This window comes from Podarcis erhardii, assembly GCF_964252035.2.
Source record: "Podarcis erhardii genome assembly, chromosome: 9".
Lineage (NCBI taxonomy): Eukaryota > Metazoa > Chordata > Lepidosauria > Squamata > Lacertidae > Podarcis > Podarcis erhardii.
Genome location: NC_138512.1, coordinates 39843567 through 39898516, shown reverse-complemented (window position 1 = coordinate 39898516; position 54950 = coordinate 39843567). Strand labels below are relative to the sequence as shown.

Genomic DNA, 54950 nt, shown 5'->3' with positions numbered 1-54950 from the left:
ACACATTTCGTTGACCAGAGATAACTTTCTGGAAGTGCCAAAGAAGATATGTACGAATGGAGAACTGCAAATCAGTCCAGGCAATACAGAGCTAAATGAACCAGCCTCCTGTTTTCCTATCAGAGCTTCCTCAGAGTAGATGCACACAAACACTTTGACAGACTGTAGCATGCTGGGCAATGATTGCTCACTCTTTTAAAAGTCAAGCCGTTATTTGGTTCACTCTAATCAGAAGATACGGGTAGCTTGTAAGGCAGAGGGCATTGCAAATAAAGTCCTTATATTAGAAAGATGGGCAATCCGTTTTAGATGGTACAGAGTCAATATAAGTAAAAAAAAAATTACTTTATAGTTGGAGAACATATTTTCCCCTCAAGACAAATCCCACCACCAGGTGATGGAAGATTATATTCCTTCAGTTCTCCCGGTTTGTCTCTTGTACAGCTAAATCTTATATTTTCCCAAGGTCAGTAGACATTGTAAAGCATTATAGGGAAGCATTTACTAGCAATAATAGCCACATTAAGTGAAATCCAACAACTAACACAGTCCTTTTCTTCTACATTGGTTTTCAAATCCTGGGTAGGATTCAGTAAAAATGATTGCCTTGTGTGAGTTGTTTTTTATATCAAAGTATAATTTTAAGAACATTGATTTAGGGAATTATTTCCTATTTATGTGCCACATATATGTGCTACAAATTTCCCATTTATGTGCTACATATACAGCACATTCAGAAATGGCCGCAGTAGTTCCAGATACTTTATTATCCTTTCCAGACACGCCACACACATTGGGGTGAAAGCGTTCCTCCTTTCTCTGGTTTTGCTCTCATTGCCTTGGGAGTGGAGATCCATCTTTAAAATGCAATGCAATTGAACGCCAGTTGCACCTATAAATAAATATAGTGGCAGGATCCAAAGTTAAGATGAGTTCAGTGATTTAAATTAGGAATATAGAAAACTGCCATATACTGAGTCAAGCTATTGGCTAGTCCAATTCAGTACTGACTACATTGAATAGCAGTGACTGACCAGAGTATCTTTCTGAGCCCTTTCAGGATTTGAATCTCACAAAGCATGTTTTTTGTTTGAGGAACGGTTTTCTAGAATCCATGTAGACTGAATACTTGTTTTTTCCTACTTATATCTGTATACACAATCAGATCTGTTGCATATTTTTTTGCCCCTGAGAGATGCTTATTGAGGAACTGGTTTCATTCCCAAAATAGAATGTCATTGCAGATTGATTCTGTGTTACCATATAGTGTGTCCTTTTGAAAACAGATATGGGTGGTCCCAGAAATGAGTGTGTGTGCAGCCACAAGGACATTGTGACTGGGTGTATACCAGGCATAGGCAAACTCGGCCCTCCAGATGTTTTGGGACTACAACTCCCATCATCCCAAGCTAACAGGACCAGTTGTCAGGGATGATGGGAGCTGTAGTCCCAAAACATCTGGAGGGCCGAGCTTGCCTATGCCTGGTGTATACCAAGATTAAAATCACCACTTACTTCTTCAGTCACCTGGGCAGGAAAAGGTGTGCATCACCTAGCGAGGGGTGTGTTTTCAAATGCATTTCAAGTAACTGCAGCCATCCTTGTGGATGACAGGATCCAGAATCCAGTCTAGACTGAAAGTAGCACGTTGGTGGCGAACGGGAATGGTTCCAGACTGAGAAAAACTATGTTTTTTTTGTTACAGCTGGGTCAGCGTGTACTCAGCCATAATAAAAACTCAGCCATACCTTTAGAAAGTAACTCTGATTGCAACACTGACACATTTTTGAGCATCTTAGTAGCACAGTTTGAAGAAAAGTACACAAGGTTCTAGAAATTGTACTTGCCCTCCCAGTGTTCAGAGCTGGATACTTCTTTTTGTAGAGACAAGAGGGTTTCAAAGAGAAGAAACCCTTCTCTTCTGGCTTTGTTAGTTGTTCAGACCCAGAGGGCAACTATGTTATGATAATCCTAAGGAGAAAACAAGCCCTTGGCAGGTTTACTAATACAGACGTGGGTTGTCCCTAAGTCTCAGATGTTTGACAGGAAAGTACCTGGATCATATTGGTTCATAACATCATTGGGGGGTGGGGGAAGCCCCACATCCTGCTTATTCCATGATCATTAAGGAAATAAATGAAACATGTTTTTTATCGAGATGTGGTTACTACGGAACTAAACTTAAACCTCCTGGAAGCAAGTGCAGCGAGCCTCTCAATAGTAACCATCTGCATTTTTATTTAATCAGTGCAAAACGCAGGGTCACTGCTGAGGAAATACACAAAAATGGCTGGGTTAGCTGGATAATCTCTGGGTCCATTAGGATTTATCTCAATTTTACTCACACTCTTGTGTATCTGGAACCATTTATGTGTGCAGAATTTCTTAAGGAGCTGGATGTCTCCTCAGAGCTGTATTTATATTCCACAAGCCCCTGGTAGGTAAGGAAAACTGAACCTATATTATAATGATATCCTAGTTACTACACTATTTATCCATGAGACTTTTTTGTTTTCAAGAAATACCAAATCGTGAGGAGCCTTGTCACTGCTTCTTCATAGCTTGACTCCATGCAAATAAGGAGTTGGAGGCCTCCATCAGCCTGCCCTTGGGTACAGTAAGGTCTTCAATAACCTCTGCTTTCCCAACAAACCATAGTTAGCCATTGCATGTCAATGTGGAAAACTGTGACTTGCTCAAATCATTGATTTCCTGAAAAGCAGGATGATGAACGTAGGTTTAACTGTATGAAGCGTGTATGAAACTTGTGTGGTGGCCTTAGTTGATAATTCCACCCTAGAATCCTGACCCATCTTGTTCTCAGACACCTTTGTGGTTTGTCAGGAACCACACTGCAAATATTATTCATCACATTTTTAACCAATGGACTCAGGGTAGCATACATAGAGGAGATTGCTCCATCTTCACAACACCCCTGTGAGGTTACTGTTTGAGAGAATGGCAGCCCCAAAATCACCCACTGAGCTTCATGGCTGAGTCGGAATTTGAATTTGGGCCACAAGTTCCCCACTGCAAAATTGACTGCATTCTAATCTAGGACGGAGGTCATCCAGAGGTCAGATGTTGTCATAGAATCATAGAATCATAGAATCATAGAGTTGGAAGAGACCACAAGGGCCATCGAGTCCAACCCCCTGCCAAGCAGGAAACACCATCAGAGCACTCCTGACATATGGTTGTCAAGCCTCTGCTTAAAGACCTCCAAAGAAGGAGACTCCACCACACTCCCTGGCAGCAAATTCCACTGTCGAACAGCTCTTACTGTCAGGAAGTTCTTCCTAATGTCCTTGGCCTACTTTCATCCTATGTGGCCTAATTTGTCTTCCCAGACATTTGCTAGTGCTTAGTTCCAGCAAATAATGCTAAATTTGACACTGGCCTGGATTATCAAGATTTTTGGTGGAAGGTGATATAGACATGTTTTCATAAATAATTGGTAGGCCCCTGGGGGAAGGGGAGAAGTCTGGATGAGTAGAGTGATTTAATAATCAATCCCTCTTCACTGGAAACATCCGTGAGAGGAATAGAGGTCTCCTAACGCGGGTGGTGCTGTGGGTTAAACCACAGAGCCTAGGACTTGCCTGCGACGGGGTGAGCTCCCATTGCTCAGTCCCTGCTCCTGCCAACCTAGCAGTTCGAAAGCACTTCAAAATGCAAGTAGATAAATAGGTACCACTCTGGTGGGAAGGTAAATGGCATTTCCGTGCGCTGCTCTGGTTCTCCAGAAGCAGCTTAGTCGTGCTGGCCACATGACCCGGAAGCTGTACGCCGGCTCCCTCGGCCAATAAAGTGAGATGAGCGCCACAACCCCAGAGTCAGCCATGACTGGACCTAATGGTCAGGGGTCCCTTTACCTTTTAACAACTCTCAATACCCTCAACGAACTACAGCTCCCAGAATTCTTTATGGGAAGCCATGACCATTGGATGTGGTATCATAGTGCTTTAAATGTATGGTGTGAATGTGGCATGACATGCAATTGGATTGCACTGTTAAGGAAATTCACAGAAAGAACATTTTCCATATAATCCTTCCACCGCCATTATCCTATATTGTTCAGGAGGGTCCCCAACCCTGTGGACAGTCTTCTGGGGGGTACAAGTGGCTGCAGGCGGGATCAGGCAGCATTCCTTCCATGAAGTTCATGAAGCTAACTTGTCTTCAGATCCAAACCATAGTGACAGCATCTGGTAATCACTATATTACTGGCTTGTGAGGATAATAGGCTTGCATATTTGTTAGAAGTGAACTGCACTGATTTTAATGTCCTTCAAAATCATGTCGTTTTAGTAATTTGCTTTAAAGTACAGTCAATTCCTAATAAGGAGATAGTTTTAAAAAGTAGATTTCAGTTTTATATATATATATATTATTCAGTGTCTTCTCCTGCACAAAGACACATTTCCCAATGTAAAGAAGTTGTATCAGATTGGATTTCTAGCCTTTTTCAAAGCATTAGATAACCTCAGCTTTGCTCGTTTTGGAATTGTGTAAGTAACACATCACAACCAGATGTTGAATCTGAAAGGAGAAGAGAGAAAACACCACCCCATCTTTTTCCATATAGTATACAGCATAGAGTAGACCACTGGATACCAAATATTCTGATAATGTCTAATGAATATTCATCTTTTGCAGTGGGGAATTCTGAGCAGCACATTTGTCTCCTCTCTAATTCAAACAAACCTGCAGACTGCTTTGAAGTCGACTGAGCTTTGATGGGAGCCATTCCCTTTTTAATTGCAGGTGTGTCCCACAATGCAGAGCCTTATTAGACGTCTTCATGTCTGAAGCTAATGGAAGTCTCTTTGATTTGGGCTCCAGTCCAAACCATGCATACTTGGAAGTGAGTTCTAGTGAAATTAGTGGGACTAGCATCCAAGCAAATGTGTTTAGAATTAGGCTGCTTATTTATTTTTCTGATCCAAATATATTTCACACACTTTCAAGGACCACGCGGTTGAGGGCCAGAAACCATTTTCTGAAGATGTAATTATATGTGAATGCACTTGCATTTCATTATTATTGTTGATAAAATTGACCTCGGTCTTTGTAGCAAAGAATCATCCCTACTTTAAATTCTCAGAGAGCCAAAGCAGACGTGAAGTTTGACACATAGTTTGTCTTGCATAGGTTTTACTATCATCATCATTATTTTAAAAGCACAGGAGCCCCTCAGCCTGATAAGCATGGGGACAGGGGCCTTTAATCTTTTGCAGCCCCACTGGCCAGATCGTAGCCACGGTAGGTCAGACATCTGAAAGAAGCACGCAACATAGAAGATGCACACATGGCCCGCAAAGTAGATGCTCAAGCACTACCTTACCCCAATTAATGGTGGGGCCATCTTGAGTGATAAGATTATTTCTGAGCTTTTACGTTCTCCAGTTTTCTAGTATGCAGGCAGTCCCTTGTTTGTGCCTGTTCAATAAGTGCACGGCCATGTATATGCACTGAACTCTAAAGTGACCCAGAAACGTCATAAAGATGTCACAGAAACATCATGAAAAGGGCTAGGGTGGAGCGGGGTGTTTGCAGGCTTTTTCATTGGGTTTCAATTATATACAATTTCGCCAACGTGTGCGGTGCCTTGGGATGTAAAGGGAGGGCTGCCTGTATACACAACTCGTGACTTTCAAGGTTCTGTTTTCACCACGCTGAATATGATGATCAGTCACCGCTGAGTTCTGATGTCCTTGCTCTTTGGTAATACTACTGATGTAAAACAGGACAGAATGTGAACAAACAGGACAAATACCACATTACATTATCTCCTTTGCAAGAGATTAGTCTTCTTTTCAGCAGAACACTTCACTGTTATCTCAGCCAGGCAGGCTTAGACTCTCCTACAAAACAATTTTCTTTTCTCTTGAGGTCTATATATCATTTACTACTCCCACTATCGCTCCTTTGGTTGTGTTCCTCCTGACTGCTTTTGTTTTTATTACAGGCAACTATGCTCTTGGAAGATGCCCTAGGGATTGCCTTGAGAAAGGGTATTGGCTCTTGTGCTATCCATCCAACTTTCAGGTTAAAAAAAATGCAAACTTTTGGAAATGGCGAATTCATCTTTGTAAAAATGTTCAAAGACTCCAAAACTGCCTGCTGCCTCTGGCGCTTCTGCCACTGACATCAACTCAATATGATATTATTATTATTATTATTATTATTATTATTATTATTATTATTATTATATCTTTTTATGATATTGATGAAGTTATTTTGATTACGATATATCTTGTATGTCACACAGAATTGCAGGAGAGTATACCAAAATGGTGCTGGAGGAGACTCTTGAGAGTCCCATGGACTGCAAGAAGATCAAACCTATCCATTCTTAAGGAAATCAGCCCTGAGCGCTCACTGGAAGGACAGATCCTGAAGCTGAGGCTCCAATACTTTGGCCACCTCATGAGAAGAGAAGACTCCCTGGAAAAGACCCTGATGTTCGGAAAGATGGAGGGCACAAGGAGAAGGGGATGACAGAGGACGAGATGGTTGGATAGTCTTCTCGAAGCTACCAGCATGAGTTTGACCAAACTGCGGGCGGCAGTGGAAGACAGGAGTGCCTGGCGTGCTCTGGTCCATGGGGTCACGAAGAGTCGGACACGACTAAACGACTAAACAAACAAAAACTAAACATACCAAAATGGCACACAGTGCACATCCAGCCCAACTTTGCAGCCTTAGGCAGAATCATAGATAGCTCCTAAGAACATACTGTTGTATGGTAATGTATGGCAATGAACACTGTGAAGGAGTGAGCAGATTTAGCTGAGGTTTAGTAAACTTTAGACGGTTAAAGCATGGTTAGGCAACAGGTAGAGAAGGGTAAAGTGTTAAATCTTTGGGTGTAAATCTGAAATATATGGTTAACAATGGCAACAAAATGAATCTCCCCCTCCCCTTGATTATACTGCTGAAATGGAAGGGGGGAAATATGGGTGGTGGGCTAACAGGAGTGGATTTGTGTGTGGAAAATCTGTGATCTTAATGCAGTTCCAGTATTTGTGCCTTCAGTATTTCACTTTTAAGAAACTTACCTACATCTTGGATCCATTCTCTGAGTATTTCTGATCAGGGGATCTCACCCAGTATTTCCTTAGGCTTTTTGAAATCAGATTTCTTAAAGTCCAGAGTGCATGTCCGACCACACTTAGTTTTCCCTTTCCTTTGTATAATGAAACCCAAAAAAACATGATCACTTCCTCCCAAGGTTCCCAGTACTTCCACTTCATTGATCCTTTGCTGCCTGTTGGTGAGGACCAGGTTCCAAGAGGGATGATCTCCTTATTGCTTCTTCCACCTTCTGAGAATAGATTTTCATTTGTCATATTTAAAACAACTATTTTAATTATTTAATTCCCGTCATGGCTTATCTTTTAAAGAGAGAGAGAAAGAGATTTTAAGCTTTATTCTTATTAGTCTCCCCGGATTGCCTTTTACGTGTACTAATGACTTGAGAAGATTTACATTTTAATGAGTTAAATTAGCCATTTTATGCTGCTAATTGTGCCCTTGGAGATAATTCTCCCATCTACAATATCCCAGATAAAATTAACTAGTTCTTACATTTACCCCTTTCCCAGCTACCTTCACCCATTGGACTCAAAGGGGAGAGAGACACTTCTGAAAACAAGGTCTGGGATACAGTTATGGTTTCTGTTGCTCCACTGATTCCTGTCGTCTAGTCCAATTATTTTCTGGTTTTTAATGAAAAATATACACAAAATGTTCCTAGTATATTTAGGAATATACTAATTCCACAGCTGTAGCCTAACAGGAACCAGTGCAATGATAAAGTACTTTTAAAAAAATGAATCCAGGATAAATGTCTATATTGATACCTAAAGAAAGTAATATTGTACAGTACATCAGCAGAGCGATCAGCAACGAATTCTGAAACACTGCCATCTTGTGACAACAGGCAAGGAAATGGAATTAAGCATTGTGCGGTTTGTTTGTTTTTGTTTTGTTTTGTTTTTCTGCCCCACCTGTTTAGTGCTTTGTGTGTCCAAAATGGCTTAGCTTTTCTGGTTTTTTTAGCTACTGATGTGTGGCTTTCAAAGGCTGGACTGGCTCTCATATACATTCATAACCCCAACATTAGAGATCTGTTAATGAGGCTCTGCTCAGTGATGACCTCAGGGCAGAACTTTGAGGGCGACTCTAAAATGCCTTAATTGCACTACTGGCCCTACAGAACATACATGGGTGAAATTTACATTCATAAAATGGCTATTTTGTGCTACCCAGAACAGTTTCTTTGATGTGTCCCTGGTCCCCCAAAAAGTTGGGGACCCCATTATATAAATGAGCCAGTTCTATCCTCTCCCTTTCAATGCCACAGGGGGCTCCAAGTCATCCAGTTGTTCTTAGTTCCAAACTACCTCCAGGAAGAGTCAGTACATTCCTGAGCAGCTGCCCTTAATGCTGGACCAGGTGATAAATTTACATCCAATACAGCCCCATTAACACATAGCAAAGACACTTAGTAACATGTGCATATTATATATGTTTATAGGCATTCGTGTGTGTTTAAAGATGAGGAATCAGATCTCAAAATCTTCTATTTCCTCTTTGCAGGGCAAGGAGCTTTTACTTGATCTGTTGCTGCAGATCCGCTGAAGATCTTCTCTCCATTGTAGCCAATACCGCAGTGCCAGCACTCACCCCCTTTTAAAGAATCAAATCACCAGCCCCTGGTCTGTTTTCAGCAAAGCCTGCAGCTAGATGTAGACATATTAATTGAAATACCAAAGGATGGTACAATGACCCCGACATAGAAGCACCTCAATTTGCAGCATTCCTTTGGTTTTAAATAACTAGATGTGGATTAGATTAACAGACATTTAATAGGAGGAAACAATAGTGCTTTCTTCCAAATGAGGATTTAGAGAATGGTTCTAATCCTTAAAAAGCTTATGAATTTTACTGCAGTTCCACATTTAAAAGTTATTGTGGAAAATATCTGAGGCATCTTAACAGCTATACTTAATGCCCTAAGATTCTACACTTATTAGGATATCGATGGCTGTTGCTAGAGATGTTGTGGGGCTTTTCTTGTGGTTTCTACCACAGCCACTCCCGCCCCTCGAGAGATACCGGACTCGCTTGTGGCTCCTTCACTGGATAGAGGGAAAGGGCAAGCAAAAACCGCCTCCCTGTGTGTGAACCTATCCATTCTCCTCAGCAGAATGGCGATTTCAAAGGAGAGCTGCTTTGCCAAATTCATATGGTCACAGCAAAGACGCAGAAGAATTTTCCTTTCCTGTAATGGGAATAGCTAACAGCACTGCGCGACCCCAACACATGTGGACGTCGGTTTGCGCAATCTTTTGCACAAGCCAAATTAATTCCAGTTGAGAAGCAGGCAGCTCAAGGCTCCAGAGCACAGAGCACAGCAGGCAGGCAGACTGTCTATATGCAAAGAGAACCATATTATATCACTTTGGTAGGGGCAGCAGACAGCTGTAGCCACTCCCTAGCATAACCTATGAGGAGGAGCAAGGGAGTTTAGAGAAAGGTTCCATCAGAACAGCTGGTAGGTGGAATGATGTTTGTGTGTGTGTGTGAATGGAAAAGAAATACAACCATACAGGCTAAACCTGCACATATTACTTGCCAGTAAGTCACACTGTGTTCCATGGGACTTAGGCATAGGTTACTGTGCATTAGATTGCAGCCTTAGTGTTTCAAATCCAGCCCTGTGTTTGGTTATTAGAACTACAGTGGTACATCAGGTTACATATGCTTCGGGTTACAGATGCTTCAGGTTACAGACTCCGCTAACCCAGAAATAGTACCTCGGGTTAAGAACTTTGCTTCAGGATAAGAACAGAAATCGTGCTCCGGCGGCCCGGCGGCAGCAGGAGGCCCCGTTAGCTAAAGTGGTGCTTCAGGTTAAGAACAGTTTCAGGTTAAGAACGGACCTCCAGAACACATTAAGTTCTTAACCCAAGGTACCACTGTACTCTGCAACAGCAGAAGTTGAGAAACCATCACTTACCCTTTGTTCGTGGAAAAAGAAAAAGAGTTTTAAGAATTTTGGGCTTATTGTTTAATTGTTGTATGTTATATGTTTATCTATCTATCTATTATCTATCTGTCTAGGGCTTTATGTTCTATGGTGTTGCTCAGCTGATAGTAGGACTTCCTTCAGCATAACAAGGATTGATACAATTTCTGACAATCCTTTCCTCCCCCTAGTAGCCCCACATGCCCCTAGATGTGCTTGGGGGGTGAGAGTGGTCCCCCAAACCTCTGGAATAGATTTAAGGGAGTGGGAACTGCGGGAGGAGGGGGTGAGAATCATCAAAAATTACTTCCCTCCCTGTTTTATTGATGGAAGCTTCACCATCAGCTGAGCAAAACTGCACACACAGTATTGGATACATTGCCAAAACACATTGCAGTATTTAATATTACAGAAAGAACTTGGAAAGGCCACAGCATGTTGACAATGATTTAAAAAATGGTCTTTGTAATTCTTTGACCTGCGAAACCCCATGAAGGCACTGATGACCAACTTTTGTACAAAGAACTTTGGAGAATCTGGGTCTGTCTAGAGAGGGAAAAGCAGCTAGATTTGCTAAAGCCAAAGTCTAGTCATTATTTCATAACGCTTATTTGAAAAAGCCCCTTTGAGAATTGAGTCGATTTTGCCGTACTCTAGTTGCATGATAATAACTAGCAAGTGTTTTAGCAAATTTAATCCTCTTCATTATACTACTAACTGTACTTGGAAGGAGATATCTTCACCAATATTCATAATAATTTAGTGAAAATTTTGCTGTGACTAGTCTTCGTTTTCAAATGCCTGAACCTTATTGAATAGATAAATTATCATCTTGTCAACACTCTCTTGTGGTGCTTGTTGCCTTTCCCCCACAAAAGAACATTAGAGAAACATGCAGTTCCATACTTAAAGACCACATAAAAGCAGGTTTGAAAATAGAATGCAGGGGGGGAAGCCATAATGTCTATACTCGACTTTAAAACTGATCAAAAATACATTTTACAGCCTATGGGGGTGAGCGGGGAAATTACTGCAGCATTATAGCTCATCAGTTTAGGCAAACATTGCTCTCAAGTAACCTCTTTGAAAAGAAATTCCCCTCAGTGCTTATCCTAACTTAGCTTTGGCTTCCTTAAACGCTGGGCAACAATCATAACATCTTGGCACATGCACGAGAAGAATGTGGATGTGGGACTGTTACACACATATCAGCACAGAACCTGTGTGCACATAGAGGTCTGTCCGTGTGTAGGAATTTTAGTAACGTTTGAAGTGTCCTGTTCCAAATCACCAACCTTAACTCTTCCATTTCTTGCAAGACCTGTTCAGCTTTTTCCTACTTTGCGTGGACAGGCAGAGTCCCCCAAACCCTGGGCGCCCCCCCTCATGTGGAATAACGACTCAAGACAACATGCTACGGGATTAAATTGGCCACAACTTTATTATATTTCAGATGTGGGTAGACCTTGGCTCAGGCATTGGGTGTTATCCCTCCCCAGTCCCCAGCTGGGGATCTAGGGAACATCAGGGTTATCCAGTGGGGGGGGATGGGCTGGCTCTGGAGAACATATGTTCAAGCAGAGATAGCTGCCCCCGTTACGCCGCCGTCACAGGGGAGAGCAATGACAACTTTTTGGTGTACGGTCAAAGCCTCCCCTCAGAAACCCCTTTAATGGTGAACCCTGGTATCGCCGCTGCAAAGAGGAAGGGGGCGTGGGTCACCGCTGCACGCCCCCCCCCCATTCAGGAAGATAGACTAAAGGATTCTGCCCAAGGCCTGATACCGCCACCCGAGACCGCAAAGTTGCAGTCTTGCCGCCAAGACTACCTACACCTGAAAAGACCCTTCACCATCCGCCAACCAATCTGACAGGCCATGCCTTATGTCGCTCAGCCAACGCTCATTACCAAGGCCCGATAGGTGCACACCATCGGGCCTGAATAGCTCCTTCATGTATACTTTAATGCTGGGATGCTTTACAACTGACCTCCCATGCGCGTGGTTGCCGAGCGCAATGCCCTATTGACTTTTTCCATTTCTTGCGAGACCTGTTCAGCTTTTTCCTACTTTGTGACCCAAAGGCTACAATGAGTAGGATACTCAGGGCCAAACTACACAATCTGTTAACGTAATAAAAACCTTTCTGGATCACACCAAGGGCCCATGGGTGGCGCTGTGGTCTAAACCACTGAGCCTCTTGGGCTTGCCGATTGGTAGGTCGATTTGAATTCCCATGTGCGATGGGGTGAGCTCCCATTGCTCTGTCCCAGCTTCTGCCACCCTAGCAGTTCAAAAGCAAGCCAGTGCAAGTAGATAAATAGGTACCACTGTGACAGGAAGGTAAATTGCATTTCTGTGCATCACAGTGTTCTGTTGTGCCAGAAGCGGCTTAGTCATGCTGGCCACATGACCCGGAAAGCTGTCTGTGGACAAACACTGGTCCCTCGGCCTGAAAGCAAGATGAGCACCACAACCCCAGAGTCTGGACTTTGACTGGACTTAACCGCCCAGGGGTCAGAGCCTGTAACCAGGAGCTGAGTGCAGCCATGCTCTCCCTACCAGCACTGAACAGAAGTATACTGTCTTTGATGGTGGAGGTCACCGGCCTCATGGCAGGTAGCCATGAGGAGCCATCCTCCAAGAATTTATCTAATTTAATCTTTTTTAAAGCCAAGTTGGTGATCATCCCTTCTTTGTAGGACTGAACCCCACAGTTTAACTATGCACTATGTGAAAGAGTATATAAAATTATTCCAGTTAGACCTTTTTAATGGACAGTTAACTTGAACAGAAGGGAGAGTCACACTTTCATCTGCCATCCTGAAGACCTTTCTGTGTATATCAAAAGCTTGCCAATATACTCACCTTTTTTCTCTCTTGTTGTTTTTTTTACCAGTGTCCCAAATCACTTCTGATCCTATGCAAATGTCTTCTCTTCATTGTGTAAAGGTTCAGTTCACTTCAGACGAATTGTGTTTACATTTATGGGGAAGCTTCTGGTCTGCTAAGCATAATTTAATTTGAATAATTGCTATTAAGTGTTTTCCTTTATCACTCTGTAACTATTCTTTAGTTAGTACTTAGCAAAGCGTTTAAAGTGAAATTTTCCACCGTCACTTTCTTTCATTTTTCCCCTGCAAGGACATACTAATTTAGCATAAAAGGGGATTTTCCTAATTAGCAAGAGAACAGATGGGTTTTTTGTCTATTTAGAAGACAACTGCAAAACATTTTAAAGACTTATTTGACTATTATGCACCAGGATTCAGAGAGATTTTGGGTATATATAATGACCTGGCCTTTTTTTTTTTTTTTTTTTTAGCTTCTCAAAATTAATGCAATTTACTGTTAAACAACAAAGCAAGAATTTTACAAGAAATTGAGTTGAATTGTTGGCATAAACCAAGAGGTTTCCTTCATTTCTCCAAGCAGAGTCTAAGCCAGCAGAGGTTGTGGCATTAGCGTAAATAGGCCACAGCCCCACCAACCTCATTCTGCCAGCAAACTGCCCCCACCTGCCTGCCTTCTCAAAGTACTTAGCTCCTCCTCTTCCTTAGTCTCAGTGTTGCCCATTGTAGAACTCAGCAGGGAGGAGGATCAGTACAAAACCAGAAAGAGCTGTCTTTGCACATCATTTACTCCTGCTCCCCTTATTGTTGGTCTCCTTGCCTTCTGCCCTATCAGCCCCAGTAGACGCCAGCACCACTGGTCTAAGCAAGACATCAAACCAGGGCTGGGCCAAGATATTTTTCTGGCTGTCCATTTCATGTACAGCAGCTAACCAGGCTGGCAGTTCAATTTTTTCTTCAGCCTTAGCCAGTGGCCACCACAACACTTGAGGGCAGCAGGCTAGCTTAGGGGGTGCAGGGCAAGCTGTGTGGTACCCACAGCTAACTCCCAATACCTACCTCTGTGCCCCACAGCATCTGCTGCCCAAGACAGATGCCTGACTCTACCTAATGGTAGGTCTGGCCTTGTGCTCACTTGATCCTCCCAGAAAACACTATATTTCTACTCTGGCTAGCAAGGAAGATGCTTTCTCTTCTCTATCAGTGTTTATGCTAGACAAGAGGGCCCTTCTAGCCAACCAGAGCGTGTCAACAGAGAAAGGGTAGTGCTAGCAAAGCTCTTCTCTGTCAGCAGCTGCAATTTATGATGGCTGGTTGCACAGGTGCTTTTCCAACTGGCTAACCAGCATAAACAAGAGTGTGCTGGGATGAGTTCTGTCTAATACTGTGTGCCAACTGCAAATATTGCTTATTGTGTTTGGGGATAAGTCCTGCTTGATCCTTTGAACGCAGGGGTGCATTCTCAAATTTGGTCAAGTTGCCAATACTGGCATAGTGATTTAACAGGGCTTTGGATCAGTACAATCCAGTATGTGGAATCCATGGCAGGCATAAGAGTCTGGAACGGTAACACAGCTTGGATCAGACCTGTATAATAGTTATCTAAAAGGCTAACAAGGTGGAATAAGAGAGCACAAGGAAAGAATTTATAAACTGGGCAATCTATACCTTGAAAATTCTACTCTTGCATTCTAGTTCTCGGGTATTTAATCTTCCAATATGAGTTGATTGTGTTGTTAAAAGCAGCTGCTTCAAAGTAGATACAAATTTTGTTCCTATCAATGTGATGTGGAGAATAAATTTATTCCAAAGGAGAAAAGTTTGTGGTTTGCGGAAACTAGAAATGTATCTTTTATGACCTAGTCAGTTCCTTATACAGTGGTGCCTCGGGTTACATACACTTCAGGTTACAGATGCTTCAGGTTACAGACTCCGCTAGCCCAGAAATAGTGCTTCAGGTTAAGAACTTTGCTTCAGGATGAGAACAGAAATCGTGCTCCAGTGGCACGGCAGCAGCAGGAGGCCCCATTAGCTAAAGTGGTGCTTCAGGTTAAGAACAGTTTCAGGTTAAGTACGGACCTCTGGAACGAATTAAGTACTTAACCCAAGGTACCACTGTATGTGAAATTCTACTTTCGGCTCTTTCCCCCAGGTAACAAACCAGAAGTCACGGAAATCCGCCCAGTTCAATTTGGGCATGCCAGCCAGGTCCCAGCTGGGAAGTGTCTGGCATGCCTGAACCTTGCTCAAAGCAGGAATGAGCCTAGCGCTTATAAACTGATGCACAGAGAATTCGATCCTGCTTTGCGCAGTAGTTCCCTGGACCCCAGCAGACCCCAAGTTTGATAGGTGGGTGTTTCCACTCACCTTGTCAAAGGTTGCCTGCCAACATGATAAAAATCTGGCACACTGGGCCAAAATGGTTCCCCACACCTGCTGTTCAAGTTCTTTAAACAAGATGCCACCACTGAGAAATCTCAGTCAATCCAGTTCTAATCTTTAATTGTTCAGGCACATGGATGAGTTTCAGGTAGATTACTCTAAACAGCAGATCCTATGCCATTATCACAAGTTGCAGAAGTCTGCAAAGTATGTTTTCCATGCCGTACAGTTGCCGCTGTTTCAACTTTTATTTCTCCAAGACCCTTTTTGACATGCAAAATATGTTGAATGGATCCAAGCCTCTTTCTATATTTACATCTATTTAAGAAACATAAAACCCATTTCCCCTTCTGGAAAAAAAATGCATATTCCGGAGAGTGAACTCATTTCCTGCATTATTTACATGTAACCATGACATGGGTCTGCACATGAACATAATAAATTAATTGGATTGAGTTCTGAAGAGAAACACACACATGCTTCAGTAATTAAATTTTTATTTGTGATTAAGTTGCAAAGAATACACAATATTCATATTTTACTTAACACACAAAATACTTAGTTTTGTTGCCCAATCTTCCATTAACAAATGATAACATCCCCACTCTAATCCGCACTGCATGCTTTCATATTCAGGAATCCTGTTTTGAAGCTTTATGATCCTAATCAGTCACATAAAACTTGCAATTATGTTACAAGAAATTGTTTTCCTTTCTTATAGTTATGTACAATATTAAAATCAAAACCCTTTTAAGTCATGTTGGTAGGAAAGGAAATTTTACACACTTAGAACAATGCTACCAGATAAGAGGAAATTATAGGAGTTCTGATTCCAATTTGAAATACACTTAACAAGTTCTGAGTCTCAAGTTACATGGAGCTTTCTAAATTTCCACACTTGTGTCAGTTAACAAAAGAGCAAAACATACAAAATGTATTCCAGATTTGTTATCTGACAGAAACTGCTAAGGACAAAAACAGGCTAGAAAAATTATTAGAGCCAACAGCATTGTTCTGTGCCAACACTTATTTCTATGGGATAACCAGCTTCATCTAACCAACATTCTTAAATCTAATTAATTGCATGAAGGGGTTAATACCATACAGTCCTGCCAGACTTAATCTAGAATTCTGGAAACAGGTTATCAAGTCTATTGTTCACACTCAGTCTACATGTGGATCCAGGGTGTGAGCTCTGAGCTGCTGCCTCTAGCTGCATGGCTTTTACAACCCGCTCAGGTTCCTAGACCAATAATTTAGGAGCTTTTGCCACTTTGTAACTGAACTAAGTTTTACTGCCTGTGCAACTTTTCTGAAGCACATGAATCTGACCTTTGAAGCGTTTGTAAGTAAACCATTTTTTTACATACCAAAAGTGTGGGTTTTTCCCCCCTATGCTGAAGGAAGAGGGAAACTTTGGAAACAAACTTTTAAGGGAACATTTTTGGAACTCACTTTAAAGGGTATATTTTAAAGGTCTAATAACCTATATTTTCTTACTTTACTTTGCTGCATATTGTGATTTTAAATCTCTGTTGGGATACCAGAATACTTGCCCCAAATTTGGATCTTGGCATCTAAGATTTATTTTGTCATTGCACCAAATTTGTTGCTGGCTTAGCAGTCCCTCTGCCATATAGTGCTATCCTATTCATGTTTACTTAAAATTTCTGCTGTATCTAATGGAGCTTATTTTCTTAGGTGTGTTTAGGATTGCATCCATAGGTGTTTCTAGAGGCATCCTTAGCTGACAGCGATAATGGCTCTCCTGGATGTGGTGCCAAACTATTGTCTGGGGAAATCACTGTTCTAATCACCACCTTCCACAGTGTGAATGTAAATAAGATTGTTGAAAATACTAATTAAAAGTTCAAATAAGTAAGCATTGTTCTCCAACACCTGCTCTTTGCATTTCCTCCCTCAGGCCTATATTTGAGCCACTCAGTTCCTTGTGAAAGCAACTGCTGACATTTATAAAATTATTAAAATACGCAGGAATATTATCTGCAGTTTCCTATTTGTCATGTTGCAAGGGCCAAAAGCTTTTCTGCTTCTAAAACTTAATGAAATGTGTGCAGACTTGTAATATTGAATGTACCCCTGGAGTCAGTAATCTTGACCATATGAAACTTGTTTTAATACTGGCTTGGTTAAAAAATAAAAAGTTTTCAATCTAAAGGACAAAGAACAATTTATGGCACAGCAAGGCTGCCCAAGATTTTTATACCTCCTATTCTTTCTAAAGTATTATAGGCCGAATTCATAAATGGTAACAGCTCTTCTATTATATGCCAACGGGACATCACTAATTGTAGCGACGGGAACTCTGTTACAATCTGCTATATCCAAACAGTACTCAAGAGAAAGCCCACTGAAATTGTGGGTACAGTGGTACCTCGGGTTACATACGCTTCAGGTTACAGACTCTGCTAACTCAGAAATAGTCCTTCAGGTTAAGAACTTTGCTTCAGGATAAGAACAGAAATCGTGCTCCAGCGGCGCGGCAGCACGAGGCCTCATTAGCTAAAGTGGTGCTTCAGGTTAAGAACAGTTTCAGGTTAAGAACGGACCTCCGGAACGAATTAAGTACTTAACCCGAGGTACCACTGTACTACTATCACTCCAAATTTCTATGGCCTAGAATTCTACTCCAGCCTCCAAAACACAATTGGCTGATTCTATAAATTGCTGTGGTGACAGAGCAGATTTCTCTGACACTAGGCCTTTGTTGTTATGACTCAATCTGATCCTGACAAACGTTATCAGATTGTTTCATTAAAACATGCCATGATGGCGCACCTGATCTTTCACATCTGACAGGTTTCATAATTAAAGCTGTTTACAAAGTACAAAGTATTGGCAAATTAGTTCCCAAGAAACTAATTTGCTGCTCACCATCAAGACTGAGTTCCTGGTCTGCACTTTTCTATCTTCTTTTAATCTCAGTTCACCCCTGGTGTTTGTTGATCAGTTGCAGATTAACTAACTGCTTAGTGAGCCTTTTAGGAAAACCAAGCACAAAGATTTTGCCTGAGATCCAAGGACCAGATCAGGCTCTTGTTTCTGGAGCAGAGTCCCAACAGTGTGTAAAAGGTGTTTACTTTCTGAAACACTACCATATACTGACTTGTTCAACAAAGTACACTAGCCAAGCAGCAATTAGTTGAATGCTCTAGTCTTTCCAACTGGAATACAACCAATTTTAGTTAAAAACTAGGTATCAGATTGCTCAACATATTACAAGAAATTGTTTCATAAAGTATATGAGAAACCATATGCATAGCCATTAGCCCTATTCTGCAAATCTTTGTGCTACAGGTTGTGCACATATGATGAAACCAGGAACTTAGAGCATACTGCACGTTTCCACAAGCAGTAGAATATATTTTTATTCTGGTTTTTTCCTGACATAATGTTCTGATGAGAAATGTCTGAAAGATAACGATTTTTGGAGCTCGATCGTTGAGCTGTGGCCTCTGATAGCTTTACGATCCCAATCAGTTGTTTACAGCGTCCAGCACACTTCCTTCCGTGCTGCGCAACAAATTCTGCTGTCTCTTTAGCCACGGCTTAGCAGAGTAGCATACAGCGGTGTAAAGCAGTCTTTTTCTCCCTTGCTCCATGCAAGCATACACAGACAGGTTCGTCTATTTACAGCTCTTTATTGAAACATTTCAGCCCATTGCTGCTTGCAGCCATCTCTCTCTCTCTCAAACACAGAGAGAACAAAAAGTACAGTCTCCTCCCAGACTCCTCCCAGCTTCTAAGGCTGACGTCAGAAAGTGACGCACATCTCAGAACACTTAACCAGTTAAGTTCTGAACTCTCACACCCCCTCTTGCGTTGCTTTCTGACAAGACCTGTGTAACATCTTCAGCAACACCTTGTGAGATCAATCCCTTCCTCAATGCCTTGTGCCCTCCCTTGGCGTACCTGTTAGGCATCTGTGGAATCACCTCACAACTCTCAGAATCGCACTGTGCGAAACTTACCCACGCACCTGTGGCCTGGTACCTCTCAGGTGGAATACCCTTGGTTGTGCGACTGGATCGCCTAGGCACAAACTCTGGTGTTTCCTCTGGCTCACTGTCACCAGCAGGTGTGTCCTCTGCATCACAGGATTCCCCCTCTGACTTAAAGCGTCTTCGAATCCTCTCCATTACACTCACAGGAGAACTAGGCTCACTCTTGGGCTGTCCTTTTCTAACAACTCGTGGAGACGCCCCATCCTGCTCCTGACCTTGGTCAGTGACCTGATCGTCATCAGCAGACTCAGCCTCTCCTTCCTCCTCAACAGAACTGTCCTCTGGATCAGAGAGACATTCTGAAAGAACATCACGTTGTGCAGAAATCTTTGGCCTTTCATCCTGCTCAAAGAACTCAGCGTGTTTACTGATCAGCACCTTACTCTGATCACCTGACGGGTAAGCAAACCTCCATGCACGAGCTTCTGGCTCATACCCACAGAAGATCATTTTCTGGACTTTGGCTCCATCTGGCCCTTGCAAAGCCTTAGGCACAGGGACAACCGCAGGAGATCCAAACTTGCACAGAAAGTGAACCTGGGGTTTTCTGCCATTCAACAAAGAGTACGGTGTGTCACCTACCAGTGAGTTGTAGACACGATTCCAGGTGAAACACACACAACGGATTGCCTCCAGCCAAAACTTTGGAGGTAACCTAGCTTCCGTCAGCATCACTTGTGCAGCCTTAACCAGAGCTTCACTCCTCAGCTCTGCCACCCCCCTCTTACTGGGTGAAGTAACTGTGTAACTTATCCCTCTTTTGTGAAAGAACTGCTGCAAAGCAGAACCAGTGTACTTAGCATTTCTGTCACTGATGATTGCTTTCACCTTGGTGGAGAACCTTAGTTCCACCCCCTCAATCCAGCTCCTGATCAGCTGTGCTGCATCCTCCCTGGATTTGAGACCATGAGTCCAGGTGTTCTGCGAAAAATCATCCTGAAACGTTAGCAGATACCTGGCCCCCCCTAGACTCTGTTCCTTGACAGAATCAAACAGATCTATGTATACCAGCTCAAAAGGTTTAGTGGTTACCCGTTCCACCTTTGGGTAACTGCACTCTTTCACCTTCGCCTGCTTGCAAGTGGCGCAATTAACGGCACTTTTACAATTTTTAATCTTACACCCTCTGGTAACCTCAGGAAGCACTTGCAAATCCTCTACAGGACTATGAATGGTCCTCTGATGCCATGCGCAAACACATTGAACATGAGTGGGAACTATAGCACGCTGCGCCTGTGCTCTCTCAACCTTCCCCTCACCCCCAAGAGACGTTTTAAGAATGAAAAGATCATTCTGCCCCTTCTTAACCTTGGCAAGTACCCTCTCCCCTTTGGAGATTGTGCAGACATCATCCTGGAAACAAACCTGAAACCCTTTTTTCAACAAATAAGGCACAGATAACAAACAGTGATGCACCTCTGGGACAACACAAAAATCCATCTGTTCCTGCAAAACGGAAAGATAAACATTAGCAAACTTAGAAATTTTAGTTCTTTGTCCATTTGCAAACTTAACAGTCTGTCCCTGTCCTTTTGGAACTGCCGTGCAATTCCACATCTCGACTGCAGGGGTCTCTGGAACCATGTTGCGGTTAGCTGCAGAGTCAATGACAAGACTCAGCTTGGAATTTTCCACACAGCTGTTCTCAAACAAAGCCATGCTCGCAGTGACTTGATAAGACTCTTCCTGTTGTTTACCACGTCGGCCGGACTCAATCCCACGCCTGCCTGCCTTTGCAGGCTGGTTGCCATGGAAACCCGCCTGATTCCCATGAGAAGTGTCCTTCACAACATCCTGCCGTGCCTGTGTGCTCCGGTGGGGGCAATTGCGACGCAGATGTTGAACTCCAGTGGAAAAACACTGCCCGGGGCTCCTCCCAGCTGGCCTGGCCTTCCTTCTCCTGGAATGGCGCCTCCCACCAGCCTCGCCCCCTCTGAAGTTCCCTCTGAAGCTCCTCTCCGCTCCAGCACTTCCTGTGGAAAGTTTCTTAAACTTGCCTTTGGAACTCTTCGCCCCCCCGATCTGCTCACCAGCGCTCCTAGAGGCCGATACATCGGGAAATGGGCCTGCCAGTCCAGCGTCTCCAGGGCTCTGGCCTTCTGTTGAAGCTTCACACAAGCCCTTCAGCACATCCCAGGCAGCCCTTGCTGACTGTACACCCTCCAAATGAGGCTTCAGCGATGCATGAACGCATGCTCTGAGCATATCCAGCTCTTGTTGCATTTTCTGCTGGCCACCTTCCCAGCTAAGGGGTGGTGCTTTTGGCTCCCTCTGGCTTCCTTCCCAAAGCCCATGGACCAGGAACCAGCCCCTTACTCTTCTGCTCCAGGTTGCCCAACTTTTTAAAGTGAGCTTTTCCACCGGTATATCCTGGCTCTCTGCCATTTTCTCCCGTTCTCCCAAGGTGCCCCACAAGCTGTACTCACTCAGTACCAGCTGATTCCGGCTCCTGTCCGTGGAGAAACGGCCCAGCTGCTCCGGCTCAGCTCTGTGTCTCAGCAGCTCTCTTGCCTCTCAGAAGCAGGCAAAAACTCAGTCTGCTTTCCGGCATCAGGCTAGACTCACGGAATGCAGCTTCCAACCTCCGGCTAGCTTCAAAGCATTCCAGTAGCTCAAAGCCGACTGCTTTTACGAGCGTTGACTGACCTTCCATAACCTCTGAAAGATAACGATCTTTGGAGCTCGATCGTTGAGCCGTGGCCTCTGATAGCTTTACGATCCCAATCAGTTGTTTACAGCGTCCAGCACACTTCCTTCCGTGCTGCGCAACAAATTCTGCTGTCTCTTTAGCCACGGCTTAGCAGAGTAGCATACAGCGGTGTAAAGCAGTCTTTTTCTCCCTTGCTCCATGCAAGCATACACAGACAGGTTCGTCTATTTACAGCTCTTTATTGAAACATTTCAGCCCATCGCTGCTTGCAGCCATCTCTCTCTCTCTCAAACACAGAGAGAACAAAAAGTACAGTCTCCTCCCAGACTCCTCCCAGCTTCTAAGGCTGATGTCAGAAAGTGACGCACATCTCAGAACACTTAACCAGTTAAGTTCTGAACTCTCACAAAATGTACAATAGCTCTTCCATGAGCAGATGTTATCTTGCACATACAGGAGAATCCAAATGGAGCTAACCAACTGAGCAGTTTTTCAAATTAGGTCCCTGGCTGATCTTATGGTGCAGCCACGGAGCTGTTTAATATGTTTTAATGAAACTTGCACACCACACCATAAATATGTCTATTTGGCATTAAACATCCTTAATCGTATTAACCCAGGGAGTTGGCACTTACACCACTGTGAAGATTATGGGGAGAAAATTAAACGCTATTTCACGAGGTCAAACTTTTGTTTAAATTGCATCATAACTACATTAACACACATTTGCAATAGCTTCTAACTGTAATAGAACATTTTTTCCAAAAGAGACAATTCATGTGTAAGTTAACACTAGATTGTGGTTTTATGGGACTTCAGTTGATAACAACTAATATTACAAACCAAGTATTTCACTGGCAAGATTAAATTTCTATGTACACAAATACGTGTTATACTCATGTAAATGCTATTGGAACAGAGTAAGTGAAGATGTTGAAGATATCCAACCCATTAAAAAAAAGTGTACAAGACTGGAACAATGCACCTAAATGGCACCTTGGGAGGGCTCTCCGAGTTGAAGGCAAAACCCAAAGTGTTATGTTGGCACACAATGTATTTTGTAGCAATTTGTTCCAACGCAGCCCCTTCCATCCTTTGAAAAGCTAAGCACGAAGAGCACAAGAATCCCAAAGCAGGACTCAATGACGCATGCAGAACTGCAGTCAGAAATAGAGCTGGGTGATAACTGGTTTTCAATATCGCGATATATCACCAGCTAAACATGGCGATATACCAATATATCACAGTATGTGAAATAAGGAACTACGCAGAGGTGAACAGGACAATGTCCTGGCAACTGCTACTACTTAGGGGCTAAAACGGATAAATGATATTATCAATCACCTCATGGTCACTTTCAGCAGCAGGCAAGCCAAAATGCACCCTAACAGGACTTTTGGTTTTGGGCTTGGCTACCAGAGTAGCAGCAGTAACAGCATTGGCCTGTGAGGCCTCACAGTGGTGACAGGATTTGGCAGCAGAAGTGGCAGTGGCCTACAAGTCCTCGCGGTGGAGACCGGGGGGGGGGGGGCCTTGCGGCAGTAACAGGTGACAGCAGTAGTAGCATCCTGCGAGGCCTTGCGGCGGCAACATAATATTGCAATATTCTGGCAATGGTGATGGCAATAGTAGTGGCAGCCTGCGAGGCCTCATAGCCACACAAACATTGGGGCTTGCGAGGCCTCGCCACGGTGGCAAGAAGTGGTGGCAGCCTGCAAGTCCTCCTGAGGGTAGGGAGAGGAAGTGGCGGAAGCTGGCAGCCTGCCTCAGTGAGGCCTTGCAGGCCACCTCTGCTTCTGCCACTGCCTCCTGCCACCACTGCAAAGCCTCACAAGCCACTGTCATTGCAACTGCCATGACAAGACCTTGCAGGCCATTGCCGCTTTTGCCACTACAAGGCCTTGCAGGTCACTACTGCCCCCACTACAAGACCTCAGAGGCTGCTGTTGCCTACTGCTGTGGCGAGGCTTCGCAGGCTGCCAATTATTGCGCCACTGCTGCCACTGCTTCTGCCCCTTCCCCGCTGTTGATTCTGCCACCTCCCGGCTGCTGCTACTTTTGCCACCTAGGAGACCTGGCTGTCCCAGATTATTTGTATTCACTATGACTCATTGCTGTACTTTGGATTGTCCTACATGCCACAATTTCGTAGCCAAGCCCCAAACCAAAAGTCCTATTGGGATGAATTTTGGCTTGCCTGCTGATGAAACTGACTTTGTGGTGATTTATAATACTGTCATTTATCCGTTTTAGACCTCTTAAGTAGTAGCAGTTGCCAGGACATTGTCCTGTTCACCTCTGTATAATTCCATCCTTATTTCAGACATTGTGGTACACTGCAACCTTTAGCTGGTGAGTTATTGTGATGGTGAAAACCAGGTATCACTTAGCCCTTACATACATTACGCTTCACGATATATTGCCTGCTCAAATATTGTGAAACAATTATCACGATGTGAGCTTCAAATTGGTTTTGGACCATATACTGATATATCGCCCAGCTCTAGTCAGAAAGCAAAATTGCTAAACCATCGCATTGTAAGTGGAAGCATTTCCACTCACTCAGAAGACTCTTTTGATCTCAGCCAAAAACCTTGTGTCGTTTCAGAGCTGCTCTTCTACCTCGTCTGTGGTAGAGTTGTGTTTTAAAAGTTTGACTAACAGAGAATCAAATAATAGACACTCATCAGAAAGCATTTTAAAGAGGTTGTTTATTAATTTTTTAAGTAGGGTTCTGACACGAGATGGTCAAAACCATTGCTCTGAAACAGAACCACACGTACAACATATAAGAGCACAGTTCTGCATTTTAGTTGTTAACGCCCAAGAACAAACTGGAAACGAAATTTATATTTTATTGCATTACAGCTCAGTGAAGTAGCACATTGTATTAAGGACATAAATCACTTTTACAATGGCTCCCCCCCCCCACAGTTTTACTATTTGGTGCCGTAGGATCAAGTACCAAACAGGAGTTTTGTTTTGTTTTTTTTCCTCAGGGGAAAGAAGGGGGATACAAGAAAAGAGCAGGTGGGATTCACACCACCTTCTGCCCACAGAGAATGACATGCACACACTGGGTGACTATGATCACCAGCACACTACCATTTTATTAAAAGAAACTTTCACTTCTTCAGATGTGCGTAACATCTGCAGCTGATTTCCTGGGATCAGAGAGAGGATAATATCCTAGAGGGAAGCCATATATAATATAAAAACTGCAAACTAAACAAAGCAATGACTTGAGGAGAGTTCAGGCTTTGTAGTCAGAGTCAGGATTATGGCACAGCTATTCAGGTGGATTCTCATTAAAATCGTTTTCGCTTGATGATTTCTGGTTTCCAGCTGACAGGATGAGTTTCTTCAGTCTAGAAGTATTTTTAAAAGAAAAGGAAAAGAAAAAACATATTAGAATTCCAGCTTGTGTTAAAGTCAGAATGTTTAATAAGATCAGTGTCATTGAATTTTACTATGAAATCACACTCTTGATGAACTAAGTTTATTGATCCAAGCTGAAGTTAAGAGAACAATATAAAAATATTGCCATCAACAGGAGGGGGAAAATTATCAGTTTTGGTCCAATATACATAACCATATCAATAAATGTTTATTATGGGTGGTATCCAGTGGCAGAGGAGGCAGCAGAACTGGAAACCACTGTGTGTTTCTTTCAACTTCTGCACACAAGCATTAGAATTTATCAATTAAAAGCTCTGTAAGATAAGCCACTAATCCCATTTCACAGCTGGAGTGTAATATAGATCAATGCATCAAATGTGTGTAGATGACGACACAGGTAGATTTGTTTACTGCATGTACTATAGTTCTTTAAGTGGCTCAACTGCATCATACAATCAAGATATGCAGTAACAAGCTTTTGTTTAAAAGTAGAAAATAAAGCAAAAGAAAACATTTCACAGTTTCCTTTGATCAAAGATTCCCAATAAAAAATTCAAGAGTGATTTTCTCCCCTGTAAAAGAAGCGTAGTTTGATGTACAGTGAAATAATAATGGACAGAAGGCTGCTGCCATGATAGTCTTAAGTTGGAGCAAGTAATGCAGCAGAACTCTGCACAACAGATAATAGGCTGCAAACCTACTCACATGTAATAAGAATTCAGTGGGACTTTTTTCTATGCACAGGATTGTGCTCTAAGTGTCGCAGATAATCAGTGTGGCTAAGGAAATACTTGTCTGCTTTTAAAATGCAGCAGCCATCTCCAAATCCATACGTCCTTTTGTAATCTTGTGAAACTAGTAGCAAGCGTTTTCTGCTCTGAATAAATGCATAGTACTTTCTTCTTTTTAACAATTTAAAAAAATCTACCCTGTTCAGGCTGAAAATGGAATTAGAAATCATTTTATTTCATTGTTGTTAGAAAGTTACAGGCAAGCAACCTAACTGCCCTCTATTTGTAGTGACTGCTTTTTTATTACATTTTCCCATCCCATGAGATGCGTTTGCTGCTGAAGTAGACCGGCTGCCCGAGCTAATGTGTAATCACTCTAGCAGTAAGCAGCGTTTAGGGATAATGCTTCCAAAATCTCTGTCCTAAGAGTATCTTAAAACCTAGTTTTATATATAAAATATGTGGCGAAAAAGAATATGGTTCTCCATACCGCAGTATCATCTTCTCTGTAGACTTTAATGGTTTTATCGGCTTCAGCAGTAAGCAGCCTGCTTTCAGACTGATCAAATGCACATGCGAATATTCCAGATTCGCTGTCCAATGATCCAGGCTGTACAGCCGCATGCACTCTCTGGAAGTTATACCCAGTTCTCCAGTCCCAAAGATGCATCGTACCATTGTCAGCTGAAAAACAAAATCAGTGTTACACCTGCTTTACAATTCAACATACAGCCCAAATTCACTTTAATGTTTTTATTATAAAAAACCCCACTTACTCTATGTAATCACAACAGCACCATCAGCACAATCCTATGCACATTTACTCAGAAGCAAACCCCACTGAGTTCAATAGAGCTTATTCTCCCAGGAAACATTTATAGAATTACAGCATATCAGTTCATCAATTAGTTAAACCTGTGTTGGTTTGCAAGTAGTTCTGAAGCAAGTATACTATGCTTTCAGATGATGCATGCACATGTCATAGCTGGCATCAGTTTAGAAGAGGCATTTTATCTTATGTAAGATAAAGGGGGATGTTTCTTAAGATTGTGCTTGCCATCTGCAGTCTATACTAAAACACAGGTGCCACCATTTAGAAGGCCCTGCACCTCATCTCCATCAAATGTCAGATAAAGGTGGGATTTGGAACAAGAATTCTTCCAATTACCACCCTCAACATACTTGGACCAAGTTCATTTATGGCTCTAAACCAGGCATCCCCAACTTTCAGCCCTCCAGGTGTTTTGGACTACAATTCCCATCATCCCTGACAGGTCCTGTTAGCTAGGGATCATGGGAGTTGTAGGCCAAAACATCGGGAGGGCCGCAGGTTGGAGATGCCTGCTCTAAACCAAAGCTTTCCAAACTAATTTAGTTGGTGACACACTTTTTAGACATGCATCATTTCATGACACAGTAATTCAGTTTTACTAGCAAACCAGTGGTTTAACCAACCACTTTCTAGCCCCGGGAGAAGCAGGGAGCATTCGTGCGACGCCAACACACTAATGTGTCAAAATACAATTTGGAAAGCTTTGCTCTAAATGTTAAAAGCAGTATTTTGAATAGTCTGGGACCCAAAGCTCTTTCAATGCTAGTGCTATACATTTGTGGAGTCAATCAAAATGGACTGGTGACCTCTGAACTATTCAGTGTTTCAGAACTGTCTGCATAAGTGAGCCCTGCAGACAGCATGTTACAGTAAATAATATGGAAAAAAAGAAATGTCCCTATTCAAGCTACTTCGAAAATTCTCATTTACCTCCAGAAACCAGAACTCCATCTGAATTCACAGCTAGTGTATTGATAATAGCACTGTGACCAGAAAGATTCTGGATAAAGTTTCCATCAGGGAATTTCCACTGTTTGATGTTATCCGGAGACCCAGATGCAAACGTGTACCTGTAACAAGGTATATGTTAGCAAGTATTGGAAGTTCAGTTAACCAAAGACTACTATATCTGATTAACAATTTAATTTACCACTTTCTTCAATAATATACATTGTTGCAGTTGTTGTAGTTATAATATAATATTATTATATGTATTACATTAGATTAACAGGAGAGGAAAAAACCTGAAAAAATCTTACTGTCTTGGGTGCAGTACTACTGCTCTTACTGATTTCTTGTGATTTGTTAAAGTGACCCGTGTTTTTCCTCCCACTAAGTCCCAGAGTCGTATAGTGGTATCATGACTTCCTGTAAATACAAAATAATAAGAACAGATTTTAGAAAGGCATGTGGATAGGATAAGTATCTGAACTGCCTGTATGTTAAAGAATCACATGCTCCAATTTTGTTATACTTCCAAGTTTCACAATCACAACTCTGCTTCTGAGAATCCCTGCAGAGAAGGCATCATCATATGCATCAATGTTATCTTAAATTGCATTTCAATGTCTTGGGGGAACTTAGGATTATCCAATAGTCAAACTTTCAAAGCGCCAAGGTACTTCTTTTCTGAAAAGGCCTTCTATCTGCTGTATACACATTTGTAAGTAAATAGTTTCCTATTGGTTAGTGGATTACCACCAACACATTGTAAAAACTCCCACTGCTAGTTTCCAGTTGAAAATCAAGCAGCAAAATGGGCTACATATTCTACCATCTTCAATTCACAACATGGCTGCAAATCAATTGTTTTCTGGTTCTCAATATGTTTCCAAAGAGAGTGTGGGAATTGGAACAGCACTTTTCCTCCCCTATACTCCAGCTGACTGTAACAGTGAACTGCTGAATATGCTGTATGCATTTGGTAAACAACTTCCACCATACCGGTGATGATCTGTGGTTCTGCCGCTTGACACTTCACTGTTGCCACAGCATTTGTGTGTCCTGCCAATGTATGCACGCTCGCTTTTGTCCTCACATCCCAAATCTAGGGAGGTTAGAATCAAATTAGAACAGATAAATGCACCACCCACCATCAAAACCAATGACAAAAGTATGTATCACTCAGGTCTCTCCTGATGTGGAAGGCCAACTCTTCCTCTGCTCACCTATTAGTTCCAGTATTACTTGTTAGCAGTAATCATCAAACTTCGCTCATCTTCTTGTGAACTTGAGCCCAGCATTTAAGAATTACTGCCCTACATCATTTCATAATTTGTGTATTCCACAGTGGCAGATACCACACTGAACTGTAGCCAAAGCAATAACTCGTAGGCCACAGGAAGCCTTCAAAAAATTTAACTCATACAAAGGTATCTGTTACAACCCACCCTAATGCCCCTGAAGATAATGAAACACATAAAGTAGGATGGAAACTGAAGCTGTCGACTAAGTATTAAATGTTCACTAAACTGCAGGCAGGCAGGAGGCATACATGCCTTGAAGAGATGATTCACACATGCGACATTTTTCCTATGCTGTGACATTATTATTATTATTTTTAAATGGGAATCAGACAAAAGAACACAGTATTGTATTTTCCTGTAGCAACACATTATTGACAAGCAGGTATGCACACATATATTCACAGCATATATCGCATATGGTGGTATACCCCAATTTGCCTAAACAGAGACTATGTCCATGTAAGATACAGGGAGTGCCATACATTCCTGCTCAAAGGCCAAGTTTCAGTCTTCATAGCATGATTTAGATCTGACCAAATCACATACCCTAAACCAGGGAGGGTAAGTAGAATTTGTACCTTTTGAAATGGAAGCCAAATTGGCAAGAGACAGGAAACCTATTTAAGCATTATCTTACGTAAGAAGAGACAGATCAAATACATCACAGATATATGTATTTTACTTACACGTGCAGTTGAATCTCTGCTACATGTTACAAGCACGTCTATTGTTGGATGCAAATCCAAGCCATACACAGCACTCAGGTGGCCATGGTAATGCCTAATAACCTACACATCAAACATATTTCAGTTAAAACTGGATGCTACATGAATAGGTAATCTTTAAATTACTAATAAAATTTCAGCTGCTGCCAGCGTGCTTAGCTTACCTTATTATATTCAAGGTCCCAGCATTTCACCTGTTTATCTTCTCCACAAGAGAAAAGGTATGGACTCCGTCCACTCACAATTACACCCCGAACTGTACTAATATGCCCTGTCAAAGATAGTTTCAGTTTGCCACTAGCAAGGTCCCAGATCTGAAGCAAGAGAAACAAATGTTTTGATGATCTTGCAAAAGTTAAGACATCAAAGACTGTTCATTTAATGGAGTCCAACATCTCAAAGACCTAAGCAGCGTACAAAATTAATCTCTAAACAGAATTATAAAGTCTGAAAACTCAGTTTTTTATTTAATTCCAGTTCCGGCACACTGGTGCAACTAAAATTCTAGGTAACAGAAAGAAAGATGGGCAATAAATTATGCTGGTCATGAAATACTTAACAGCACCTGAAATAGCATCAATGGCAGCAGACAGTGATTTTTCAGTTCTTTGCTATCTCTTACCTTTATAGTTCGGTCAGCAGAGCCAGTAACAAACCACTGATTTCCTGGTTCTACTGCAATACATCTCACCCAACCTAAGTGTCCACTGATAACCTGCAATTGTTATAAAATGAGATGGATTGTTATAAAATAAGATGGATTGCGCGGGTGGAGAGGCTTCGGACTGGCTCGCACCAATCAAAGCCCAGATCCCTTCCTCCACAGGGCAGGGAGAAGCCAGGAGGAGGGAGGAAGAAGAAGAAGAAGAAGAGGAGTTTGGATTTGATATCCCGCCTTTCACTCCCTTTAAGGAGTCTCAAAGCGGCTAACATTCTCCTTTCCCTTCCTCCCCCACAACAAACACTCTGTGTGGTGAGTGGGGCTGAGAGACTTCAAAGAAGTGCGACTGGCCCAAGGTCACCCTGCAGCTGCATGTGGAGGAGCGGAGACACGAACCCGGTTCCCCAGATTACGAGACTACCGCTCTTAACCACTACACCACACTGGCTCTCAGGGAGGGAGGGAGGTGCCGCCGCGGTGTGGGGGGAATGGCTCCCGGGGGGGGAAATAGAAAAAAAAAAAAGGCACAGTCTGAACAATCACACCAATCGAAGCGGCAATTCCAAGACCGTCCCAGATCCAGAGGGCAATTGGGCCTGATCTGGCCCGCAGCCCTTAGTTTGCTGACCCATGCTCTAGACTGCACTGGAGCAGGTGTGGGTGCGCTTGAACCTAAGGTTTGAGCCTAAGATTCATCCTTGCAACTTATTTCTTACTTACTCGGTACAGCTTCCATGGGGGATGCCATTGTGGTTTTGGCATTGTCGGAGCCTTCTTTGCCATTAATGCAGAATTTTTGTTCCCACCAGCTTCCATCATAGCCTATAAAAGGAACAGACATTTTAAAACTACACTCAACAAATATCCCACCCTGCCCCAATAAGTTTCTACTATCCCTGTATGGTTATGCAGTGTCATTCTGTCACAACCCTATTCCCAACAAAGTCACTGTTAAGAATCCAATTTGGTAAATTTACTGTATCTCCATCAGAGGCTTTCAATTAACGGGGCTTACCAGAGTCAAACCTGGAGGCTGTGAGCGCTCAGGAATTCCAGCATGTCTGTATATATCACCAACGCTAGAAGCAGTTCGATTTGATTCCATTCTGGAAAGGCAGGGGGAGTGGACGTGAGGCAGAGAAAGTGAAGATACATTATCCTACAAAGTGTTAGCAGACGTTTGTTTTCAGTTGCTTCTTTTCAAGTAACTGACAAAATCTTGTGCATGTAAATGTAAAAAATACAAAAAGTGTCCTTAAAACAGTTCTGTAAGGTTGGTCAGCATTACTGCTTCCATACTGCAGATGAAGGGCTAAGGTTTTGAAGAGGCAGCCATTTAGGCTGCAAACCTAAGCACACTTAATAGGAAGTCCTTCTGAATTGAACGGGACTCACTTCTGAGTGAACATGGTTAGTAAACTGCATGTTAGTGGGTACAGGTGAAATCTGAACCAGGACTTCATGGCTCACAGCTCAAATCCTTGCAAACTAGCTTTTACCGGAAGGTCCCGCAAAGACTTCACTCAAAAATGGAAAAGAACTGAACATATGCCACTGTCTTCACATCACTCCCTAATCCAAAGCCCCCTTTTTCGTCTCATCTCCACAGAGAGGTAATCAGAACTAACAAAATGCTGATCAATTGTACAAGGAAAAGGCTCTCACAGTAATTCCAAACCATCTCATCAGACAACATTCAGTTCTTAAATTTCAGCAATATAGAAAAACAAATGAAGCCGCATCAATTAAAAAATCCAAAAGCTCAGTTTCAGATCGAACACATTATTCTATTTCCATTAATACAGATTTAAATAGCTGTTCTTTACATTGCATTTTCCATGCAAACTTCATCAGCTAAAATCATCAGTTAAAAACACAGAATAATTTTGCTTTTAACGGAATATAATTACCTGGACTGTGAAGGTGGCAACGCCACAGCTAATGACTGAGCTGCTGATTCACTAGGCATCCTCTGAATTTTAGTGTCTGCAGTCAAAGCCACTCCTTATCAAAGAGAAAATACACACAGTTAAGACAAATCTTAATTACTTTTTGTTACCAACTAAATCCTCATCAATCTATTCTTGCTGACAAAAGCCAGCCCTCAAAACTTAGTCATTATTAATCATATGTATTTAATGCTATGGATCTAAAGATTTTAGTTGATTTAATTTTACCTGACTTTAACAGGGCTAAACTGGCTTTTAAAATTCAAAGAGTCCATTTTCTCTCTTTGGAACAGGTTGAAACTATAGTTCTCTATAATGCAGGTAAAAAAATATAACTCGTGATACTCTGGATACCTAAGTATACTGGACAACTTGTAATGCTCATTTGGACACTTTAGATACTTTAACAACAACTTAAGCTCCAATGTGTGTGTGGGTGTATATATTTAAGTTTAAATTATGAAATTCTTAGGTTCAAAGTGTTCCATGAGAGAAATACTCCCTGTTAATTTTCACTAAACAGCAGCACAGCTAGATATGTTAAGGCCCAGAAACGCCCTCCCCCCCCAACAGGAAAAATGGGGGGAACACCTCCCCCAATTTTCCAGGACTATCATATCTCTTAGCCAATATCCAAAGATTTAATAACCAAATGTTTAAGAACAAATGCATCTCCTTCATTTCAAGTAGTGATGGAATAATGAAAGATACTTAAACATTTCAAAATTTGCCTAGTGCACTTCCACTATAACATGTAAGAACTCATTAGGTAGATGCAAACCACACTTCAGTAAACATTACTTGTGTAACTTGCATGTATAAGTCGCATCCAATTATTTCTGGTATTGTATCCTCTAGCTTCATTAAGAGACAGTGACTATCAAGCACTGTATCATTAGTGGCATCTTCCTGGGGAATTTCACCCATATAGTTTGTTCAAAATCTTACCAGGTCCAGGGGGATATGGATGTGTCCCTGTTATCAAATATTCATCATCATCACCTAAAGAGAAAGAGATTTGTTGATTATTACTTTAATAAATATTATAGTAAACAGATAATTATTTGAATTCCTAAACACACCTTTGTACAATTTTCATTATAATTTTCACATAACAAGAACTGCTGGTACTGTCTACCTTGTAAGTACATGCATTATGTGCTGCTTATACACTTAACAAGAAACTTAGGAATTCACATTTTTCCACTCATTCTTCTGGCACAGTGGCATTTATTTCCATTTTTGTTTCTTTGAGGAGTATTATTAAATGTCTTGCTTACTGTATCAATAAACCATTAATAAACACAGTCAGATATAAATATAATTAATAATAACATGTTCTGCACTAGCAAGCTATGCTTAGGATAAAGATCACCAGCTGCTACATCATGGCAAGTCACAGATCAGGCCATGTGTCAATGCCACTGTCAGATACACAAAGACTTTCTATGTGAAAGAAGAAGAAAAACTTCAAAGTCTTCTGACGTGTTGTTCTATAAATATTTAATATGCACTTCCACATGCCACGTCTTTGTCAACCACATGTATGCTGCCTTGGGTCCATGAAAGAAGAAAAGGAAATAAAGTTAAACAAATAATAATCCAGGGTCCTCATTTGTGTAACCACATTGTAACTGAAAGTGCAGCAAAATTCTTTCACTGCAAGTGGGGCCCAAATGTCTATACTCAGGTTTATACAATTATAACTGTAGCCATACCTTGATTCTGAAGATACTGCTTATGTCCATAAGAATCAATCACACCATGGGCACCCTTCTCTCGAGCATTTTCTTTCAATACAGGCATGTGAAGCACAGAACCATACTCTGTACGAAGTTTAACGGCCATCTTTACTTTGTGGCTGCGTAAGAAAACACTTTAGTACATGTATATTTTTGATGCACTGTATTATCATAACAAACTCATGCTTTAAGTAAGATATGCAATTAGGAGTTCTGATAACAGTTCTGATGTTCTTGTGGAGTTATATTGGGATGCAGTATTCTAAGTTTTTAGATAAATAGTTCAGCAAACAGGAATGTTACTGAATGTTACAATTTTCTAGATTTTACTACACCCTAGGTGTTCATAGGCCCTAGTTTATAAAGGAAAGCCCTCTATTTAAAGGGCTGCCCAGTCAAAATCCAGGTTAAGGATAAATAATTCTAAAAACGGAGAGCTAGGCCCTCCCCCTTCAACAGTTAGTACCTGGACTACAGGCTGAACAGGCACACAGATCACCTGGTCAGTTATTCCCACTATAGTGAGATTGTACTGTACTATAGTGAGATTAAGTACTGTATTGTACTTAATACAGCGCCATGTTTCTGAGACATAACTTCCCTTCCTCTCCTACGCTACCCCCTACAGCTTCCACACACTGCCCAGATGTGCTATAGAGGGTCCACAAACCTCCAGAACAGGTTTTGGGGGTTCCAGGAGGCTGCAGAAGGGGGATAGTTCTGCTCCACCAATGACATCTGTTCCACTGCCAGGAGGACACAGTTCAGTTTCTAAGTTTGCATCTGTACACCTGTGCTGGCATACAGTATACAAATTTTAAGCAAATCTGCCCCTTCTGTTTTTGTTGTTGTTTTTTGACGATGCATTTCTGACTATGCATTACCCACCAAATATTTTTTAGTTGGGTACATAGCCGAGTTTTAACTTCATCCTCCATCACTGTAAACACAATCCAATGTTGATTCTAGCCCTCAAGAACTAGTTCATTTCAAAATGATACTGTGATACTATGGAATAGGGTTGCTGAGTAATGGATTAAGTTTTTAGACTGGTTTGTAGCTTCAAAAGCACCAATAGCTTACTGGCAATACTCCTTACCTCTTATCATCCAACGATACTGGTTTTGCATTGTCAGCCACAAACATGTCATGAGTTCTTTTCAAAGATCGGAAAACAAGGGTATGCACAGAGTGCTTTTGTACTTCCTAAAGGGGAGAAAAGTTTCAGACACATCTTTAGTAAGACCTATTTTATTAAAAATGCTCAACGAACATTGACAAGCACTGACCCCCACCCCACCCCGTCTCTTCCTCAAGTCCTTTGCACATGTCAGATAACTCAAGGAAGGTTCTCATTTCTCCTGATCTCTAGAGTAGACAGAAATCTCATACCCTTCTATCTGATTCAAACATAAACACTATATGAGAAATCAGCCTTCTCTCTCCCAAGTCAGAAGAGGCAAATGGTGGGAGTCTTCATAACTTGCCAAGTTTGGGAGTAGACAGAAGAAAACACAAAATACTTCTTTTAGGTCTAAAGTTCAGCATGATGACATGAGAGACCTTTCCTTCCCCTAGAGCAGGGGTGGCCAACTCTCAAGAAACTGTCATCTACTTTCAGAATTAAAAACTGGCAGTGATCTACCCCCGTTTTGGGGGGGGGGTTCAGCTCAAAGTTTTTATAGGTTAAAAATATAGCTTTTGGGGGGGACTTCCGTTTTTGGGGGGTTAAAGACAAGGGACAAAGGGGTAAAGTCATTCACAAAAAGATCACTATGAATGAAAACAGCAACACAAAGAAAGCTCCATCTTACCTTCCAGAGATCAAACAACAATGGAGGGCGGGGCGAGGGTGTGGGGCAGGAGTCAGTTTTGGTGATGCTAAGGAAAGGGGGCCAGAGATTGACCGCGATCTAGCAAAACCTCGCAGGGATCTACCAGTAGATCGTGATCGACCTGAGCACTGTATTTGTAGCATTAAAATTTCAATGGGACTATTTGTAGTCCCATTGAACATTGATCATTGTATTTGTAGTATTAAAATTTCAATTGGACTATTTTGAGCATAATTGAGTTGGATACAATTCACTGTGTTTAACTATCTACAGTAAGTATGTATGTACTTGATACATGTTTACTAAATAATAATGTTTACTAAATACTTTGTTTTGGTGAACTTCTTTGGTATGTGTTTTTAACCGCTTGTTAAAATTGTTATGCAATTCTAGTTTTGTTTTAATTTACAGTATATAAAACATTTTGGAAATGTGTCCTAGAAATAAACAGAAGTACAATAGCTACTAAAATGTAAAACGTTTTTTAAAATAGTTTGCATTAGTATGTGTACTTAGAAAAATATAACCCATAAATGTTACTTTCACTAGTATTGTGATGTTCTAATTGAGTCCAATACAATGTATTAGACTAACAGTACTTATGCATATATGGCTAGCTTAACTTAATTTTGTTCTCCTTTAGAACAAGTGTAGCTCACTTTCCCTACCCCCATTCAAAAATAAGGCAAAATACCAAAAACAAATGCGAAAAGAGAGCATAGCTCTTGCTCCCATTCTAATAAGCAGCTGTTTACTCTGCAACAGAATCTGCTAAGTGCTAAAAACTATGACTGAACTTTCCAAATGAAGTATTAAGTTAACTTTCTTCCTTTCCGGAGTGTCAAGATCAAAGACATTAGACTAATGCTTTGGTCAAAAGTCTGTTTTCCATCCTAGGGTGAACTGGGTGTAAATCCAAACATAAAAGCTCTGCACTTCCTTTCTGGCAAGTCACCTTTCATATACATTTAGAGCCCAGAGTTCCTCTAAATTTATTGTCACTGTAAAACTGGATAAAAACAAACAGAGTGAGGACATTATTTACAGAACATTAAACATGATCCATTAGCTTTCTGCACGTCCAGTCAGAGAACTGTTTCTCATTTTTTGTTGGCTCCAATCAACTATTACTTGCTTGGTTGATCAGGCTAGCATGCTAATGTTAATACAGAGGCCACATTAAACTGCTTTTTACTATTATCCTACACTGGGAAGCCAATGTCAATTACATTGGTGATACTGGAATTTCCTACCTTGTTTATGTGACGAAGCAGCTATGACCAACACATGATGAATGAAAGACCAAGGAACTGACGTATGCTCAAATGCAGTGGAAGTGGGGTGTACACATTTGTCCCAGTCAGTTACTCCTTAACAAAAGCACCTACTAAACCCATTTGCACCCAAAATGATATGTGGATGCATGGAAGTATTTGGGTTCACACATGAAACCCCAGCTACTATTAATAACAAAGAATGTTATTCAGTATCATGCAGTCATTACTTCAATAGCCGTTCACCATGTAGATGAAACTGTTTTGCTTCTGTACTCCATTAAGGTAAAGGTAAAGGTACCCCTGCCCGTACGGGCCAGTCGTGTCCGACTCTGGGGTTGCTTGCTCATCTCGCTTAAGAGGCCGGGAGCCAGCGCTGTCCGAAGACACTTCCGTGTCACGTGGCCAGCGTGACGAAGCTGCTCTGGCAAGCCAGCACCAGCGCAGCACACGGAAACGCCGTTTACCTTCCCGCTATAAAGCGGTACCTATTTATCTACTTGCACTTTAGGGGTGCTTTCGAACTGCTAGGTGGGCAGGAGCAGGGACCGAACGACGGGAGCTCACCCCGCCACGGGGATTCGAACTGCTGACCATACGATCGGCAAGTCCTAGGCTCTGTGGTTTAACCCACAGCGCCACCTGCGTCTCTGTACTCCATTACACCATAAATGGAGATTTATGGTGTAATCTGTACTCCATTATACCATAAATAAAATCTCTGCCTCTTTTAAATATCTTAACAGCAATTTTGCCAACCTTATTTTATTCTCCAGCTAGGAAAATGGGCACTTGCATATCCTTATCCTATCCTCCATTCTCTCTTGTCCCTTAACACTCATGTTCTGTTTGTAGAATTTGCAGGATTTGTGCTCCCCAAATCTCTTGGCTGACCCATGTTGTTCGGGAATGACTCCCATTTTCTCACACACAAATAAATTGTGGATGTGGAGGCTGCATGTCTGTGAAATGTCATTCATATTTTTGCCACTTCGGTGAAAGGTACATGATGCTGTTTATCCTACAAGGCTCTGTATTGGTTAGAATTTGTGCTTCAAGACAAACTTTCAAACTTTTCAGGGCTGCAAAATGAGATACCAAATCTGACATAATAGATAGCTGTCAGGTACACTGTCCCTCTGCCATCAAACCCAATTTGTGCAAGGCCCTGCACTACACCCACAGCCTTCTTGGGCTTTTGCACCCATGTAAAGTTAAGACCTCTGGCTGCACTGTTGCAAGATGGAGACTAGCGTTCCTGTATCAATGCAGGGCCACTTAGTTGGCATCCTAAGCCACGGTTTGGTTTGGTTTGGTTTGGTTTGGTTTGGCTTGGCTTGGCTTGGCTTGGCTTGGCTTGGCTTGGCTTGGCTTGGCTTGGCTTGGCTTGGCTTGGCTTAACTTAACATGCGAATGAGACCAGACATTTTATGCATTATCTTTAGTACTTGGAAAAAAGGGTCTGAAGCTGATGATGATCTGGGTAAATAGTAATTCATTTATCACACAAACTTCTTCCCCTGCTCTTCAGTGAATACTTTTGTCTGAGTGGTAGCAAAATGCAGAAAAGCTAAATACTCTAGAATTCTTTGTTCAGTTAATTCATCCACAAACATGGTTTATCATGGGATAATTAACTCACATGGGCCCCATACAAGCATAACCCAGCATGTAATAGCAGCATCCCTCTACGTATGTGTACAGGCAAGATGGATACAGCAGTGTTCCTCTTCCTATTGCCTGACCTGTGTTTTCAGTCAAGTATTTGAGGAATAAAAAAAGAACAGCACTTGGGCAGTATGTGTGCCTTACAGACAGCTTATTTTACAATGAAGTAGATCTGGGGATAATTGCAGCTTTTTTAAAGGATTATGAGTATGTAAGCACAGCACACCAATAAAGCTCAGACCAGGCACAAGGATTTCCCAACATTTCTGCACCTAGTTTTAAAAAGGAAATGCAGTTTTCCTGTCACTTTTCATGAGTAAGCAAACAAAAGTTCACCAAGTGTTATTTATTTTTGGGTGTAGAAAAACTTACACCTTTTTTTTTTAAAAAAAAAACTCACTATCCGAGGAAATGGAAAAACACTAACACTATGCATATAACCTGTACTGTCAGCATTGCTTATTATGGATGTAACTCTCCATGATCTCAGACCTTTCTGGTTTCCCAGGTCCGTGACTGAATGGGAGGCCTTCTGCATTCAAGGTATACAAGTGAACAATTTTTTCTTACTCAGAAGAGATATATATATATAAATAACTCTTTAGTCTTTACCTTCATCACCAGATGAAGGTAAAGCAGCAGCAACCAAACATTCCTGCATCATTCCTAAATCCAGAACCACCTGAGAGCCCCTTTGGCTACCAACTATCACTGATGGATGTTCACTGGCATGTTCGAATGCCAGGAAGAGGCATCGTGTACTGATGGAATCCATGAGGTGTTATTTCTGAAGTGGGATTAAGTCTACACTCTATATATATATATATATATATATATGGTATAAACATGTAACAAAAAACAATTCCAAATCCAAATACTGAGATTACTCTGAATCTCCTGTCTTCCCCCCATCCCTTCCATGGGTCCTAATGATGATATTTACAACTGCGTATCAATACATACCCAATTTTTTGTCCTTCTAAATTATCCATACTTTCTGTTACTTGACTAGTGTGTTTAAAATTTTACCAATGTTTTAAGTCTCGTACATAAACTATAGCACCTTAAAGACCAACTAAGTCAGTTCTTGGTATGAGCTTTCGTGTGCATGCACACTTCTTCAGATACACAAGTGTGCATGCACACGAAAGCTCATACCAAGAACTGACTTAGTTGGTCTTTAAGGTGCTACTGGAAGGAATTTGTTTTGTTTTGACTATGGCAGACCAACACGGCTACCTATCTGTAACATAAACTATAAACTATAAACTTTCTGTTTCAGTGTATCTGAAGAAGTGTGCATGCACACGAAAGCTCATACCTAGAACTAACTCAGTTGGTCTTTAAGGTGCTACTGGAAGGAATTTTTTTATTTTGTTTTGACCATGGCAGACCAACACGGCTACCTATCTGTAACTATAAACTTTCCCCATTCTTGTCGTCTCGATTTCTGAGCTTCCCAGTTAAATTTTTGCCATTTCGGCAAGTCAACACTCATTCTTGATCTTTTCCATGACTACCTTCACGTTTCATGCTTACTATCTGACTGCCTGTAAGACACCCTGAATTTGCGAAAACCCTCCTCCAAGCCAACATCGGGAAGGATTTTGAACGCAACTCTCCAAGCTCCTCACGCTCGCCGGCACACACAAGCTCCGGTTCGACCCTTTCTAAGGCACAGCCGGCGTTGGAGGAAGGCAGGTCCAGCTCTTCGCCCAAACCGAAGACAAGCGACTGCCTCATCCAGCTGATTTCAAAGGGTCTCATTTTCGCGCAGCTGACCGCCCCCCCCCCAAAAAAAGCGGCGCGAAGGAGCGAGGCGGCCTTCAACTCGTCGCGCCACGAGCCTCGCCAGTCCCACCCCTGCCCTCTTACCTCCACCATGGTGCCAGCCTCCTCAGTTACAACCACCTGGTCATTCAGCGAAAACCGCGGCAAAACCGACGCCGGACGCAGGCCCGTTAGCAAGAAGGCGCCACTTCCGGCGCTTTGCCTTCGCCGCGCCGGAACTGACGCGCTGTTCCCTCTGCCGCGCCTGCGCGGGGCAGCGTTTAGGGCGGAACCTCTTCGGTTCCACCCAGTGCCCGTCGCTCGCTTGATGGCGTCACCGGAGGGCTGCCCGCTCGAAACGGGAACCCCGCCCGTAGCAAAGGGGGCTGAGAGCCGGAGAGAGATGAATTGATGGCTCAAGACAGTGTGGCGGCAGCCTCACGCCCTTGCCGTATGCCATATGCGCCTGGCTAGAGAGCGAGTCCCCGTGGGACTTCCAGGGAAGCGCGTGAGAAGGATGCAATTCAAACCTCCGTGTTTCTATTTCTTTTCCCATTAGCCATTCTCATAGAAACACCTACGGGGCGTCACGCCATCCAGTGATATTTATAATCAGGAGCTTGAAGGTTTGTGAACAAAAATGCTCTGAAACTGAAAGGCACAGAGCCATAGGACCATTGGGAACTTATTATTAATTAAATTTGTATATCGCCCTTTATCCATAGATTTCAGAGTGGTTCACAATATAAAAAGACAAAATACATAATACAAACAAGAATAACACACCCCTCCCACTCAAACTCACATTTTATCATTGTTATTTACTCATCTGAAACATATTTTGGTATGATCCAGGAATCAATTCCGTTTAAGTAAGGCTGCAGAACATGCCAGGGTAAGGTATCAGACTGGATTTTCTTGTGCTACCTGACTAACTGAAGCTGCAGTCCTTTGGAATAATCCCTTTAAACTTAGTGGGAATAAGGCTGCTCCAATCCCATGCACATCAGTGATGCTGGATAGTTTTCCAAAGGTATTAAACTGTGGCAGTGTTGGGAAGTAACCAGGAAGAGCTGTGGTTCAGCAGTTACCACATCCTTAGCATGCAAAAGGTACTCATTGGATGGACAGATAAAACCAGTGGAAAGCAGTTGCAGATGGAAAGTCAGTGCAGATGGTACTGACCCAGGTGGACCGATGGTTTGACTTGACATAACACAGCTTCCTATGAATGCTATATAACTATCCCTGTGCTGAAACTACCATAATGCACAACAGCAGTTCAAATGCCACCTTTAATTATATCATGGGTGAGGAACCTTTTTCATATTGAGGGCTGCATTCACTTCTGGTATAGTAACATATTTTAATTTTCCCTGGGTCACTGCAGTGATTTATTGTTTGTGGATTTTTACTTATTTTTGCTGTTTTAAATCATTTTATTTGTTTCTACCTTTGTGTAGTAAATAAATTAAGTTCTGAGAGGTCGTACCTGTTAGCATTGCTGCTTGCTCTGCAGAAATGGTGGCAATTCTATTCTTGCTCACCAAGTTTTTTCTGACGCCGCTACTGAATAATGCTTAAAGCAAATTTGGGAAAATAAAAATGGGAATATTGTGCTCAAGGCAGAACCCATACCGTCAAGATACACTGAATATAATGAATTGCAAAAGTGGCTGTGGAATATTTTTGTGTGTGTGTGTGTACAGCATTGTGTAATAATTATTGTAAAACTGAGTTCCACTACATCTGTGGACAAGTTTAATCAGCTGGCTTCAGTTATGTTTTGTACCTCAGAGGGCACTAAGTGTAGTTACAGATTCTGAACAGAAGAGTGCATGAGTTAGCTTTTCATTGACCCCAAGAAAAAGATTTTTTTTTTAACATTAGAAATCTGGCAAGATTTACTTGGCTCTGATATTATACATACTTATCTGTGAGTAAGCCCCAATGAACTCCGTGTGCTTTACTTCTGAGCAAACATGCATGCTGCCAGGCATGTATGTGTAGAAATGCAGCTGCACTGTTTCTAAAAAAGATCCTTGCTTGCCCTTAGAGCTAGAGATAGCCAAGATTCAAATTCCTTCCAAGAAGTTTCAAAAAACAAACAAATCCCAGATCGTATCAGATTATAGTTTCTTCAAAATATTTTTACAGCTAACTATTTTGGATATGGACAGAAGTCTTTTAAATTGTTTGTTTATTCATTTGATGAGTCCCACTTTTCTGGAGAGCTTTCAGAGCTTTTTTTAATTGTTTAGTTCAAGTTCCATGCTAAATTTCACAACTGGGTTAACGCAGCTGATGAAAATAAATAGGAAGCATCCCACACATTAATCTTTAAAAGTGTGTGTGTGTGTACTTGCTTGCTTCCAGCATATTGTCATGATGTATTCTAACTTACGAGAAACTACTACAAATATTTGTTGCCTTCAGACTACAATTTGAGAGGGTCAGAGAGAGATTTCATGTTTGCACTTCTCTTTTAAAAGACAGAGTAGGTTTGCAACCCTGCTTGGGGGAAAAGGACATTTCTAAATAAGTTAACAACCAGTAAAGAGCCCCCTCTTGCACAAACACAGTGGCTTATCTGTGGCCTACTCATAGAATTCTGCAGAGCTGCACACAGACATATCATTTGATCTGAGAGTCACTAACTAGTGGCCTTGGCTTATCAGTCAAAGCAGGGCATTGCACCATGACTGAACAAACCAACAAGGCAAACGATGCAGTTTAGGGTCTCTGTTCTCCACTGTCCAAATATATAGGTAAATAAGAGGAAAGCCTAGGAAAAGGAGAAATGTCAGCCAACATTTTCTTGTTTTAAGAAAAACTCTTTACCTCCAACTCTTGAGCTAGAAGAATCTGCTACATATTCTCTCTCAGTAGAATGAATTACTGTACCTTCCAAAAATTGCTAAGATGGTCGTTTTCCTGCCTCATCAAAAAAAGAAAAAGCAACGTACTTCATAACAATTCAAGGAAATGAACGTACTGTGTCACCTATTTGCCATATTTGAACAACAAGGACATTTAAAGAGAGGTTCTTGGTGTTGCCCTAAAATCGTGTAATTTCCATCCCATGGATATTGAAGGCTTGAACATAATCATTTTCAAGAAGTGCTGGGAGACATTTTTATTTGTTCCAGCTTTTAATGGCTATAGCCAGAGTTAATGCTGGTGGTTTTTATTTTCCTTAGTGGGAGCAGGGTTAGGTGGGTTTGTGGGACACTTGTATTCACTGCTCCATTTCCACATACTCCTAGGCTGAGACAAGCCAATAAATAATAGATACCAGTAAATATGTTCAGGAATGGGTGTCCCAAAGTCTGAGCTTCAACAACTCTGGTCCTGGGAGTAAGTCCTATTGAACTCTCAGTGAGACTTCCAAGTATAGCACAATTTTGTATGTCTATACATTTGCTAAAAAGTGTTAAATATCTCCAGATAGTCAAGTTTTTGGCTATATACACACTTCTGTTTATCCTGTGTGCTCCAACTGCTGTTCTGGGAAGCGGTATTTACACGACATTATGACATAAGAAGAGCCTACTGGATCAGGCCAGTGACCCATCTAGTCCAGCATACTGTTCTCACACGAGCCAACTAGATGCCTTTGGGAAGCTTGCAAACAGGATTTGAGCTCAAGAGCACTCTTCTGAAGTTCCCAGCAGCTGTTATTCTATCAACTGGTATTCTAGCAACTACAGTTGTACCTTGGATCCCAAACGCCTTGTGAGTCAAATGTTTTGGCTCCCGAATGCCACAAACCCGGAGGTGAGTGTTCCGGTTTGTTCTTTGGAACCTGAATGTTCGACACAGCTTCCGTTTGGCTGCAGGGGCTTCCTGCAGCCAATCAGAAGCTGTGCCTTGGTTTCCGAATGCTTTGGAAGTTGAACGGACTTCCGGAACGGATTCCGTTCGACTTCCAAGGTACAACTATGCTCATGGATATTTCTGTGGGCTTAGAGTTACCGCTGGCAGTTTTTTCACTAATAGTAGTCAATATTAGGCCCCAAAGTATGTCCACTGGTAGGACAGAGACCATCTCTGTTGGGCCCCAGGATCAGACTTCCTGAAGCTGGCATAACTTACATAGAAGCTACCACATGCAGAGTCAGACCATCAGTCCATCTGGCTCATCTTTGCTGCCTGGCAATGGCTCTCCCAAGGTTTAATGCAGGAGTATTTCCCATCCTTTCCTGGAGATACTAGGATCTTCATCATGCAAGGCAGATGGCTATGGCCATTCTCCAAGTAGAGCCATGTCAGGAAAAAAGGAGATAAGTCACACACGTATCTCCTGTGCTGGCTGGCCCAAGCCAGCAGGGCTTGGATTGCAGCAGGAGATCTGATACCCCTCAATCTCACTTAGCTAGGCACTGTTAGTAGGAAGATGATAGATGCTTATAAAACTTTGTTTGGGTGGAGAAAGCATGAGGTAGCATGCAACTAATAAGCTTAAATAAAAATCGTCATCTGGTTAATCTGGCTGATGTGCCACATTAAAGATTTGCACAAGCTCTTCTCATTGTGTAAGCATTCAAAACTGCTGATCTGTTGCACAGTGAGACTTAAGGTTGAAGGATAAATTGCACTTTTTAAAATGGAGATGAGGTTTAGGATGGGCAGCATGCAATGCCGTTTGAAGACCAGGTTAGCATTTACAAAGTATGAAAAATATCCAAAACCACAGTAAGGGTATGTAAAATTACAGTAACAGACTTGAAACTACACGTGAGTAAAGGAAAGACCAACTCCATAGGAATTAATGGGGCATAGTCACAACAAATAACTCTCCCTATTGATTTCAATGGGACTTAAAGGATGACATTTAATTTCCTTTAGATCTGAGACAATGTAGTTATACATAGCTTTGGGTCAGGGTTGCTGAGACCTGAGGAGCAAAAAGGAGACGAAGGAACAAGCCTATCAAGACCCTGATTACAGTTACAAACACTGCTAGTCTGTTTTCTTTACCCAATTTCTTACGACTACAGCATTTTTAATTTCCGCAAATGAACATGGCTATATTTAAATGACACCTATTTGTCCTCCCTTGAAGATGGTACATAGCAAAAGATGTTGCTCAACTGGAGACTTTGTCCAGGCACAAACTCTGAACATTTCGGTTAAATATTAACAGTGTGGGACAGCAGACCTATCGTTAACCAGCTAAGATACTTCAGGTTGATTCATTTATATATGATCACTGACTTGCTTTCTCTGATTTTACAGAGGAGAGGAAAGCTGCTAAGATGCTCACACAATCCAAAATCATGAAACTACTGTTGCTGTTTCTCCTTTCTGTTGTTGTCGTCGTTAAATCCCAGGCTGCTGTTGACTATGATGATGAAGAGGAGGTTAGAATATAAAGGTTTTTTAAAAAATAATAATAATCATGTGTTCGCATTTTTGGTTTAGATTTCAGAAAATAGAGGCAAAACCGAATACCATTTTATTTGCATTAAGGAAATAATTTGCAAACTAAGCATGTAAGAAAGAAGGGTTGAATTCTTGAGTTATGTGTACCGGTAATTAATGCTGATCCTTTTCCCTTCTTTCTTCCCTTTTCCTTTATATAGGTAACCACAACCGCAGCTCCGGTAAGACCGAGTTTTCTTCTTAATTAAAGAAAAACAAACCACATAATGGTTACAATTATGGATTCCGTTCCAGAAACTTATATATTTGCTTATAATTTGCTGTCAAATAATTGTGTGTGTGAAAAAAATGCACTTAACTCCAATTTAAGAATTTACTTAATATTGCCATTCCAGAGAGATTTATCATTCATTTCTTGAAATAAAGCTGGTGGGTGGGGTGAGAAAACCTGCTGGTCCTCATGGGATTATTCAGGTATAGTTTGACTGTTTCCACATAAGATACTGAAAAGGAAGAAAATTTCTCTAACATGACAATTCAATAGCACATAAGCTTTGTCTATGGGAACACTGTCACCTTTTGTGAATTCAGTTAATCTTTTGAATATAGTTCAATGGGTAACTATTTGTATTGTAATATATTATCTCATTTTATCTTAAAATTGTTTTTTGCTTTCCATTGCTTTTGGATTTATTTTTTCTCAGGTTTTGTTCATTTCATTGGGATGTTAGGTTAGGAATATCTAAGGAATACTAGCCCTATTCCTTATGCATCTTTATGTATTTTTAAGCACAAAAATTCATAATTGTTACGACCAAACTACACATTTCAATGCATATTTTTTCACAGGAGAGAGCAGCTGGGAAGGGTGCATTTGCAAGCAAAGAATAAATGGGCAGGCATTTCTCTATCTGCTGTTATTCTCCAGATCACATGCTAAGTGATTTCCCCATCCCCAAATGGGTTTCAAAAGAATGTCAAATATATTGAAGAATTTACTTGCCTCCAATGACAGATTTCTGCATACAGTTTTATTGTGAGCTTCCTTGATGACCCCTGTGCCTCCCGCTCCAGTCCAAAATACTAGAGCAGGCCTGGTTTGTTCATAATAGTAACCCTTGATTTATTAAACCATGACTTAGTATTACACGTAAACCCTGCCCAGTGCTTAACTGTGCTTTATTCACTGCCAACAAACCACAATCTGAAGCCATGGTTTGTTGTTGGCTTAAAAACCTTAGTTTGTTTTAACTATGGCTTGTGGTTACATGTGAACCTGCCAGCTTTATTTATTCAATTTCCATCCTGCCAAAGGAGCCCAGGTGGAACATGACAAAGCAGCAAAACAGTACAGGTTAAAGAAAAATAAGTAAAATAGATGAAAACATTTTAAAGCATTAAGGACATATGGAAAAACTTTAAAAATACACAGCCCCAGCCCCTCCCCAAACTACACAGGAGAGAGCAACTGGAAAATGAACAAAACTTTGGAGGAATAAATACTTCGGTAGATGCATGACGTATTCTTTTTATAACGTAAATTGTTTGCAGATTATAACAGTAACAGGATTATTTATCCTCCCACTGTCGTCGGTGAACAGGTTGACGGCGATGGAGTAGATGCACGAGGTCACAGGCCACTGAACAAAAAACGGGAGCCATATCCAACTCTCCGTCCAGCTCCTCTTCCTCCCAGTAGCGGCTTTAGATATCGGGCTCGTCCAACCAAACCACCTGTGGCTGGCCGAAAAAGAGAGCAGATTGTATTCCCTGACCATGGAGGCTGCAAACATATGTCGGAAGAGCTGGTAGGTTTATGTGCATTACTAGTGTGGTGGGACGATAATTCTTAAGAGCAAGTAGTTGGTTTCATCCTGTTTGATAAGGCTACCTCTCGGAAGCACTTTGGTGGGAAAGTATATGTGCTTATCAGTCCATTTCTTGTTGGTTTGCTTTGGGCTGTAATCCTGATATTTCAAAAATTACAAACATGCCCTTCTGGGGAGCTTGCTTCAGAGCTACTTTGCCGGGTCTGTAGTGAAACATCTGTGTGGCCATCAGGTATTTAGATGGCAGCTGCTTTTAAACAATTGCTATTTTAATGGTTTAAGAACTCATCTTGTTTACACATCATAACACAGACATTCTGTTCTTTATCTCTCCCAATTACTAGCCATCTGTTATGACAAAACCAGCTACAAATGTGTGGCTGGCCAATTAATTGATTTGTTAGCACCTACTTTGTATGCCCGATCCGTATATGCCTGAAATTCTGTGGAGGTAACCTTGCGATTCAGTTCCGTATCACTCATGGTCATGAATGAATTAAGCAATCAGATAGACAGGGCTAATGATGTCTCTCTCTCTTTTTTACCCATTCAGAACTCCATGCACACCCACACCCAAGCACTATGGGATGGCATCGCTACTTGCATAATTTTTTTAAAAAAGCTTGCACATTGAATTAAAAAAATGTACTTAATATCATGTTAGCTCTAACCCACTGCATTCAGCTGCATTGTGTTTGTGTGTGCGTGCTTTTTAAAGGGAGTCTTATGCCCAACTGGATGTGAGCTGCGGACTGCGCTGCTGAAACAGGAAAGGACGGTGAAGCCAACTGTGCAGGATCTAACAGACAAAGTGCAGAAGCTAGAGCAGTCCACTTCAACTATATATTCTTATACCCATCTGCTGGATGAGAGGCTAGCAAAGAAACAGAAACAAGTACTAGGTAAACCCTGCTATTGTTATTTATCACTTGCTGCAAATCAATACATAGGCAAAACTGCCTTGCTCTGGGTATGTTGAAAGGCTTCTCGAGAAGGATGAATGATAATAATGACCACCAGAGGGCACATTCATGACCACACTCCCCGCACAAACGTGTGGTGGGACAGCAGAATGCTTTAAAAAATAAATAAATTAGTTCCTACCTTTATGTATTAGTTGTATTTTTGTAATTGGGTGTCTCAAGGTGACTTACACAACAAAAATAGAAAAAAGCAGAGATAAAAATAGCATTAAATGAAAACTTAAACATAAAAATAGCATTAAATGAAAACTTAAACATTGCTGTCTATTTTGAATAGACTTATATTGGAACTGGAATGTATGAACCATGTGTGAAAATGACGCATTTATAAGTATGGCAGTTTGATCATATCAGCCAGCCATCAATCTCTAATCAGGGTAATAATTCCTGACTCTCGTGCTAGACCAGATATGCAGATGTCATCTACAAACATCTGAAGTGCTTGTCCAGGAGATAAAGCAGAAGTGAAATCTTTATCATGGTTTATAACATACTGTATTAGTATTTATTATTTCTATTGTACCCTCCATACATATGCGGCTAAGTCCTACTCCTCTTGCCAACCTAGCAGTTCGAAAGCACGTCAAAGTGCAAGTAGATAAGTAGGTACCGCTCTGGCGGGAAGGTAAACAGCGTTTCCATGCACTGCTCTGGTTTGCCAGAAGCGGCTTAGTCATGCTGGCCACATGACCCAGAAGCTGTCTGCGGACAAACGCTGGCTCCCTTGGCCAGTAAAGCGAGATGAGCGCTGCAACCCCAGAGTCGTCTGTGACTGGACTTAACGGTCAGGGGTCCCTTTACCTTTAAGTCCTACTCAGACTAGATCCATTGAAATTAATGAACTTAAATTAGTCATGTCTATTAACTTCAGTGGGTCTACTCTGGGTAAGTGTTATTAACACTGATGCTGTTTTACAAAAAATGAGAGGTCAGTTCTCTGCCTCAAGGCGCTTCCAATCTAAAGAAATGCACAAAGGATGCAGCAGAGGAATGCGAGGGCAGTGGGAGTCAGTGTCAGATTACTAGCCTATTGGGTGAAAAAAGTCTACTATGTACTATGTACTGACACAATAAATGCTCTTTTATTCTGTTAGCAGTTTTTTTAAAAAAAGTATACATGAATTTGGTTTTTCCCCCCAGATAACCAGAATGTAATTTCTCAATACAACAAGGAGGTTGAAGAGCATTACACTTTCATCAAAGATAACCTAGACAACAACATCCCAACTAACCTGCGACTTCTTCGTTCAGTTGTGGATAGTTTGCAAAAGAAAATACAAGAGCTGCAAAAAACTGTCACTTCTCAGTTGCAAAACTGTCGCACTCCCTGTACGGTTTCATGCAATATACCTGTGGTGTCGGGCAAAGGTAATCTCTCTCTTCCCTGACTTTTCTTGCTCCACAGTTTGACAGGTGCACAGGCAGCCTTGAGGGTGCCACTGGCGCATTCACAGAGACCCTTACACCGCACTGTCATCTCCAATGAGGCATCTCTTGTGACCACCAAATAATGAGCAGGGCAATCCGACCGCCAGCTACAGCTTCTGTGTCCATTGTGGCTGGTGATGGTCTGGCTACAGCAGCCCTGTAACTTCATCCCAAGGTCTATGGCAGTGACAGGGAACGTGTGGTCCTCCAGTTGTTGTTGGATTCTCAGATCCCATCAACACTGACCAGCATGGTCAGGGATGATGGAAGTTGTAGTCCAGCAATGTCTGGAGAGCGGCAGGTCCCACATTCTTGGCCTAAGGCCAACTTGCCTGCTGTTCTCCTCTCCTTCCTTTCTTCCCAATTGGTTGATGGCCCTCGTGGTAATTGGTTCACTAACATGCCGGCTTAAGCTAATGAAAATCTCTTATTACCTCATTCTACTGAGGGAACCTTGTTTTTTAACAAAACGGGTGGAGAAAAGACATTTCACATCAGTAGGATCCCCAAAAGTATTGGGTTTGGACCCTAAACACAAAGACCCTATGAAAACTCCGTGTTTGAGGGATGTGAGTGGGACAGTACAGGGACTGTATTCTTTCCTTCCTTTCATCCTCTCAATTTCATTCATCCTTTAGAAAGAAAGTGGGAGGCAGTAAACAATTTTACGCCTGTATGTAATTGGTTCTGCTAATACCAAGCTATTTGGGGGAGGGAAATATTTTTGTAGCTTGCTCAGCAATATATATCATGGCTTTCTGATTGCAGAGTGCGAAGACATAATTCGGAAAGGAGGTGAAACATCTGAGATGTATCTCGTCCAACCGGATCCTTTTTTCAAACCATACAGAGTTTATTGCGACATGAAAACGGACAATGGAGGTGAGTTGGGCCAGTGCCCCACAGGAGCTCCTTGGTGATTTCCAGGACCCCTTGCCCTTCCCCATCTGTGCTGCTACTTCCTGTTCATCTGTCCCTTCCAGGATGCAGACAGAGATAAGAGCAAGGTGAAGGAACTGTAGCCTCCACTTGCCTTCTAGGCAGTTGTGTGGGTTGGTCCCAGAGGGAGAGAGCAAGTCCAAGTGACAGTGGCAAGGAGAGAGGGGAGGCTATTCTGGGAGAAGACTCACTGAAGCTGCCCATTTGAAGCTGCTACTGTGTTGAGTAAAGAGAACCAAAAGAGTGGCAAAGAAATTTGCACCAACTGTATTACACCTGCAGCTTTTGCGTTAACAAGAAAACAGTTACAGCCTGTCAACTTAACTTTGAAATTAAGTATTTGGTAGTTAAGTATGATGCACATTCTCTCAAACTACAGCTGGAATTCAATTCTGATAAGATTCCCTAACCCACCCCCAGTAGCCTATGTGTTATGGATACTATCACATCAAAGTTTAGCACTTTGAAATCTCATGTGCCACCCTTGATGTGAACATATATTTTTAGAGTATAGTTGCATATTTTGGTATTAAATATCCTGCCCATCTCGAGATGGGCAAGGTAAAAAATCTCAGGTTATAATCCAGAGAGTGGACATCTGACCCCATGAGAAATCAGTTGCTAAAATCTCATTATTTCTAAGAGGTATTGTTCTGTTACACAAGCAATGATCCACTGACAAGTTCTGCTATTGAAATGATATGAGAATGTCCAAATAGACAGTGCATGTCCTTTAGATAGAGGTGCAGCTATTTATTTTACTGAAGTCTTCTATATACCAGTACATTCAGACACACTGAGACACAAATTACTGAGGCCATATTGATGATACACTAAAATGACCTGTGCCAGCATTTTTCTTCTTCTTCTTTCCTTTGTTTTGGTTAATGACTGGTGATTTTTGCATCCTTTTACCTTTTCCAGGCTGGCTTCTTATTCAAAACCGCCAAGATGGCAGTGTTAACTTTGGAAGAACATGGGATTCCTATAAAAAAGGGTTTGGAAATGTTGCATCCAGTGGTGGAAAGAACTATTGTGACACCCCTGGTAAGAATCTTGACTCTGAGCAGCTTCTTATTAATGGAACTATTATCAGCTGCTTTGGCTGGTGAAGAATGTGAGAGGACATACTGCAACTTGGGAGTTGCATGACTTCTTAGTGGTAGACCATCTGCCTTGTATGTGGAAGGTTTCAAGTTCATTCTCCAGCTTCTCTGGGTAGGGTTGGGGGAGTCCCCTGCCAAAAACCCTGGGCAGATGCTGCCAGTCAGTGTAGACAGCACTGAGCAAAGTGGGTCAATAGTCCCACTCTGTATAATGCATCTTCCTATGTACTTGCAGCCACATGGCTCAAGTGGCTGTGTTAATGAATGCCTTCATCATTACAACATTGCTCAAAGTTGAGTCTCCAGCTGTTATTGGACAGGACCAGTGGTCAGGGATAATGGGAGTTGTAGTCCAACAGCAACTAGAGACCCAGGTTTGATAAACACTGCTGCCTTAATGCCTGCCACTTTTGACTACCTTTGCTTCATTTTTCTATCGATGCATAAAGTTTGTACAGCAAAACTTTGTCAAGAAGTGTTTTCTGTAGCTGTCTTAACAGTCTCTGAACTTTCCTCTTCCATAAATCAATAAAAGACTGTTGGTTGCATTGGAGTGATTAGAAGAGCAGGGATAAGCAAGATTTCTCTGTTTCTGTTGTTTAAAAAAATGCCATATGGTTTCAACTCATTTTCCAGCTAGGTGTTCTCATAATTCTTGGAACTGCCTTGTTTGGTTCAGGTTTTACAGATTTAGGACAAAGAATAGATTCCTTAAAACCCCTTCTGAAGATCTCTTTAGCCAATGTGTTTTCATTATCCCACAGGTGAATATTGGCTCGGAAATGACAAAATCAGCCAGCTTACCAAAATGGGACCCACTGAGCTTTTAATCGAACTGGAAGACTGGAATGGTGATAAGGTTAAAGCACACTATGGAGGATTCAGCATTCAGGGGGAAGCAAACAAGTATCAGCTCTCAGTTAGTAACTACAGGGGCACAGCTGGAAATGCCTTGTTAGAAGGAGCCTCGCAGCTGTATGGCGAAAACCGAACCATGACAATCCACAATAGCATGTTCTTCAGCACTTTCGACAGAGACAATGATGGCTGGTATGTGTATGCATTTGCACTTGGTTTGCTACTGTACTCTGGCACACACATTTGGGTATGACTAGAGATGAATTGCTTCCTTTGCAACTCTTAATGTTGCATGACTGCAACCTGGCATAGTTTATTACCATTGCAATAAATGTACACTGATGGCTGATGGGCACACAGATACATCTGTCAGGCTTTTTTTTGGGGGGGGGGTGTTTCTAATTCAGGGAGAGCTACTTTTGATTAGACATGTATAGGATCATGCTGTCAGGCTGGAACAGATTATAAAAAGTACCCTAGGGTTAAGAGTTATAAGCTATATACAGTAGTACCTTGGCTTCAGGTTACAGACTCCGCTAATCCAGAAATAGTCCCTCGGGTTAAGAACTTTGCTTCAGGATGAGAACAGAAATCGTGCAGCGGCGGCACAGCTAAAGTGGTGCTTCAGGTTAAGAACAGTTTCAGGTTAAGAACAGACCTCCAGAACGAATTAAGTTCTTAACCCAAGGTACCACTGTAATTTATATAAGTCATCATTCGGAGAACCATGGGATGATCTCCTGGTTGATTAATAGAGATTACTTTGTCCAAGGAAGATACAGCTATTACTGGGTGCACAATTACATTTATTATGGTTGTAATTATCATTACTATTGTTATTAATTTAAATGTATTATTCACCCTTCACCAGGGCACTTTAAAATTCAGAACTGAAAACAGTTAATAACATAAATTAATATATGCTGGATTTGCAGATTATGCATTTACTTTTTTATTGGTGCATGTAAAATATACCTTTTGTATATTTCACCCCGCAGGCCAAATCCAGACCCAAAGAAACAGTGTTCCAAAGAAGACGGTGGTGGCTGGTGGTACAATCGTTGCCATTCCGCCAATCCAAATGGCAGATACTACTGGGGTGGGCATTATACCTCAGAAATGGCAAAACACGGAACAGATGATGGCATGGTATGGATGAATTGGAAAGGGTCCTGGCATTCATTGAAGAAAGCCAGCATGAAGATTAGACCAGTCATCCAAGAACAGTGATTGTTATTTAAATAAACAGTGGCAATTTTTTTGTGCTCATATCTGTTTCATGATATATTTGAGCCTAACTTTGCATTAAAACATTAACCGGCAAACACACGCACTCTCCCATGTTTATGTTGGTTAAATGCACTGTGAATAAAAGCAGAAGTGTTATGCAGGCAAGTCGCATCTTACACTTATTTTACTTATGTGATCACAGCTTTGTGCAGATGGGGATGGGAGGGAAATAAATAAAGGGAGAGGGGAAGAAAACCCACTCTCCATTTATTTCCCTTCCCCGAAGGTGAGCAAGGTGCCAAGCTTTGGGAATTTGCAGGAGAGCTCGGGGACACTGCCAGAACCTTTGCACAACCTTCCGAAAGCCAAGTAAGAAACCCTCCACCTTGCAGGGGTGGTAGTTCCAGGGGTTCC

At 41.8% G+C, this 54950-nt stretch overlaps 2 protein-coding genes across 2 annotated transcripts; one reads left to right on the top strand and one right to left on the bottom strand.

Moving 5' to 3' along the window:
- Positions 1 to 24781: 24781 nt before the first annotated feature.
- Positions 24782 to 41030, bottom strand: PLRG1 (pleiotropic regulator 1). The gene is made up of 15 exons (XM_081875368.1): positions 40884 to 41030; positions 35331 to 35437; positions 34208 to 34350; positions 33438 to 33491; positions 32451 to 32544; positions 31556 to 31646; positions 31261 to 31362; positions 30502 to 30594; positions 30044 to 30193; positions 29841 to 29942; positions 28853 to 28955; positions 28168 to 28276; positions 27839 to 27978; positions 26567 to 26760; positions 24782 to 25314 (listed from the first exon to the last, which is right to left on the bottom strand). The coding sequence occupies exons 1-15, from the start codon at positions 40890 to 40892 to the stop codon at positions 25255 to 25257; spliced, it is 1551 nt and encodes a 516-aa protein (XP_081731494.1). The 5' UTR covers positions 40893 to 41030; the 3' UTR covers positions 24782 to 25254.
- Positions 41031 to 45993: 4963 nt separating this feature from the next.
- On the top strand, positions 45994 to 54701 carry FGB (fibrinogen beta chain). Its single transcript, XM_081875371.1, has 9 exons — positions 45994 to 46141; positions 46364 to 46384; positions 47765 to 47971; positions 48711 to 48894; positions 50116 to 50343; positions 51172 to 51285; positions 52267 to 52389; positions 53213 to 53498; positions 54305 to 54701. Exons 1-9 carry the CDS (start codon positions 46037 to 46039, stop codon positions 54534 to 54536), a joined length of 1500 nt encoding a protein of 499 aa, XP_081731497.1. The 5' UTR covers positions 45994 to 46036; the 3' UTR covers positions 54537 to 54701.
- The last annotated feature ends 249 nt before the right edge of the window (positions 54702 to 54950 follow it).

Coding starts and splice junctions, on each gene's coding strand:
- FGB (XM_081875371.1), top strand. CDS start 46,037: ATGCTCACACAATCCAAAATCATGAAACTACTGTTGCTGTTTCTCCTT. Junction 46,142..46,363: donor ACTATGATGATGAAGAGGAG/GTTAGAATATAA, acceptor TCCTTTATATAG/GTAACCACAACCGCAGCTCC. Junction 53,499..54,304: donor GACAGAGACAATGATGGCTG/GTATGTGTATGC, acceptor TTCACCCCGCAG/GCCAAATCCAGACCCAAAGA.
- PLRG1 (XM_081875368.1), bottom strand. Junction 33,492..34,207: donor GCAGTATCTTCAGAATCAAG/GTATGGCTACAG, acceptor CTTTCTCTTTAG/GTGATGATGATGAATATTTG. Junction 25,315..26,566: donor ACAGAGAAGATGATACTGCG/GTATGGAGAACC, acceptor AAATACTTCTAG/ACTGAAGAAACTCATCCTGT.